Source organism: Nicotiana tabacum, chromosome 5 (assembly GCF_000715075.1).
Source record: "Nicotiana tabacum cultivar K326 chromosome 5, ASM71507v2, whole genome shotgun sequence".
In the NCBI taxonomy this organism is placed as follows: domain Eukaryota; kingdom Viridiplantae; phylum Streptophyta; class Magnoliopsida; order Solanales; family Solanaceae; genus Nicotiana; species Nicotiana tabacum.
Window position 1 is genome coordinate 59711617 of NC_134084.1, and position 72089 is coordinate 59783705.

General features: G+C 39.1%; 1 protein-coding gene across 1 annotated transcript; it reads left to right on the top strand.

Moving 5' to 3' along the window:
• Window positions 1-1182: 1182 nt before the first annotated feature.
• LOC107800880 (uncharacterized) lies at window positions 1183-10071 on the top strand. The gene is made up of 12 exons (XM_016624140.2): window positions 1183-1511; window positions 2104-2151; window positions 2239-2312; window positions 3398-4180; window positions 4274-4367; window positions 4488-4646; window positions 4752-5516; window positions 5709-7711; window positions 7793-7904; window positions 8011-8083; window positions 8957-9105; window positions 9336-10071. Exons 1-12 carry the CDS (start codon window positions 1445-1447, stop codon window positions 9659-9661), a joined length of 4653 nt encoding a protein of 1550 aa, XP_016479626.2. The 5' UTR covers window positions 1183-1444; the 3' UTR covers window positions 9662-10071.
• Window positions 10072-72089: the final 62018 nt, after the last annotated feature.

Sequence of the window (72089 nt, forward strand, 5' to 3'; positions counted from 1 at the left end):
TTTACAGTTCTTTCTTTTAGTTTCTTTACATACCAATGCAATTCAAAATGTAGTGACTTCCCTTTTGCTCGGGGCTTGCATCTCATGATACATGTAATAATTTATAGGTTGGCTATTCAGAGCGTTTGTATTCTCGTACCATCTATTTGATAAGCCCCAGTTCTTTCGGGGCATTATCGTTACTTTACAGTCTTTTAGTATTTACAGACAATCAATAGTTTCAGTACTTCATTATAGGCTTCATAGACTAGAGTCACAGTTAGACAGAGTCACAGACTTTTCATGTTAAGCAATGTTGACTACATATATGTTTCAGACTTACATTAGAGTTTTCACACTTTGATTTATATCACTCAGACTTTCAGTATACCAGCATGTGTTAGTTTATCTTCCGCATTCAGTATGTTATAATATCACATGTTGATTCAGCCAGCTAGTTGGTTCGCTCGGTCACATGTAGTTAGGCACCGGTGTCGTGTTATGTCCAGGCCTAGGTTCGGGGCGTGACAACATATTATATTTAGATATCCAAGGAGGAGTGTTATGAAATATTATATTATGGTGGATGTCTATAACTCCTAAAGGAGTAATACCCACTACTCTTATCCATTATCTACGTAACTTCGATTACTCCACAACTTATGGTTATAACTCCCACATCTCCATAGCCATCCTCTTGATCTTCCCCATGATCCCAATGGTTAATACCATATTTAAAGTAACATTATTGTAAGCTTCTATAAAACCCTATAAACAGAGGTATCGGGGATTATGTAGCCTATACACTTGGGAAACACTTGAAATAAGAAAGTTCTCTCTTTCCTCTCTACATCTCTCGTCTATTTTCTTGTTTTATATTTATTACTTTGAGTTTAATTTCTTAACAAGTACTCCCTCTGTTTTAATTTAGATGAGGTAGTTAGACTCGGTACAGAATTTAAGAAATAAAAAAGATTTTTGAAACTTGTGGTCGTAAAAGCTTAAGGGGTAAAAGTTTTGCGGGGCCATGAAATTTGTGTGGTTACAAAAGTTTCTCATTAAGTATAAAATGCATACAATGAGTAAAATAAAAAGTTTAAAGTTAAATTATTTCTAATTGTAGAAAAAAATGTGTCCTTTTTTTGGAACGGACTAATAAGAAAATTGTGTCACCTTAAATATTAGTACCTTTTCTTTTTTATTTTTTTGTTTGAAGATGATTTGGGTCTAGTGACCAAACCCTCGAGCCTTTTCTTCTCCGTCATCTATCCCCGACTCGTCCATCTCTCTCTCTCAGTCTCCCTGCAACACTGTTCTCTCCGAACCCTAAAATCTCCTCCCCGCATTCGGTATTCACTTCGTTTCTCATTTGACTCTTCAATTTCCACTCTCTCTTGCTGGCTCTTCCGTTTCATTTCTCTCGAATCGATCCTTTCTTTTCTGAATCTTCTCTGACACAAAGGCCATGGCCGAAGGGAAGCTCGATCTCCCTGACGATCTCCTTTCCTCTAACCCTTCCGATCACTCCAAAGGTCCTCTTTATTTTGTTTATTCTTACTTTGTATTTTAATTTCGGTTGGATTCGAAGGATGATTGTCTAATGCTTGATTTAGGGGTTATTGATCTTGTATATGAATTTTAAACTTCGTGCGATGCTTGCTTCAATTGAGATACAACTTGAATTCTAGGGCTTCAGATCAGGCGCTATGTTGCAAAATGCTGTTTTCTCTGTATTTAGTTGTGTCGATTTGCTTGCTTTGAGTGTGTGAGATGTATCAGTCCATCACGAGAAGAAAATGATGCCAATTTCTTCACTCAAAATACAGTGTAGGATTGAGCCTTTAGGTTAATGTTAACTGGACTAGAGGCATTGCTGTTAGATTTGCTTCTCATGAACATTTTAAGATTAATAGTTTACGAGTTTTATTTATCCGTAGGGAGTTGTTGATTTCTCACTAAAGTGTCATGTTCTTCTAGTGTTGGGATGTTCTATATATTGGTATATTCAGCCCAATAGCTGCTAGTAGTTTTTCATTATCCATGCAAAGTCTTTGCTTTTTATTTCTGGAGTAGAAATTCGGTCCCATTTTATCGTGTTTTACAGTTGCTAAGAAACATCTGCAGGTAGCGATGACAGCAAGCCTTTCATGGGCCAGCTTGATATTTCCAAAGGTAGAAGTATTTTTCATTCTTGATTCTGATTGCGTGAGTGCTATTGATCTTCTTCTGATTCTTTTTTACCTTCTCACATCACTTTAGATCAAGCCATGGTGGACAGCAGCATTCCTTTGTCTCCACAATGGCTTTATGCTAAACCAAGTGACACAAAGATGGTGAGTTTTTGGTCATTTCCATGTCAAGCTTACATGCAGAGTAATGATTTCCCTATTTCTGCTATACAATGGATAATTTCATGATACTAACTATTTTGAAGGTACAGATTGAGTCAATGGAAACTTCTGCATAGTTATTTTTGGACTTTTGGACCCTAAGCTCTGCTTTTGTGGCACTATCTCTAATAGCATGAGTTCTCAAAAAAAAAAAAAATCTCATTACAATGAGTTTTATTTTCATTTTCACCTATTATTATTTGGAATACCTAGAGAGATGGTTTGCAGTTTGAGAGGAGTCGCAGATTCTTGTAAGACCAAGTTGAGATGTGGATGTAAAGTAGTCCCACCTGGAGTTACAACATGATCTTGAAATCAATAGAGCATATAAAATAATTTTTAACCTTAAAAATGTTTCTTGGACATGATTGATACATTTTTACTAGCTTTGTCTGTGATATGATGAATTGTACTTGATCAGCCGAAACAAAATAAAAAAAAAAGATAGTTTGTTCCATTTGGAAATTCTCCTCGCTAAGTTAACAGGGCACCCTTGAGAATTAAGTGTTTTGTTGTTGAATTAGACCTTGTGATTTTTTATGGTTTTTAATGCCCATCACCCAGAGGAAATACTTTCATCCTGAATGTCCATTAGTGTTGGTCTCCTAACAAATCCAAGTTTTAAAATTGATATTTAGTATTTAGAAACTGTCACCGTTGATCCAAGCTGTCCTTATTTATCTGAACAAAAAAAGCTAGCTTGAAACAACCCGAAAAAAGATTTCCTATAAATTTTGGCTGTATTCTGTCACCTTGTGGCATTATTTCCTCCTAGACTTTTGTACATATAAAATTCTTTAAGTGGCAGTTACCATTTTCTGCTGCTGTATTAAAGAGAACTCAAGAAAATTTTCCTTCATTTGCTACTTTCATGTTGTGTTAATTCACCTGTGATTTTTTAAGATTTGGATTTCCAGTCTTTTCTATGCAAATATCTCATGTGCCAGAGGTTACACTTGCCCTATTCTGTTATACTGCTTAAAGTTTTTCTTGTAAAGTGTTTTCTACCCGTGTTCTATTCACCATAGGAAATGCATCCACCGAGCTCTTTGTCACTTGGAAGTTCTGCTGATTCAAGTCAAAAGGAGGCCTGGTGTACAGATATGCCTGAGGACAAAAAGGATTGGAGAAGAACGCCAGTGGATACTGAGAGTGGTTGCCGGTGGCGTGAGGAAGAGAGGGAAACTAGCTTGCTTGGTCGAAGAGAACGAAAGAAAACCGATCGTGATGTTAATAACCGCAATTCTGGGCTTGATACAAGACGTGATAGCAAGTGGTCTTCTAGGTGGGGTCCTGATGGCAAAGAAAAAGAAAATCGCAGTGAGAAAAGGATAGATGTAGATAAGGAAGATGTTCATAATGATGGTCAACCATTTCTCGCTAACCGTGCTGTCTCGGAGCGGGAGTCAGATTCTCGTGATAAGTGGCGTCCACGCCATAGAATGGAAGGTAACTTTGCGGCTCCAGGTTCCTATCGTGCTGCCCCAGGCTTTGGACAGGAACGAGGAAAAGTAGAAGGGTCAAATGTGGGATTTAACTTGGGTCGTGGGAGGTCTGCTGTGACTATTGTAAGACCTTCCTCTGGGGGTGCAATTGGTGCTTCACCATTTGAGAATTCTGTTGCTGGAAAACCAAGCATCTCAGCTGGCATATTTTGTTATCCAAGGGGGAAAACTCTTGACATATACCGCATGCAAAAGCTTGGCTCATCTCTTTGTAGCATGCCTGAAAATATGGAAGAAGAACCCCCAGTTACTCAAGTAATTGCTATTGAACCATTGGCTTTTGTTGTTCCTGATGCTGAGGAGGAGGTGAGCTAAATCGATTGCTTCATTTAATCAGTCTTGTCGGTTTAGTGTGCAAGAAATATTTGATACCATAAATTTACTTGATCATTCTTACAGGCTGTCCTCAATGACATATGGAAAGGTAAAATTACTGGTAGTGGTGTTTCTTACAATCCTTTTAGAAAGGGTCAATCAATGGATGATGTCACAGGTAACTGTCTTTCAAACACTGTCTTAGGATGCACTACTGAGTGCTACTGCTATCCTGTCCATTATCTTTTTGTTGGAGTAGGAGCACAGGATTCTCTCTGATTGTTTTTGTACTTCCCAGAAACTGTGGATACGGAGCCCAACAATCCAAAGCAGGGTGCTCCCTCTGCTGATGTCACCGAAGAGACAGCTGATAGGTTACTGAAAACTTCAAAAGGTGTTGAAGAAGCCAATGCCTATAGCTTTTCTTATGAGAATGGTGTCAAGGTCAAGTTGGATGGTGAGTAAAGTATTACCTCTGTTTATTTTGGAATTAATTATTCGCTCTTCTCATCAATATAGCTTTACCTGTTGACTTCTGACAAAGAACTTGTTCTTGATTTAGGTGGAGATAATCATGAAGGACAGAAAGAGAGAGTTTCTGAATCTATTACTGCAGATGAAAGATTGTTGTCCAGGAAGAGAACTGTCAATAATGACTGCTTGAAAGTCATTAGTGGGTCCAAATCTGATACTTCTGAGGTCAGCTTACCAGAGTCTGGAGTAACCAGGGCCCCTGTCTTTGAGAACATCCAACAACATGTTGCCTTTGATGTCAGTTCAAAGGTTCCTGATGATTCAAATTCCCTATTTGCAAAGTCCTCTTCAGAAATCTACTGGAACAACCTTCTGGGAAGGGGTACCCCACCTGAGGAGTTGAGTTTGTATTATCGTGATCCACAGGGCGAAATCCAGGGGCCATTTCTTGGAGCTGACATCATCTCATGGTTTGACCAGGGTTTTTTTGGAACTGACTTGCCAGTTCGGTTGGAAGATGCCCCTGAAGATTCACGTTTCTTTGAACTGGGTGACATAATGCCCCATTTGAAATTTGGACATGAGTATGTTGGTAACATCAATCTTTCTCAGGTAGAACCATCTGCTGTACTAGAGGGGAAGTTGGACTCTGGTTTACATTGCTCAGCTTCTGTTTCTGAGATGGTTGGTTCTGCTGCCCTGGATGGCTTGAGCTGGCCGACATCTGATTTTGATGGCCAAAATGGCCTTGGTGGACATCGTAATCAGTCAGTACCTGATCATCCAGCTCGTCAATTTAAACCGCCTTATTTACAAAATGAAGAGCTTCATGATTTTGTTGCTCAAGACGAAGGTAGGTTAGCGTTTTCACTTTGGATCCTTATTTTTATGCCAATGCATGGCCTCTGGTCGCTTTGGAGGAGAGAACGTAGCCTCTTTCCTTGCAAATAGGCCATCAAGATCTTGATCATTAATATTTAATGCAGTTGACCTTTATCTGTTCTTTTGCTATCTGATTCATTACTTAATGGAAATCCATTTGCAGAAATTGTGTTTCCGGGAAGACCTGGAAGCAGTGGCAATCCTATTGGAAAAACTTCAATAGGACCTACTGATCCTTCAAATATGCACCGTGCAATTCCAAACGCACTGACTGGGGGTCGAGTTCCAAATCAGGAAGAGCCACTGCACCCACTTGGTTTATTATGGTCAGAGCTTGAAGGCACTTCAGGAAAGAGTGGTCCTATCTCAGATGTTCCATTTAGTGGAGGTGGTCAGGATCAGATTCTAAACCCTGTTGCTGCAAGGGTTGCACCATTTGGTGCTAAGACGGAACCAGCCTCTACTGTCGAGACATGGACTGATGCTTATAGAAGAAATGCTGTATCAGAACCCAACTTATATCAAGATGCTACAGATGCCAGCCACTTGTTGCACAGGGACCACGAACTGAACCGGTTTGAGTTGGCAGATAAGCTGTTCTCCCAACAACTTCAACAACAGCATCCTAATAGTTTGATGTCTTCTCATAATAGTCATTTAAATGAAGCAATGCTGGAACAAGGGGCAAACTATAATTCAATACATCAACCGCAGTTGGCGAGTCAGACTGGGCAGGACTTGGAACACTTTATGGCTCTTCAGCTGCAGCAGCAGCAGCAGAGACAGTTACAGCTTCAACAACAACTGCAACAACAGCAACAGTTCCATCAACAGCAAATGCTACTGAAAGAGCAACAGTCCCATGCTAGACAGCTGCTTCTTGAACAATTATTGCAGAGTCAAATATGTGATTCAAGTCGTGCACAATCACGTCTTGGTTCTATTAGGCATAACAGTGCTCTGGAGCAGGTGTTGATTAAACAGCAAATTCTGAGTGAACTGCAGCAGCGTTCACATCTTCCCCCAAGACATGCTGAACCATCTATTGAGCATCTCATTCAAGCAAAATTTGGTCAAATACCGCGTCAAGGGCATCAAAATGATTTGATGGAGCTCCTATCTCGGGCAAAGCATGGACAGCTGCACCCTGTGGAACATCAAATCCTTCAACAGGAACAAGTGCATGAGAGGCTAAGGCAACGTTTGGAAATGGAGGAAGACAGACAGATTGGTTCTGTCTGGCATGTAGATGAAACTGGTCAGTTTCTCCGAAATCCAGCTGTTGCTCGTCGAGCCAACTCTGGATTTGGCCCATTAGATATTTACCAACTGCAACAGATACCCCTTCCTGAAGAGCATGTCAGTCATCTGGAAAGGAATTTGTCAGTGCAGGATAGACTTCAGCGGGGTCTCTATGACTCTGGATTACTGCCTTTAGAACGTACAATGTCAGTACCTGGTGGTGGTCCTAGTGTTAATTTGGACGCTGTAAATCCTCTATTGCGTGCACAAGGTTTAGAAATGCAAGATCCAAATTCAAGAATGCAATCAGCTGGTCATATGCCTGGGTTTTCGACTGGAACCCACGCGCAATCTCCTCACCATCCTTTGTTTTCCAATCAATTTCACGCTCCGAATGCAGATACAATTGAAAATCATTGGCCTGAAAGAAATGGTCAGTTACCAGTTGATTGGATGGAAACTCGGATTCAGCAACTGCATCTTAATGGTGAGATGCAAAGAAGGGATTTTGATGTCAAAAGGGCTTCTGAAGATCAAAGTATGTGGATGTCAGCTGGTGCTAGTGATGACAGTTCAAAGCGATTACTTATGGAGCTGCTCCAGCAAAAATCTGGCCAGCAGTCAACTGAGAAAGCAGAAATGACCAGGGGGATTTTGTTTGAGAGGGGCTTTCACTCTGGTCAGTTTTCGGGGACAAATGCTTCAAACTGTTCGTTCAACCCTCTTTTGGACCAGGATACGAGTCTAAACCAAGCCTTTAGTGTTGGGTCATATGGTTCTAATTCAGGTTTGCCACCACAGAGAGATCACGTAGATGAGATTGCCAGTAGTCTTAATGTTAGTGAGGGATTGCCCTTCAAATCTCATTCTGGAGCTTTATCTGAAGTTGAACCTGCCTTTTCCAGCATCAATGATGCCTCTCTGGTAATTTACAAGATCCCATAGGCATCTTATATGTGGTGGCAATGAAGATGTGCTCTTACATGTCAAGATGGTTATCTGCAGGTGTATCTTGAGGCTCGAGAAAGTATCGGTGGGCAAGCTGGTGTGATGACTGTAGAGGGGGAAATGCCAGTTGTTAACTTGCTTAGCAGGCACAGTTCACTTGGGACTGGAGGTACTCTCTCTCTCTCTCCCTCCCTCCCTCCCTCCTCTCTCTCTCTCTCTCTCTCCAAAAGAAGATTTTATTGTTTGAAAGATTTAATGTTTTAAAATCATCTCAGGTGGAAATCTTGACTTCTACAATGACAAGAGTGATAGAGGGGATTCGATTGCGGAGGAAATTCCGATGGAACGGTAAGTGCTATCTTCTGTTTCTTCATGGAAAGGAAAGGATTTATCATTATTGGTGTCATTGTGATGGGCATAGTTGGTAGTTTGGAAAATGAAGTAAAGTTTGTGCTTCAACAGCTGCAACAATTTTATTCGTATAAAATGCTCTGGAAGAGGAAACTGCTAGTTGTAATTCCTGAAGCAGTAGGATTTATTGCCAAGATTCTATTACAAAAAGAATGTTCTCTTATTATAGAGTAGGCTGGCTTGCTTAGAAACTGAATTATTGCTTCAGTACTGAACATTTTTGGTCCTGATATTTCATTCTATTGCCCACCATCTTCATTTTACTGATATTTATAATGGTACATGCATGTATAATCTTTCTCAAGGTAGTGGTGAGCTCTTTTCACACACTACCCTCCCTAGAACGTGGGATTATACTGGGTTTGTTGTTTTTGTTGTACATACATGTATAATCAAGTGTCGTTAAGGAGCCTCTTCACTAAAGGCGTAATCAGATAATATCAGCATTGTCACTACTACTAGGTTTCAGTCTTAGGAAAGGTGATGTTTGGGCACCGATTTGATTGTTCAAAAACTTTTTCTAAGTTCTGTATGTTTAAAGGTATCACTGTCATAACTTATTAAAATAAAACGTATAACTGTCATAAGAATGTGGAAATTGTTTTGTTATAGTAGTGTTTTCACCCTCCAAAACTGTGTAGCCAAATCTTTGTCTGATCGCGGCCATGCTCTCACAAAAGTTTTCGGTTGCTTTTTTTCCCTTCCCTTTCTTAAAAGGTTAGTTCTTTCATTTATCAGTGTATGGTGTAAAAATCATGCAATAGATAACACTTTCCTGATATGCATCTGTATTTTGTTTTTATTTGGTAGGGTGACAGTGACATCAAAAAGGCTGGATAATATCTTGCTGAAGCGTCCGCCTGTCTTACGAGTTTCTTCGACACAGGAGGGTCTATCTGATCTAACTTCTGATACCCTTGTGAGAAGCAAAAATCCTTCAGATGCCATGGCTTCTGAAAGTAGGCTGTCTTTTTCCTTTTTGTTGCAAACTGTCTTCTGATTGTGTCTTGATTTTACTATGTTTCATTTCTATTTTGCACCTTGAAGATGCATGTGAGGAGTGTACCAGTTATTTTTATCTCTGCTATTCCCATTGTGGCACTTGTAACAGTAAAATTCCCAATCCCCTTGTGCACAAATTCCATCTATCACGAATTGCTTATCATCCTCATTTTAATTCTGTTACTAGGGGGCAAGAGGGAAGCGGGAGGTAACGCAGCAAATCAAGTCCGTGACACCGTGACATCTGGAAAGAAAGATGTGCGGTTCCGACGGACTGCATCTTGTGGTGATGCTGATGTTTCAGAGACATCATTCAGTGACATGCTTAAGAGTAACGCAAAGAAGCCAGCAGCTCAGGAGGCACATGCATCAGAGGCATCGGATGGAACACAATGTGCCCGTAGTGGTAAGAAGAAAGGAAAGAAAGGAAGGCAGATTGATCCTGCTCTTCTTGGATTCAAGGTTACAAGCAATCGCATCATGATGGGTGAGATACAACGGATAGAAGATTAGTGGTAGTACAGTTGTAACTTGTTAGTTTCCCAATTTCTTCTGCTGTACAGATTCGAGTCATCTGTAAAATTTTCCGGTCACATTCTTTTGTTTTACTCCATCCCATTTTCTGTAGGGATGGCTGGTGAGATATAGCTAGCGTTAGGTAGTATAGCCAATTAGTTGGGATAAGATAGGAAAAAGCTTGTATAGATTGATTGGATCTTTATAGATACCAGCTATCAAGCAGAGCAGAGGCAACGTAACATAGAGAGAAATGTTTTCCTTTTTGTTTTTTCCCATCTGATGTGGGGAAATTGATGGCCTTAGCCGATATGATAAGAGCAAAAGGCTATACTAGTAATAAGCTCCTAAACTAAAGAAGGTGCTTGCTGTTTTGCGTTCCACTTGGTGAAACCCACTTTTCACTATCACGACCTTCGTACTTTTATTTTTATTTTTTATTTTCCCTTTCATTACTCTCTGTTCGCCTAGCTAGTATTTCTCTTCTTCAGTTCCTCTTAAATCCATGCACTCATACACGGGACAAAGACTATTACATTCTGTTAACGTGTGCAAGAGTGGGAGTAATTATGTTCAAGATCCATCATTCTTTAATGTTTATCTCACTATCATTTTCCAAAATATTGTTTTCTTATCTGGCCGTGTTTTGTACCCGCTAAATTTGTATCCGCTGTTGATGAGAAAGTCTCTAGGCAATACTCACCCAAAACATAACATAAACAAAATAACGACTCAAATATTGAAAATGTAGTAACTAAGCAGATTAAACTTCTTCAGATACGTCCACAGCATTGTTTCAAGTGTTAGGCTCTCTGTCGTATGATAACTATTTTCCAATGTTAAGCCACAGGTTAGACTACGTTATTGCCTATTTGGTGACCAGCCCATCGAAAAATTTGCAGGCGCAACATGTGCGGATTCATGCGAACAAAGACGTTTGGCAGAATACATAACTAAACCCTTAAACTTGTCTTTTTTTATCAGTTGGACACTTAAACATAGAGTTATTCCTATCAGACCCTTCAACTAAACCATATCTGTGCCAATTAGACACTTTGTAGACCATCCGAGAAAAACTTTTATAAAAATTAAACGCGTATACTATAGTTGCCTCTAACACCTTAAAATATTCCACCTTATAGAATTAACCCCCAAAACAAATTGAAACTCATTTTCAGAAAATAAAAAACCTGACCGGGCTCTAGTGACTTAGTGCCCTAAAAAGCTCACTGAAAAGTTCCTCCGTTCAACTTCATCTCATTTCTTCTTGTTTCGATTTCACTGAAATATCGCGCTATTCTCTCTATTCCTCGTCTAAGTTGGTGTAGCTTACGAGTGCCATGTAAGGAGAACAAGTATGCCAAATGAGAATAGTCAAATCCATGTACACTAAACTTTCTTTTAAAAAAAAACTAAAAGGAAAAATGATGGGTTCACGAGAAGAAGAAGAAGAGAAATAGAATGTAGGGTAAAAGTTAGTTTTAATTGGAATAATATATTAGAATATAACAATAATAGTAATGAATAATTATTTTTCATGTTCACGCGCCCTTCCCCACACACTCATTCATGTCACTACAAAGTGTTTAATTGGCACAAATGTGGTTTAGTTGAAGGGCATAATAAGAACAACTCTATGTTTAGGTGTCCAAGTATAAAAAAAAAACCAAGTTTAAGGGTCCAATTATGTATTCTGCCAAACATTTTCTAGCGAGAGAACTATCTGGATTGAACAAATCTGGGTGGTGTAGTTTGTTATCACGCTAGTCTCACCAAATGAAAGTGACCGGTTCGAATCTCGTGACGCCATTCTATTTTTGTCCTGCCGCACTGTACCTTTCTTACTGCCGATAGAGTGTCTAATTTTCCAAGTCATTTTCAAGCAAAGCAGAGAAGGAAACCCGTGATATTTTCCAAGAATGGCGGCAGCATTCGCCACAGTGGTGAGTGCTTTTACATTTTTTCGATCGATTTTAGTAAGTCACTGGAAATGTAGACAACTCAAAAACTCTCTCGACTCTCCTTAGCTTTATGTTTTTAACATCGCAGAATGGCTTAAATGGAACCTATATTTGTCCCACCTTATCATGACAATCTCCAAACTTAACAATTTGTCAATTGAATACTTACGCTCCTTCAAATCGTATATAATAAACGCTTATGATACGACGCTGTTAGTGCGTGTAACACAATCTCGTACACGTAGGATGCCACGTTAAGAAATTAAATCACGTAGGGTCCACGTCATTTATTATGGCCACATAGGAAAATAAAATGGGAAATGATTATTAATCCCCAAACCCAAATTTTTCCCTCATTTTACACTTGCCCGCTTAGATTTAGTCCCTGATGAAGGCGACGACTTGGGTCGGGTTTAGGGTTTAAAACCCTAATGCTGACTGGATGAAAAAGTTCAGTTTAGGGTTTAAAACCCTAATGCTTACTAAAGCAAAAAGTTCAGTTTTTGGCTACCCTAGCATTAATGCTGCACTATCCGGACAAAGCTTATGTCGATCCTTTGCATATTCAAGTCCGAGATCAGCATGCTTATTGTAACATGATTGAAGAAGAAATGGAACGGGAGTTTGTCTGCTCAGCACCTTGCCTTTCTTGAACATTCTTCTACGCTTTTGCTTACAACACCACCATCTTCTGCAACTTCTCATTTTCTCCAAATTATTCTTCTCTTTTTCGTTTACTCTCTTCATTTTTGCTTCTATAGGAGTTGTAGCTTAATTTCTTCTCTACCCCCTGCTCACTGCCTGCTGACTTGTTTTGGCTTACTGGGTCATTCAAATTATAACAATTGATTCAGCTTCTTCAAATATTTTGAAGTTTTAATCACTTTATTTGGGTCAAAGGAGATTTTTTTTTTTCAATTCTCAATGGTTCAGATAAAAGAATTGTATCCTTTTTCAAAAGCCATAACCTTATATCCCTTTTAGCTCTGGTTCCAGCTCCCCAAAGTGATATGCCTCTGAAGGAGAATGACTCACAGGAGATAATATTATATGAAGTCCTCAATGAAGCTAATGCTCATAACATCCCATATTTATCCCAAAGAAACCAACTTCTTCCCAAAAATGTCCGTCGTTCATCACAGACCACAGGAAAGAAGTACAGAGGCGTAAAACAGAGACCATGGGGAAAATAGCTTTGGGTATTACATCAAAATAAGGAGAAGGAGAAAGAGAAAGTTGGGTATGGGGAAGAACAAATTACTTATTTGGATCCACACGCTTGCTTCAGTTATTTGGATCCACCCGTTTGCATTTTTCTTTTTTCTTTTTTACTTATTTTATTTTTCATTCTTATTTTAATGATTTTTTCTTTTATTTTAATTATTTATGGTTCAAAATGCTCATATTAACGCTCATTATTCACGTGAATTACACACACTTTATCCAGCTCAACTATTATTTTGCCACATGTGCTTGGTCAACGGTCAGAGGGGTTTGAATAATAGGCTTTGATCAAGTTAAATTGTCTCGGTGATAATAAGTGAAGTTTGGGGATCGACATGACAAAGTGAGACAAGTATAGGTTTCATTTAGGCTATTCTCCTTAAATTTCTCCACTTACTTTAAGTTACAGTCAAATATCGGTTCACTTTCAGTTCCACAAGGTTTCGCTCCTCTCAGAGTTGCAAACCCCTACTACATTTTCTTATACATTGCCTAGTGATGCATCCCTATCTTCATTATCTTCGTCAAGCTGCTTCTCTGTTCTCGCTGCGTCTTGCAACTTCACTTAATCATTCGGCTCTGAGCCTGTCGTCTACCTAGTTTAGTTCGAGCCGCGGCGCTGGTCTGCTTTTTAAATTTTTTTCCTTCCCCGCTAAGCTGCCGTCTACCATGTGCATCTGAACTGAGTTCCTTGAACTACTCAATAAACGTAACTCACATCTGGCCTCTTAAGGTAGATTAGCAGAAACTTAGTTCTGCCAATGACCATTTATCATTACTTGTGTGATGCTAAAGATCTTTAATCCACGTGCTCTCAAATAGATGCTTGATAATTTGCTTAAGATCTCGTCTTATCTCCCATCTACACTAAATTGATAGAGGCGGTCACCTGTGTGAGAAAACTGTCCTCTATTTACCCGACACACCTCAATAATATGAAAAAGAATACACGAAAAAGCATTCCGCTTATGAATGTACAATAAACATTCAAAATGAGAATGTACACAAACATTCAAATAATAAGTTTATGCAAATAAAACTTTTTTTTTATATTCAATAAATAGTAATCATTTGTGAACATCGGAAAAAAATAAATAAAACGCCAATGACTATATAGGCCCACACAGTCCTTAAGATCATGCACGAACAAAAATATGCGTTTCTAGAAGTTGACTGAGTCCACGGTTCTGCAACCATTTGTGCAGATACACTTTATGTTCATTTATTTGCGTGCAACCATGTCTTTCATAAAATTGACTTTAATATCAATGTATTTGGCTTTAAAATTATTTAGGGTCCTTGATGCTTCTTTTTTTTGGGCAGGGGACATAAACCTGACCTCCAAGACTACGGTAATGATTCCTGAAATATCAGTTTGACTATCACAAAGACTGTCGCTAGATTAGTATTAACTGATGTACCAACAAATGGTCTAGGCCCTTTTTTTTAACCAAACAATTGATGCGCTACTGAGAAGAGAGCCACAAACTTAGCTCCCATCAAGGATAAAGCTACACTGACTGCTTTTCATCTGCTCTATGATATGACGTCATTATAAACAATAATTCATATTTGGAGGTGGACCTAATCTTATCCATAACTCCTCCACACTTAGCATCAGTACATCCCTTCAGTTCTTGTCATGCCCTTATGGCAAAATGCATAATCAGAAGTTCCTTTATGGTACCTCATTATTCTTATAACTGCTTTATGATGTGCTGGGTCAAGATTGATTTCATATTTGTTTACAAACCTATTGCGAAACATATATTAAGTCTAGCAAACGTATCTTGTATTAGATTACCAACCATACTGTCATAAGACACTCTACTCAGTTGTTTCTCTTATTTTTGGAGTCTTAAGACACAACCTAGCATAGACCCAGGATTTTACTCAAGCGGAGTCAATTAGATACTATTCGCTCTGTTCCCATTTATGTGAACCTGTTTGACCAGACACGGAGTTTAAGAAAAAATGAAGACTTTTGAAATTTGTGATCCTAAGCAAGTCAAAAAGGAGCCCAAAGTATTTGTCTGGTTATAAAATCTTCTCATTAAGGATAGAATTGTAAGTTTAAGCTAAATTGTTACCAAATTTAGAAAGAGCTCGTTCTTTTTGGAACGGACCAAAAAAGAAATAGGTTCACATAAACTGAAACAGAGGGAGTATATTACTGTAATGATAATTAATGATGGGGATTATGGTGTATATGAAAGTGAATTTTGAATATACCTCTTCCTTTTATTTCCTCATTATGCGTCTAAAAATGTCATTTTAAGATTTTTTTAATAATTTATTTATAAAAATAAAGTTAGATAGAACAATATAATTTTTCAAAATGTGTGCCGCTAAGTTTATATATATAAGTACCTCTTAACAGTTTCTAACCCTTTAAAAGTCTATGAAGGTTGCATTATAGTCTTGAATTTTAGTTTCTATGTTTTACTCTTATATTTGGTTAATAAAATTAACAATTTGAAATACCATAGACAAGATAAACACATAATTTACCAAGACAATAAATAAATACATAAATAATAATATAGACTAACCTCACCTTCATGTAATCCCACAAAAGGAGAAAAATATAACTATGTAATGTATAGACACGAACTTGCAGTCACAAATAACTTTTAAAAATTACTATATACAAATAATAAACTATATGGCATAAATTATTATAACAATTAAAAGCAACTTTAATATGACGCAAATAATAAATTTAAAAGGAACCAATCTAACAAGTTAATATATGGTTAGATTGAACTAATTTAACATTTAACACCAAATACAAAAAAGAAAGCTAATAAGGACCCTAGTTTGTTGGCCATGATACCATGACAATGAATTGTTCGAAACTTCTAATGCACAAACTTGAGCACGTGATTTCACAAAATTTAAAAACTTGGTAAGAAAATGCGCATAGCTGGAATAGAACCTGCGTCCTCTGCCTAAAATTAACCTCGCTTCACCACTGAACTGCCAGTCATTGTATTTATTAAGGGGATTCATTTTCTTTATAATTGCGTTTGTTTAATATAATTTACACATCCATAACAGAATTTTTCGACGAAGCGGTTCCGTTGAACCCACTAGATCCAACTTGGGTCTGCCCCTGCAACCTAGTATACATGGCATTGTCTTTGTCGATTGGAGTTTTGCAAAATTTTGAATCATTTAAAGAACAATTTCTTTAAATATTTTCTTAAAATCTTTATTTCAAGAGTATATGCGTCTTTACCTTTATCTTTCATCTCCAAGTGAGACATAATAGGTTCTTTACTCCAAATTATTTTTCATATATCAATATGTCATCAACATAAAATGACATAACTACAGAATTGCTCTCAGATCTTTTAATTATAAACATAATGATCCCTTATGAATTATGATAGAGACATTAAAAGTAACCACACTAAGGAACATATATAATCTGACTTGAAGATTATTTGAGGCTATTACAAGATTTGAAAAGTCTACAAATCGTATGTTCGTGGACCTTTGGATGAAACTTTAAGTTATTCCACATAAAATTCTTCACTTAGTTCTCTATTGAGAAAGACGGTCTTTACATCCGTTTGATACAATTATATCAAGCCAGCGAACAATAGCCAAAATTAGACAAATAGAGCTGATTCCACATAACATGTGAGAATGAACCGTCGTCGTCATTCACTTCATGTGGCGCATACCCCTTAGCATCAAGTCATCTGCTTAACTTTAAGAACCCATTTGGTTCAAATAGATTTATGTTCTTTTAGAAGACCAACTAGTTCTTGAATTTGGTTGATTCTTTTAGACTTCATTTATTCTTTCATTGCATTTATTTATTTATCCGTTGAAGGGCAGAGAAGGGCCTTTTTAAATTTCTCATTTCATATCCAAGAGCACCACTTTTTGGTTGAGATTCATGTAATCTCTTATTATTCTCGTTTGGATCAATTTTGCTCTTAGTCGGACAAGAACTATTCATCTCGCTCCCATTTGGAATAAGAAGAGAATATTTATATTTGCTCCCACTTGAAGCAGGACCACTTTCATTCGCATCCGATGCTGAAGGTGGATTTTGATGAGAAACTAATTTATTATTGCTCAAAACTCCTCCCACTTGAATGAAGATATTCTATTTGATCTAGATCCTCAATTTTATAAGGAGGCAAGTCATTACCTATCTCGTCTTTCTAAGAAACTTCATTCTCAAAGAATTTGACATTTTTTATTCAAATTTAGTCACGCTCCCACTGTCTTGTATCCCCATGAACAAGTAACCTTTTCATGTTTTAAAGTATCTCATATAGACACACTTGCTTCCTCTCTAGTCTCTAGACCAATTTGCTATGAAAGGAGTGTTCACTTTGGCCGCACATCCTAAAATCTCAAAACGCTTTAGGTTGGGTTTCCTGCTAGCTAGTCCGTAACTCACGTGCATTAGGTGTAACTAATTTTTTTAGCACATGGTCATGAACATAGGCAACAATAAATAATGCATCTCCTCAATAGAAAAGCAAGTTTGCTTGAGCCATAATCGATTTAACCATTTGAGGAGCTTCTATCTCCTCCACTCTGCAACATCACTTTTTTGTAGAGTCTTAATGGTCAACTGGTGAACACTTCCTTTTTCATCATAAAAACTCATTTAATAGGGCCAAGATGTATCCATGGCATGGCCTCGATTGGTTCTCAATACATTTATTGATTCGTCTAATTGATCTCAGTCATGTTCAAATATTTCTTAAAGCAAATCATTGCTCAGTTTTATGTGACATCAAATAAACATAACCAAGACGAGTAGTTTTATTAATTTTTAGAAGCTCAATACCTTACCTTCACATTCATAAATGACATACATCCGAATGAATCAATTGCAATGGAAATTCAGTCCTAGTATTATTATCAAATGATTTTCTATTAGCTTTTTTCGGCTAGATTATGTTCACAAGTAGACTTATCCACATGTTTAAAGTTACCCAACAAACATCTTTTTCTAGCATTTGGGTATTCATAAGCCTATATGACCAATTCTAGCATGTTGAATTTCACATTATCCTCATGATTATGTGACAAGGCAAATATGGAAAGCTAACATATGGATTGTTGGAGATGGTGGTTCTGATGGTGTTTCTCTCGAAGGTTTTACTGTGGTTCAAGGTGGCTAGTTGTCTTATGTTTATCAGATGTGGTTGTTTGGTCTCATTATCAGATGTGTTTATCGGACAAGGATAAATATTGGGCTAAAACTCCAGCTGGCTACTTGGGCTCAAAGCTTCAAATATACTAGTTGGGCTCTACACGTTTTGGGCCTGTTTAGAAGAATTGTATTGAGTAGGTTTTTTTATTAGCTGTAAATCTAGTTGTAAATATTGATTCCATTTTTGTTAGTTTGTTATAAGAGAGCAAATAGAGTAGGGACAGGTGGATAGGTTAGTTATACATAGATTCCATTCGTTCTTATTTATATAGGTGCACTGTACATATTACATTCATTCAATATATACAGAAAACTTTCTCTACAAGTTTTTCTTTCAATTCTGTGATGGTATCAGAGCAGGTCTGATCTGCTTTAATATTCTTCTTCTCCTAGCTCGTTTTTTTTACAGATCAAAATTTAAAATATAGCTGTTCACTACAACAATGTCTACTAAAGCTCAGACCACTGATGTAGTAAACCCAGCTACTCCGACTGCAGCTACATCTGTTGTAGTTGGTTCCACTACAACTAGGACGGTTGATTCTGGCCACCCATATTATCTTCATCCCTCAGATTATCCAAGGATGAATCTTGTTTCTTCAGTCTTCAATGGAAAAGGATATGGAGGTTGGAGGAGAGCTGTTGTAACAACTCTTTCAACCAAGAATAAACTAGGATTCATTGATGGATCCTTAGTTGTTCCTGGTATTGAATTTGATCTTCAAAGGGTCTGGGTTCATTGCAATGACATGATGCTCTCATGGCTACTCAACTCACTCTCCAAGGAGATAGTAGAGAGTGTCATGTACTCACAAAGTGCAAAGGATCTTTGGAGTGACCTGGAAGACAAGTTTGGTCAGACAAATGGTGCAAAGTTGTTCCTACTACAAAAGGAATTAAGTGCTGTTGTGCAAGGTAATTCTAGTGTATCAGGATATTTCACAAAAATGAAGAGCCTATGGGATGAACTAGATGCACTGAACACCTTTTCTGCTTGTGTTTGCGAATGTGAGTGTGGTGCTAAAGCAAAGAATTTCAAGGTTCACCAAGATGAGAGACTGCTTCAGTTCTTAATGGGTCTAAATGACACTTTCATAGGAGTCAGGAACAATATCCTTTTGTCTTCTACCCTGCCTTCAATTGGACAAGCATATTCCTTAGTTATCCAAGATGAAAAATAGAGGGAAATCCATGCTACACCTGCTTATCCAGGAGATGCTGCATCTTTCATTACAACAAATCAGTTAGGAGGGGTCAAGAAATATAGTGAATACAAAGGAAATAAAGGAGGTTTTGAGGGAAAGAAAGTTTCCAGTATCTGTGCTTATTGCAAAAAGCCAGGACATAACATTGAGAAATGTTATAGGATTCATGGTTTCCCTATAGATTTTAAGTTCACAAAACAGAAGAAATTTCAGGGATCAGCACAAGCAAACAATGCTTTCAATTCAGGGGAAAGCAGTGAGCAAAGATCTATCAATGCTGCATATGTGCAGACACTTACAAAGGAGAATGTGACTCAACTGTTGCAGCTGCTCCAGCAAGTCAACATGGGACAACAAAATGCTACTCTTGATACATATGCAAATGTCAATTGTGCTGGTATAACTAAATTCTTTAACTCATATGCTTATTTTGTTCAAATAGATGAAAAGTCATGGATAATGGATAGTGGTGCATCTGAACACATGACTTTCAACAAAGGGTTTCTTTCTGATTTCAAACCTTTGCCTAAGCCTGTAATGGTCACTCTGCCTAATTCCCATAGAGTCAAAGTTACACATTCTGGTTCTGTTTCTATTTTACCTAAATTAGTATTAAAGAATGTGCTCTATATTCCTTCTTTTAAATTTAATCTGATGTCTGTACATAAGTTGTGCAAATATCTCAAGCAATTTGTGCTTTTCACTCCTACTTCTTGTTTTCTACTGCAGGGCCCTTCACTGAAGAGCCCTCTGGAGATTGGTAAGGAGAAAGGAGGCCTCTACATCATCAAGCCAAGAATTTCAACATCTATTTCCAAGAGTTTTCTCAAGTCTAATAGTAATTTAGTTTCCAAAAATAGGGCAGTATCTATTCCTAAGTTTAATTTATGTTTTAGTTTTTCTAATTCCAATGTAAAAGGTAAATTATGGCACTATAGTCTAGGTCATATGCCATTAAGCAATATGAGAAATATATCAAGCATTCCTGTTTCTTCTTGTTCAAATTTTACTGATACTTGTATCATTTGTCCTATGGCAAGACAATCAAAGCTCCCTTTTCTCTCAAGTTCTATTTCAACAAAATCAGTGTTTGAATTAATTCATGTGGATACTTGGGGACCATATAAGAGTCCTACTTATGATGGTTTTAGATACTTTTTTACTATTGTGGATGATTTTAGTAGGGGTACTTGGACCTATTTACTTAGCACAAAGTCAAATGCCTTTCCTATTTTGAAGTCTTTTCTAGCAATGGTAGAAATACAATTTCACACAAAGGTTCAAATTATAATATCAGATAATGCTTTTGAGTTAGGAAGTGTCAAAACATATTCAAAATTTCTTCTCTCATAGGGAATCATTCATCAAACCACTTGTGTAGCCACTCTACAATAAAATGGAGTTGTGGAGAGGAAACATAAGCATTTATTAGAGACATCTAGGGCATTGCTTTTTCAGTCACAATTGCCAATTAATTTCTAGGGAGATTGCTTATTGACATCAACCTATTTGATCAACACATCCAAAGTTATTCAATACAAAACTCCCTATGAACTGCTCTTTCATTCTAAGCCAAATTATCATAACCTGAGGTGTTTTGGTTGCTTATGTTTTGCTTCCACTTTATGAAGTCATAGAACAAAGTTTGAACCAAGGGCAGTTTCTTGTGTGTTCCTAGGTTATACACATGGAAAGAAGGGATACAAAATGTTAAATCTGAAAAATATGAAAGCTTTTGTTTCAAGGGATGTTGTTTTTCATGAAATTTTTTTCCCTTTTGCTTCTCTAAAATCAACTGATGCAGGAAATTCTTACTTCCCTTTTACTTCTGAGCATCTTTCTAAATCTGTCAACTCAACAGATGATGTTCCAATACACACTCAGTTATCTATAAATGGGGAACCTACTCCTGAGCCTATCTCCTCAAATTCACCTATAAGTTCAGAACACTCTTCACCCTCACAATTTTCAGCTACTCCTATCAATTCTACTATCCACATTCCTAATTTTTCACCCACTATTTCTGCATCTAATCCTCACATTAGTACTCCCATTGAATCAACAATCCACATTCCTAGTTGTTCCCCATCTAGTCCTGAACCTATGATGGATACTTTAATTAGAAGGTCTTCTAGACCACACATTGCACCCTCTTATCTAAAGGACTACATCTGCAATGCTATTCAACTTACTAATGTTAGCACACCTTGTTTCCTCTCACCAGTATCACCATCTTCATTCCCTTTTCATGGTCTTTCCACCACTAACCAACATCTACTTAATGCTTTATCCAATATCCAAGAACCTAGTAGCTATACACAAGCAACACTTCATCCTGGTTGGTAGGAGGCTATGATAAAAGAAATTGCAGCACTAGAGTTCAATAAAACCTGGGAAGTTGTGGAATTGCCTCCTAGAAGAAAGGCTTTTCCTTGTAAATGGGTCTACAAGGTGAAACAACATTCTGATGGAAGTATAAAAAGGTTGAGGGCAAGATTGGTAATTATGGGGTGATATACAACAAGAAGGGATAGACTTTACAGAAACATTTTCTCCCGCGGTCAAAATGACAACTATCAGGTGTATTCTTTCTATAACAGTCAGAAAGGTTGGGGGCTCTATCAATTGGGTGTAAACAACGCTTTCTTACATGGTGAATTGAATGAGGATGTTTATATGGAGTTCTCAACAGGGGTTGAATCCCCTTCACCTACACATGTGTTTAGATTAAGGAAATCTATTTATGGGCTTCGTCAAGCATCCAGACAATGGTACGCATGACTTACAGCAGCCCTAAATTTCAAGGGATTTTCTCATTCGTTGAATGATTATTCTTTATTTTTTAAAAGGTCAGAATCCTCTATATCTATTGTGGTTGTGTATGTAGATGACATTCTATTGACAGAGAATGACATGGATTAATTACATACATTAAAGATGTTTCTAGATCAAGAGTTCAAAATAAAAGATCTTGGGGACTTACATTTCTTCCTTGGTATGGAAGTTCTTCGTGAGGCATCCAGATTGATTCTTTGTCAGAGGAAATTCACTCTGGATTTTCTAGAAGAATTTGATTCTCTGCATTACTCCCCTGTTTCCTCTCCTCTTGATCCCGCTGTCAAATTTCTCGCCAAAACAGGGGAAGCTCTTCCTTCTCCAACTTTACAAGCATCTTTTGGGTAAATTGAACTATTTAAATCATACTCGACTAGATCTTTGCTTTGCAATACAACATTTGAGTCAGTATATGCAGGATCCAAGAAATCCCCATTTACATGCTGCACTTCGTGTCCTCTGATATCTGTTGAAAGACCTAGGTTTGGGGCTTTTTATGACAGCTTCCCTATCATTTCACCTCATCACTTTCTGTGACTCAGATTGGGGAACTTGTCCAGAAACAAGGAAATCAGTGAGTGGTTTCTTCATTTCACTTGGAGGGTCTCCAATTTCATGGAAATCAAAGAAGCAGACTTCCATTTCTCTTAGCTCAACAAAAGCGGAATACCGTTCTATGTGGCGTGTAGTAGAAAAATTGACTTGGTTAGTACACCTCTTTGATGATCTGTCTATACCCATTTCCTTGCAAGTACCACTCCATTCCAACAGTCAAGCAGCGATTCATATCACTAAAAATCCCGTCTTTCATGAACGAACTAAACACGTCGAAATTGATTGTCATTTCGTGAGACAAAAATTTCTTGCTGGCTTGATTTCTCTTTCATTTGTTCGATCTTCTTCTCAGCTGGCAGATTTGTTCACTAAACCCTTGGCTGTACCTTCTCACCACCATTTTTTAGGCAAGTTGGGTGTTCTTTCATCCCTCTCCAACTTGAGGAGGGGTGTTGGAGATGGTGGTTCTAATGGTGTTTCTCTCGAAGGTTCTAATGTGGTTCAATGTGGCTAGTTGTCTTATGTTTATCAGATGTGGTTGTTTGGTCTCATTATCAGATGTGTTTATCGGACAAGGATAAATATTGGGCTAAAACTTCGGCTGGCTACTTGGGCTCAAAGCTTCAGATATACTAGTTGGGCTCTACACGTTTTGGGCCTGTTTAGAAGAATTGTATTGAGTAGGTTTTTTTATTAGCTGTAAATCTAGCTGTAAATATTGATTCTATTTTTGTTAGTTTCTTATAAAAGAGCAAATAGAATAGGGACATGCGGATAAGTTAGTTATACATAGATTCCATTCTTTCTTATTTATATAGGTGCACTGTACAGATTACTGTCGCGCCCCCTTTTTCTCGCGAAATCGGGTTTATGACATTATGTATGGGACAACTTGTTCCTTTTGGGAGCTGGGTTTTGCAATTTTGAAGAGTCGCCACCTATTGATTTAAGGTTCATTAGGACACCAATGAGGTTCAATTCTAAGTTTCGTTTGAATAACCAGAGATAGGGTAAAGGCTTGAAATTATCCCAAGGGGAAGGTGTTAGGCACCTCTCGGGATCCACTAGTGTGGTTCTTGGCCAGACAGTTTATTGTGAATTTAGCAATTAGACAATTATTGGCTCAAATATTAGGGGATTTAAACGCCAAAGAACAATTAAAAGAAGAATTTTAAAAAGGAGTTTGCAAATAAAGGGAAAGGGGGTCCTAGGTTTATATTTAATATGGATCACATCAATGCGATACCCGGTATGATACTCATACAAAGAGGGGATACACGTGGTATTAGAGCACCGGTCATCATATCCATATCTACCCTTCCCACCCCGTTAAGGTATTAAAGCACGGATTGGTCTCGATTACTATTGCATGCTATTACCCATCCCATTCCTATCAGTCCCGGAGGAGCTTAGGACTACTATTCCTAAAGGGGAGGGATATTAGGCTGATTGGTTTCAAAGGATAAAAATCTACGGCGACATACAAAACACATACTGCATGTTATGGAAAGCATATAAATAGATAAAGGCCCATACACACCTCCTTAAACAAAAGCACATAACTAGCATGACTTGCACATACTTTTTAGGTCTGATTAAAATACTAAAGACGAGAGGAGTTTGATTATTGAAGTAGATCTGTTTATTACATAACTCAAATAAGAAGTCCGAATCAGGCCTGCCTACTGCTTGTAGCAATAACAATGGCGGATTCAGTTTTTTATGGTTATTACTCTAAGGCTTGCCTAAGTGTTTAGATGGGATCCTATAGGCATGATATCTAATTGATTCGGAATGTGGCGAAAAAGTAATAACTCAAAATGATTTGTTTGAAATCCTATAGGCATGCTTGCTAAACCTCGATAAAGAAGGGAATTAGATTATTTAAAACTGATTCAGAATAGACTGATCTTAAATTAAACTAGTTTCAGATTCTGCAGGAAATGGTATCTACTATTGCTGATTTTTAAACCTTATGGACATGATATCTAATATTGAATGTGAATGGAAACGAACCAGATTTACTTGGGAATCCCTATAGGCATGATTTTTATATATTACTGATTTCGATATTCTGAACATGACAATTATTTATAGCCGTTTAGAACCTAAAACATGATATCTAAGTGGCATGTAGTATGTAAATAAGTCCTATAGGCAGGTTATCTAGGTGTGACATTGACCATGAAGAAATTGAGATAAACCCTATAGACATGGTGTCTAAAAAATGCAGAATTGAACACAAAGAATTTAAAACAGTTCTATAGGCATGCTTTTACCCTTGATCATGCATAGTTACCCAACCCTTTTCACTAGCCAGCCCCCAAATATTTATTACTAATTATTACGGACTAGAAATAAAGAATTACATCAGAAAGGTAGAAAGAAAAGTTACAACCAGAGGAAGCCTGATTCTTGACTTCCTATTTGAGTTATAGAATAAACCACCTCAAAATACCATTGATCCAAAGCCTTTCTTAGACTTGAGTGTGTCAGAGTTCCGTAAGGGTCTCAAGAGGACCCCGGGCAGTGCTCACACCCAAGTTACATAACCAGAATAGGGATGAGTGCAATGTGGAAATGCCAGCCCTTATGTGTCCAAGTTCAGAGGGAGCTCATGAGTCCCAAGGCAGGGCTCACATAAGGTGGGGTAGAACTTAAGTCTAAGAAGATGGTGAAAGTACAGAAACAGAGTTTCAAGAACTGAGGGAATAAAGGAGAGGAAAGGATGATAGGGAGACAACCATTAGCATTTTATAGAGTTAACAATTTCATACAAAGGGGTCAGGGGATTGGGAGTCCATTACAATAAGCCTATATACTTAGGTATGGGTTAGCATTGGGCATGCACAACAATGGGAAGTGCTGACATGCCTGTAACCCAATCACAACATAAACATGGAGGTTATGATCCTAGGGGAATCAAGTTTGGGTCATGCACAGCAATGTCCAATGCTGTCATGCCCCAAACAAACCACAAGTATTAAACACATTGGGGTAGGGATTTAGGATTCACAAGTCATGATGCATTAATTCCGAATAGGAATAAGGGGAAGTTACAGCATGCTTTAATAATGGTACTGGGTTAAATACAAACAGTAGACAAGCAAGGATGCATGAAACAGTAAATAAGCATGTTGTTGTTGGTGCAGAAGCTTAATTAGAACATACCAGTAAGAGATGCAAATGCAGAGAAAAATAAGCAAGTTTCCCACAGCCTAGCCGTGGCTTTTAGCTGGCTAGGTATGGTAGCAATATAGTAGTAACAGAGAAAAAGAGAGAGATTTAGTGGAGTATGTATTTGAACTCAAGTGTTTATGCCTTGTGTTCGTGTCCTTGAAAGAAAAGAAGTACAAGGTATTTATAGTTTTTGAAAACGAGTAAGAGAGAGGTAATAAGCTACAAACATGGAAACAATCATGATTCAGAATCAATTATACAAGTGATTGCCTTTAATTAAGAGATCACTTGCTTAACGGGTAGTGACAGGTTCAAAATAAGGAAGGAAATCAATTTGTCAGCAGGCTGGCAGTTGCCATAAAAGAAGTAGTAAAATATTAAGTAAGCAATCGAGTCTAGGTACAGAAATACTCTAAATTTGGAAAGGATTCAGTAAGGCAAAACAGGAAAAGAAATCAGTTAACCTTAATAGGCGAGTGAAATCAGAATTTCGCAAAGGAAAAGTTTGAAATCAGTCACAAATTTGAAGATCAGTCAAATTAGGAAACTCAGCATATAAATAAGGTGCATAAACACTATACATGCGAGGCCCAGCTTGTTGGCAAAAGGAAATAACATACAATAGTAGTACAAAATTCAGTAGATAGCAACATTCGAACCATAATAATCTAGTAGGTCAAGTCACATTGAATCAGTAGTGAAGAAAACATAGAATATCAAAGGCATGCGAAGATCTCACAGTAGTATGTGAGAAAAACCCCTATTAAAAATTAGGGTTTCAAGCATAATCGAGTTTTAGAGATGATAGAAAACCAAAGTCAGAAGAATCACACAAAGGAATAAAAAGTTTTGAAATAAAGAACTTCAAATCGAGTCATGCACTTAAACGAACAGTCTCAGACTCAAAGCCATAGGATTTTCAACAACAGTAGAGTTTTAAAAGAGGATAAACAAACAAATTGGACAAAACTCAAGCAAACAAGCATTCATCTAATAAACAGTCAAAAGAAATTAAGGCTTTTAACATGCAATCTCAGGTAGAAGAACGATATGAGCAAACATAGCAAAACATGTAAAAAATCAGAGAAATGTTTTGAAATAACTTAACAAGAACCCTAATCGGAAAAGATAAGGGGTTTTGAAAGCAGAGTTTTGAAAAGAAACTTCGAGAATAACACTTAGAAGTCCAAAGCAAACATATATCTGAAGCAGATCTAAGAGAAATCGAAAGAACCTTAGAGGTTAGGTTTCAGAAGAACCCTAAGTGTTGAGAAAGGCCTTGAAAACCATCGATCTAAGTAGGAGAGTCAAAAGTCTAACTCGAATAGTCATGGATGGCCGGAGAAAGGTCAGAGACAACCGGAGAATAGTCATCGAGCAAAGACTGGACAAAACCCTTTTAGGATCTAGTCATGAGACCACAAGAACGAACACGTAGGGGCCATGAGAGGTTGATACAGGTCTTCGATGACCTTGGAAGGCCATGGATTAGAGCGGATTAGGGTGGAGGCGGCTAGGGTGATGTGGTTGTAGAGACGATTTGGGAGAGGAGGGGTTTCAGAGGCGGTGGATTATGATGAATGAAAAGGGTTTGGGGGTCTTTGGGTTTAGTTAGGAAAAGATTAATGGGAGTTGTTGATCTAAACGATCAATGACTGGGATTAGATGGGAGTCCGGGTGGGTCATTTAAATGGGTTGTTGGTCGGTTTGAATGGAAATTGGGCTTCAAATTAGGTTCAATTGGGGTTCAAAATCGGGCTATAATTGAAATAAAATGGGGCTAACATTTAAATAGCCAATTTTTCCTATTTGAATTATACAAAATACTAAAATAATTTTTGTAAATAAATTAAAGGTACTAAAATTATTTATAGTACATAATTATCAAATTAAAAATACTGGACTTAATATTTTATAGATATAAACGTAATTAAATCTAAAAGAGGCTAACATTGCAATTACATGTAATTTAGTTTTAAAAATACTAAATAAATTTGTAAAAATATGCAAAAATTATCTTAGCTATATTTTAGTAAAAATATGAGGATAAAACAAATGAATCACCAAAATGATAATTTTGGGAATTATTATTGTTTTTTTATGAGTAAAATAGGGGAATAAATTGGTTTAAAAATCTTTAAAAAAAATAGGAAAAAATGATAAAACATTTGGACATACTTATACACGTATATTTATGCTATTTTGAAAGTACTTTGTATATAAAAATATACAGGAAAAAAATTGGGTATCAACAACTGCCCCTCTTTATCCGGGAAGGATGAAAGAGTTGTCTGGTAAAGATATGATGACCAATTTGACCGAGCAAAACAGTTTGAAGAGGTTTAGGCCATAGAGACTTTCGAGAATGGACGCAATATCCAGGACGGTGTAAATGATTTAGGTTTGATATGGCTGCGGGAACTGGAGCAGGATCGCTCCTGTCGAGATAGCCATTTCTCGCCGGTTTACCTGCAAATAAGTAAGAAAAGCATATATTGTGCGTAAATTTAAATATGATGCAAATTCTCGTCGGACCATGAATGTCGTCTTCGGACGATGAGAATGATATCCTTAGACCATGATGTCATGGGCCATGAAGCGTGCACTAAAGGATTCGCAGGCCATGAAATGATGTTCTCGGGCTATAAGGATGGTGCCTCCAAGCCATGATGCCTTTTAATAATGATACGCGAGAAAATTAAAAGGATCCTCAGGCCATGACATGGTGTTCTCGGGCTATGAAAATGGTGCCTCCGAACGATGATGCCTTTGGATAATTTGGAAATCTTTCAGCCCATAAGATGCAGTATTTGGTGATCTTTCAGCCCATGAGATGCAGTATGAGGCGATCTTTCAGCCTATAAGATGCAGTATGAGGCGATCTTTCAGCCATGCGGATGCAGTATGAGGCAATTTTTCAGCCCATGAGATGGAGTATGTGGCGATCTTTCAGCCCATGCAGATGTAGTATGAGGCGATCTTTCAGCCATGCGGATGTAGTAGGTGGCGATATTTCAGTCATGCAACGTAGTAGGTGGCGATCTTTCATCCATGCAAATGTAGATGATGTGGCGATCTTTCAGCCATGCAATTGTAGTAGGTGGCGATATTTCAGCCATGCAGATGCAGATAATGTGGCAATCTTTCAGCCATGCAGACATAGATGGTGTGGCGATATTTCAGCCATGAAGATGCAGATGGAGGTAGAGCTTAACCTCAGAAGGCAGAATGGTAACCTTATGTAATGCAGAAAATGCAGATGGAGACAACGTTTAGTCTCAGAAGGCAAAATGGTAGCCTTATGCAAGAAATAAAATGGCAAGTGGTAATAGAGCTTTCTTAGCTGATATCAGGTTGCGATATTGTGACTGCTGGGGACATTGTGACACACGGAATGTCATTGGTGTGTATGGATAGCAAATGTGGGTAAGTGCAACGGTTTTGAAAGTTGTATTGCTGAACAATGTTCGTCTCGTGAGTGTATGATATGTTTGATGATTGCGCAATCCAAGTGCCTGCATCCAAAGATAAATCGTGAGTTTTGTAAAAGGGGGAGGTTAGTTCGTATCCCCGCTGGCTCTGCTTGACCTGCTCGGCTTTGATCTGGTGATACTGTATGTATCATTGGGGTAGCATTGCTAAACAAATTAATTTCAGTAGTAAACATGCATGATTTCGTAAAAATATGACATAATAATAATAAGTTTTTAGATGAACCGATGACTGTGACATGGTTCGGGACATTGCAACCTCTCTTGATACGAAACTTTAAGGGTCCTTCTCAAAATTCTGCCCCAGTTTAATGGGTCGATGCTTCTGACTGTTGCCTGCGATGATCAGCTGAAATTACTTCGGAATTTTGAGGGTCCTCCTCAAAATTCTGCCCCAGTTTCCAATTGCGGGGAAAATGAAAATTATATTAAATTGTGACCGAACCCATAGGGCTGCCTATGTATCCCCTCTTAATCGGGAATCAGGTCAGGTGTAGTTCAAATTACATCATATAAGGAAAGCATAAAGATCACACATAGTAACACTTGACTGCATATGAATTAATCGGCTTTGGCCAGACTTCTCCGTCCATTTATGCGAGTATGAGGGCTCCTCCTGTCAGAACCCGTTGAACCATGTATGGACCCTGCCAGTTGGGAGAGAACTTCCCTTTGGCTTCATCCTGATGTGGAAAAAGTTTCTTTAACACCAGCTGTCCCGGTGTGAACTGTCTTGGCTTGACTCTTTTGTTGAAGGCTTTGGACATTCTATTCTGATAAAGTTGACCATGGCAAACTGCATTCATTCTTTTTCCATCTATAAGTTCTAGTTGCTCGTAACGACTTTTCACCCACTCTGCGTCGTCGAGCTCAGCTTCCTGCATGATCCTTAGGGAGGGAATTTCTACCTCAGCGGGAATGACTGCCTCTGTACCGTAAACCAACATATAGGGGGTTGCCCCGGTTGATGTGCGGACTAAGTTACGATACCCCAGTAAATAAAATGATAACTTCTCGTTCCACTGTTTATGCTTCTCTATCATTTTCCTCAATATCTTCTTGATATTCTAATTGGCGGCTTCTATGGCCCTGTTCATCTGAGGTCTGTAGATTGTGGAATTCTTGTGTTTGATCCTGAAGGTTTCACACATAGCTTTCATCAAGTTGCTATTGATATTGGAGCCATTATCAGTAATGATCGACTTTGGAATCCTGAATCGACAAACAATACGATCGCGGACAAAGTCTGCCACGACTTTCTTGGTTACTTCTCTGTAAGATGCTGCTTCGACCCATTTGGTGAAATAGTCGATTGTTACCAGGATAAATTTGTGTCTATTGGAAGCGGCGGGCTCGATTGGTCCATAACATCCATTCCCCAAGCGGCGAACGCCAAGGTGAACTTGTTGCATTAAGCTTATTTGGAGGTACCTTTATCATGTCTGCATGTATCTGACAGCGGTGGCATTTTCGGACATACTGGATGCAGTCTGTTTCCATAGTCATCCAAAAGTAACCAGCTCGAAGTATCTTCTTGGCTAAGACAAAATCGTTCATATGTGGACTGCAGGTCCCGGCATGAATTTCCTCTAGTAGCTTGGATGCTTCCTTTGAGTCGACACACCTTAATAGTCCCAAATCGGGAGTCCTCCTATACAGGATTCCTCCGTTGTGAAAGAAATTGTTGGACAATTTCCGAAGTGTGCGTTTCTGAGTGGGGTTTGCAAATTCTGGGTACTCGCCTTTTGCCAAATATTCCTTGATATCATGAAACCAAGGCTTTCCATCTGCTTCTTTTTCGACGTGGGCACAGTAAGCTGGCTGATCATGGATTTTTATTGGAATAGGATCAATGAAGTTTTTGTCTGGATGCTGTATCATGGATGACAGGGTAGCCAACGCATCGACGAACTCATTCTGGACTCTGGGAACATGTTGGAACTCCGTCTTTGTGAACATTTTCCTCAATTCCTGTAGATGATGCAAATATGGGAGTATCTTGGAGTTCTTGGTTGCCATTTTTCTCGTACCTGATGTATAAGTAGGTCTGAATCTCCAATTACTAGTAGCTCTTGAACATTCATGTCAATGGCCATTTTGAGCCCTAAGATGCAAGCTTCATACTCGACCATATTGTTGGTGCACGGGAACCTGAGTTTGGCGGACACTGGATAATGCTGACCGGTTTCTGATACTAGGACTGCTCCTATGCCAACTCCTTTGAAGTTTGCCGCTCCATCGAAAAACATTCTCCAACCATCATAGGATTCTGCAATGTCTTCTCCTATGAATGACACCTCTTCATCAGGAAAATACATTTTTAGGGGTTTGTATTCTCCATCCATGGGATTCTCAGCAAGGTGGTCTGCCAGTGCTTGTCCCTTGACCGCTTTCTGAGTTACGTAAACAATGTCAAACTCATTCAAAAGGATTTGCCACTTGGCTAGCTTGCCAGTGGGCATGTGATTCTGAAATATGTACTTCAAAGGATCCATCCTTGATATGAGATATGTGGTATAGGCACAGAAATAGTGCCTCAACTTTTGAGCTACCCAAGTCAAATCACAACAGGTGAGCTCTAACAGAGAGTACCGGGCCTCGTACGGGGTGAAATTCTTACTGAGGTAATAGATGGCCTGCTTTTTCCTCCTCGTTTCATCATGCTGCCCCAAAACACAACCGAACGCTCCATCCAATACTACAACATAGAGTAATAAGGGTCTACCTGGCTCAGGCGAGACTAGGACAGGTGGTGTTGACAGGTATTCCTTGATTCTGTCGAAAGCTTTTTGACAGTCATCAGTCCATTTGGTAGTGGCGTCCTTCTTCAACATCTTAAAGATTGGCTCAAAGATAACTGTAGATTGTGCTATGAACCGACTGATGTGGTTAAGCCTTCCTAAGAAACTCATCACATCCTTCTTGTTCTTTGGCGGTGGCAATTCTTGAATAGCTTTGACTTTTGATGGATCCAGTTCTATTCCTCACCGACTCACAATAAACGCAAGTAATTTTCCAGCAGGAACCCCAGACGCACACTTTGTGGGATTCAATTTTAGGTTGTACCGTCGCAGTCTATTGAAGAACTTCCTCAAATTTTCCATGTGATCGGTGGCTTTCTTAGACTTGATGATGACATCATCTACATATACCTCAATCTCCTTGTGTATCATATAGTGGAAAATGGTGGTCATGGCCCTCATGTAGGTGGCCCCTGCATTCTTTAACCCAAATGACATCATCTTGTAACAATACATTTCCCACGACGTTTCTCAGCATCTTCTTCATCCATCCAGATCTGATGATAACCAGCGAAACAATCTACAAACGATTGCAACTCATGCTTGGCGCAATTGTCGATCAGGATGTGTATGTTTGGCAAAGGGAAGTCGTCTTTCAGACTGGCCCGGTTGAGATACCGGTAGTCGACATCGACTCTGACCTTCCCGTCCTTCTTCGGTATTGGTACGATGTTGGTTAACCATGTCGGGTATTCTACTACCCTGAGAACCTTAGCTTTTACCTGCTTAGTGACTTCTTCCTTGTTTTTAGACTCATATCAGGCTTGAACTTTCTGAGCTTTTGCTTTACCGGTGGACATGTTGGATCGGTTGGCAGTTTGTGAGCCATAATAGATGTACTCAGACCAGTCATGTCATCATTCGACTAGGTGAATATGTCTTCATATTCTCTTAGAAATTCTGTGTATTCCTTCTTTTCTGACGGCGATAAGTGAACGCTGATTTGTGTTTTTTGACATTTTCTGCATCTCCCAGGTTAACAACTTCTGTTTCATCCAGGTTGGACTTAGGTCTGTTCTCAAAATTCTCAACTCCCTTAACAATCTCTTCTGGTATGTCATCTTCCTCTGAATCTATGTCCATTTATTGCGTTGTCTCATTGCATGTCACAGTCATTGACTCATCAAGGTAAGTAATAGTAACGTTGTATAAGTAAAGTAATTGGAGAAAAATAATAATAAGCATCGAATTATAAGAAAATTTAAAATGCTTGGATAAATTGCATAATTGTTTTGGAACATTGGAGCTCTTATTGCGGGAATTAAAATGCAAAAGAAAATCATTTAGTAAATAAAATAGTGCATGATGCTTGTTTTAGCCTTGCTACCCCGAGGCTCGTCGGGCTCTGGTTGTTCTGATGGTCCAGTTATAGAGGCATGCTCCTCTTCTTACAGCCTGTATGGAACGACCTTCCCCCTCCTCATCGAGAACAACACAATAGTCCATGTCATTATCTTCTAAGAACAAGTCTTCATCGCTGCTAGTGCTTCTTCTCCATCTGACCCATAAATAATATCGGCCGGTTGGAAAGTCTGCCTCAGATGTGGTATCGGCTGCTCCACTGGATAGTAAGGACCGCACCATGGTGGCGACCAGTTGTTGAATTCTTCCCAGGTGTACTCATATCCCAGACCGAAAGTGGTGCTATGCTTCTTGAGTTGTATGGGCTTAGTGCTTCCTTGGAGGTTCTTGCCAAGCCCTTTGCTAGGTTCGTACCCACTCCAATTCAGTATACTCTCGATCTTGTTATCCCACCATTTGTCTTTTTCAACAACATTTACCTATTCGATGTGATGGTAAGTCTCTCCACCTAGCTTCTTTCTTCCTTCGATTGACGGAATGGTCTGGCGACTGTATATAGGGTTGCTACCGTCGCCGTGAATGATCACCTCCTGGTGATTCCATTCAAACTTTACCGCCTGATGTAGTGTTGATGCTACGGCCCCAGCAGCATGAATCCACGGCCGTCCTAATAGTAGATTGTAAGATGCTGGCACGTCTATAACTTGGAAATCAACATCGAACCAAGCTGGCCCCATTTGCAAACACAGACTAATCTCCCCAATAGTGGACCTTTGGGAGCCGTCGAAAGCTTTTACATTGATAGCTTCGTCCTTTATTTTATGCAGTCCCTTACCCAACTTCTTGAGTGTTACCAGCGAACAAATGTTGAGACTGGACCCTCCATCGATCAGGATTTTGGTGATAAAATAGTCTTCGCATTGCATGGTGATGTGCAACGCCTTATTGTGACCCAACCCTTCAGGTGGCAGCTCATCCTCATGAAAAGTAATTTTATGACTTTCCAATACCTGTCCTACCATGTTAGCCATTTCCCCTCCAGTGGTGTTGCTTGGCACGTATGCTTCACTCAGCACCCTCAACAGGGCATTCTTGTGCGCCTCAAAATTTTGTAGCAAAGCAAGAATGGAGATTTGCGCCGGTGTTTTGTTCAACTGGTCGATGACCGAGTACTCCTTGGCCTGTATCTTTCTCCAAAGATCATCCGGCCCTGTCTTAATGATGGGTGGCCGATTGGAGACCTGCTTGCTTGACTCAGCTAAGTGTTCAGGGATATAAACTTTTCCAGTTCTTGTCATACCTTGTGTCGCAATAGTTTCTTCGAACCTAACCTTGCCTTTCCTCCTTGCCTCGGCTGTATAGTCCCATGGTATAGCCTTTGTATGGAATGGCGTCATGGTCTACATCGCCACTAAAATCGGCATGGATATCTTTACTTTGAATAGAGCATGTGCCTTGGGTGGTAAAACTGCAACTTCAAATGGTGTGGGTGCATTTGCTGGAGACACGAATTCGACCTCAATTGGTGCTGGTGTCTTTGCAGATGACGTTGCTTCAAACTCAAGTGGCACGAAATTTTTTCCTTGGCATCCCCAGAGGGCTGAATCTGGACCACGATCAGATTAAGAGTAACTATTGGCTTCTTTGGGTCATCACCTTCTGTTATCAATCCGATTGATCCCTCGGGATCCCAATCATCCTCTATTTCAATCATATGGATGCCTCCACCCTTATGGTTTTGCAAAGGGTTGTTGCGGATATTTGGAGCGGGTTCCTTTGCCACAATAATCTTACTATCAGTCAGATACTGGATCTTGCTTTTAGAGAACGACATTCGTCGATGGTATGTCCCTTTATATCGGAATGGTATGCACAGGATTTGTTCAGATTAACCCACTGAGAAGGGTTCTCAGGAGTTGCAGCAGGGATGGGGGTGACATAACCAACAACTTTGAGTCTCTCGTACAATTGGTTAATAGGTTCAGCAATGACTATATATTATTTTGGAGGTTTGCGATCAAAATTTGGTCGAGGTCTGGGGAAGTTTTGGCGTGTAGGAGGTGATTGATAATGAGATGGTTGAGCATTGTAGGTTTGGTAAATATGTGCGGGTTGGGAATATCTAGGTGAAGTAGGTTGATATGCGGGAGGTAGAGGTGATTGATAAGTGGGTGGTGGAGTTTGGTAGGAGGGTGAGGGTGCTTGGTAGTTTGGAGTTGGTTGATATGTGAGTGGAGGTGTTGGGTAAATTTGGTATTTGACAGGGGATTTGGTTCTATATGCAACCATTACGGCTCCTATGTCCCTTTTCTTGGACACACCACCTGACTACAAGGCCTTATTTGTAGCTTGCAAGGCCTCGAAGTTTGTAACCATACCGCTTTTGATGCCCTCTTCAATCCTTTCACCCAACTTGATAATGTCAGAAAATTTGTGGCTCTCGATCATCATTAGTCATTCATAATACTGCAGGGCCTGCGCCCAGACAAAGAATTTGTTCATCTATTCCTCCTTTAAGGCAGGTCTGACCTTAGTAGCTTCGGACCTACAGTGAGTAGCATACTCATGAAATGTTTCTGTAGGCTTCTTCTTTTGATTCTGAATATAGAACACATCCGATGCATTTCCTGTGTTAAACCTGAACCTATCCATAAAGTCGGACGCCATACTTACCTAGCTTGACCATTTCTTTGAATCCTGGCTGATGTACCAAGACAAAGCATCTCCCTACAAGCTCTTCATGAAAAGCTTCATGCAGATTCTCTCGTCTTTCCCTACTCCAACCAGCTTGTCACAGTACGTTCTCAAATGGGACCTTGGATCCCCTGTACCATCAAACATTTCAAACTTCGAAGGTTTGTACCCCTCGGGCAGTTCGACATCGGGCTGTATGCAAAGATCCTCATAGTTCAACCCTTCACTCCCCTTACTTCCTTCAACGCCTTGAATTCGACTAGTCAATTTCTTAAGTTCTTCACGCAAATTCCTGATGAGCAAATCCTTGTCATCATACTCGGGTGTGCTTGAGATGGGTTGGGTAAAATGTGGCATAGTCTCCACGTAGATAGGGGTGTTATGGTGGGTGTGAAAGTGGCTATTTGTGGGTTTTGGAGTTCTGGGATGAGTAACGGGGTGTTGTTTAAGGCATGGCAGGTGTTGCAGTGATGGTGAGGCGCATGATGGTTTTGTTGCTTTGGGATATTCTGTGGAGGTGTGGGGTTCTGAGCATTTGGGAAATTGATATCTGGAGTGGTGGGGGAAAATGACAGATTTGCTAGATTCCGAACCTGATCAAGTTCTTCTCGGAATTTCAGCAGCTTTTGTTTGAGTTGGGATGCATTTTCTTTGGAAACCTAAGTACCATGACCATGAGTGACCTCTACCCGTTCAGCTAAGTTCTACTTTCTGACATTGTTTAAATCTTCTATCTTCCCTTTGTTCTTGTTTTTGACAGGACTAAGAGGAGGAGTGGGTGGAGGGCCCCTGGATCTCGTGGAATAAGATGATGGTGCTAGAGTGCACGAACTAACCTTTGGGGAAGGGAATAATAAAACAAAAGTAAAAACAAAAAGGTAACAAGTTAGTGATGATCATAAAAATGTTGCGATATTTAAACACATAGTGCGGAATGTAAAACATGTCCTAATTTGGGAACCTCTTTGTGCCCGAGGTAGACCTAGCGACAAATTAATTTGGAGAACTTAGAATGCTAAATGCCTCATTTTATTGATAGAAAATAAGACGAATCCCAAATCGACACTAAACAAACAGGAAATAAATATCACTAATGGCCATTGGCCTTATTACATTTTTTAAAGTGAAAAGACAAACTCCTATCTATTTGGTCCCAGAAGGACCTTCCCTAGATTCGACATCTTTAGCTCCGTCAAACAACTTTCCCAGCTCGCGAAGTCCCAGCAATAGGTAGGTTCTGGCTAGATGTCCGCCTTCGTTTCCTTCAGCATTTTGGCAGTCTTTGACCCTCTTGAGAAACTTTCTTTCTAATTCCACTATGCCTCGCTCAAGGTATCCCAGTCGCTTGTTAGCACTGACATCCATTTCCTTCCATTCCTCAATCAATTTCTGGTTGGCTTCTTGTATCTCACGGTGCTCGCTTTCTCACTCCCGGATCCTGTTGCGTAGTTGGTTGTATTTGACATGTGCCTTGGCCCTTTCATCTATGATCCTATGGTCCCTAGCAAACCCTGGCTGGCCTAGACCATCGTGATTATCTTCCAACCAACCTGAATAGTAGGGAGTGCAGCCAGCGTGGTATCTGTCTGGATCGATGGTATCTCTCCCCATGACGATCTTGCAGTGCCACATATGCTGAGCTTGGCACTTATATCCTCATTCTGGAAGTCAGCCCAGAAATGACTCATCTTGTCGACCCTGGGTATAACCTGCTTCCTACCAGCTTGCCTCATAACTCAGAGAGGGACGTAAGGGTATGTTCCTCTCAGGCCGATCAATATCAGGAAAGTTGTATCTCTGGATCGGGCGATGAATTCCTCGGTAGGAAACCACTCGAGCATCTATTGTACCTGGTCCTCAATTAGATTGTCAAATAGCTCTACCCATCCTTTGGCATCTTCTGGCAGAGCGAACATATTGGGCATGTAATTCATTCGCCTCAGATGATGGAAAGCGATATGATCATCCCAGTCCCTTCGCTGAATCTCTTGTTGGTATTAACCCCTTTTGAGATGCTCCATGAGCCAGAGTTGAAGTAGCAAATTTCAGCCTTCGAAGTGTTTGGCTCCTCTTTGATACTTCTCCAAGGCTCGGTATATTTCCTCAATGATCATGGGCATAATGCTAAAGGGTTGCCCACTAATTCCTTCCATTAGAGTCTTAGTTACCATAGCCAGCCTGGTCTGGATTCTTGCTTTCTTCATTGGAAACACGATCAACCCCAGAAACAAAACATGAATACAAAGACTCTTCAGTGAATATGCCCTAATGATATGATGGCGAACTCGTCAGGATAGGTACGGTAGGATTTGCTATGCCCGTACCTCTCATACAAATAGTCAAAAGGGATGTAGGATTCTTTCAAACATGTTAGTTCTGGGTTCTTCTTCAAACCCATCATTTTGAGGAAGCCCCTACCCTTGCGGTTCTCAGGCATTAACAAACCCGGAGTTTCCCATGCTATACCGGCCAATCCTCCTATCTCCTTTAGAAAGGGTGTCATTTCAATGTCCCCGAAGCGGAATACAGCCCTCTCACAATCCCATAACAAAGTAGCAGATTCTATGATCTTGTTGTTGGGTTGGATCTCTAGGAGAGAAGGCAGATTTCACAAATATTTTCGAACAAGAGTTTGATCACTAGATTGAAGATCATTCCACCAGCTTAGCAATCTTGGGTGGATGTTGGTGACCATGTCGAATCTAGGGACTTCGTGCCTCATTTTTGCAAGACAAAGAAGGTTAGGCCCTTACCCCTACCAGACTCGACTATTTAATACCAGCAATTAATATGAAGCATTTAGTTCTCCAAATAAATGCACAGAACGTGGGGATGTCCATTTGGGTTTAGGAAAACCCAGTGGACTTTGGACAAAGCTATCTTAAAGAGTCATTATGCGGACAACATATCTGACTCGGCTAGGTTTGACCATGATGCATGCACAGTTTAAACAGAGTGAGGTTTCTATGAGGTTTTAGACTGATACCCTTGAGCGGACAACACAAGGGGAAAAGGCACGGAAGCGTCGACTACACCGTTGATCGGCTGGTTTTACTGCAAATATGCCTTTTCCGGATTTAGGGGGTAATAATATAGGAAGAGCGCAACCACTCATTATAAGTGTTGCTATGGTATTTTTTTGGCACGAGTGGAGTATGATGTTGAGCATAATTATGAAATAATTAAAATCATGTTGGCACGTATTTGCACGTTAGGAAACTAGTAAATACAACAGTTTTATAATTTAAAGTAGTAGTAAAGGAAAGAAACAAAGAAGACACGTCAGTTTTGCAATTGAAAAGGGAATTGAATGCTTAAAGAAATTAAACAAGTAATCGCCACATAAAGAGGTATAATTTCACAATAACAGTCTGAAATGGTAAAAGCCTAAAGTCCCCAGCGGAGTCGCCATGCTGTCGTGCCCCCTTTTTCTCGCGAAATCGGGTTTATGACATTATGTATAGGACAATTCGTTCCTTTTGGGAGCTGGGTATTGTAATTTTGAAGAGTCACCACCTAATGATTTAAGGTGCATTAGGACACCAATGGGTTCAATTCTAAGTTTCGCTTGAATAACCAGAGATAGGGTAAGAGCTTGAAATTATCCCAAGGGGAAAGTGCTAGGCACCCCTCGGGATCCACTAGTGTGGTTCCCGACCACACAGTTTATTATGAATTTAGCAAATAGACAAGTATGGGCTCAAATATTAGGGCATTTAAACGCATAAAAAGAAAGAACAATTAAAAGAAGAGTTATAAAAAAAAGTTTGCAAATAAAGGGAAAGGGGGTCCTAGGTTTATATTTAATATGGATAACATCAATGCGATACCCGGTATGACACTCCTCAAAAGAGGGGATACACATGGTATTAGCGCACCGGTCATCATATCCATATCTACCCTTCCCATCCCGTTAAGGTATTAAAGCGCAGATTGGTATCGATTACTATTGCATGCTATTACCCGCCACATTCCTATCAGTCCCGGAGGAGCTTAGGACTACTATTCCTAAAGGGGAGGGATATTAGGTAGATTGGTTTCAAAGGGTAAAAATCTAAGGCGATATACAAAACACATACTGCATGTTATGGAAAGCATATAAACAGATAAAGGCCCATATACGCCTCTTTAAACAAAAGCACATAACTAGCATGACTTGCACATACTTTTTAGATTTGATTAAAATACAAAAGACAAGAGGAGTGTGATTATTGAAGCAGATCTGTTTATTACATAACTCAGATAAGAAGTCCGAATCAGGCCTGCCTGCTAGTTGTAGCAATTAACAAAGGCGGATTCAGCTTTTTATAGTTATTACTCTAAGGCTTGCCTCAGTGTTTAGATGAGATCCTATAGGCATGATATCTAATTGATTCAGAATGTGGCGAAAAAGTAATAACTCAAAAATAAATTGTTTTAAATCCTATAGACATCCTTGTTAAACCTCGTTAAAGAAGGGAATTAGATTATTTAAAACTGATTCAGAATAGACTGATCTTAAATTGAACTAGTTTCAGATTCTGCAGGCAATGGTATCTACTATTGTTGATTTTTAAACCCTATGGACATGATGTCTAATATTGAATGTGAATGGAAGCGAACCAGATTTACTTGGAAATCCATATAGGCATGATTTCTATATATTACTGATTTCGATATTATGAACATGAAACTTATTTATAGCCGTTTAGAACCTAAAGTATGATATTTAAGTGGCATGCAATATGTAAATAAGTCCTATAGGCAGGTTATCTAGGTGTTACATTGACCATGAAGAAATTGAGATAAACCCTACAGACATGGTGTCTAAAAAATGCAGAATTGAACACAAAGAATTTAAAATAGTCCTATATGCATGCTTTCTACCCTTGAGCATGCATAGTTGACCCAAACCTTTTCACTAGCCAGCCCCCAAATGTTTATTACAAATTATTACATACCAGAAATAAAGAATTACATCAGAAAAGTACAAAGAAAAGTTACAATCAGAGGAAGCCTGATTCTTGACTTCCTCTCTAAGTTATGGAATAAACTACCTTAAAATGCTATTGATCCAAAGCCTTTCTTAGACTTGAGTGTGTCAGAGTTCCCTGAGGGTCACAAGAGGACCCCGAGCAGTACTCACACCCAAGTTACATAACCAGAATAGGGATGAGTGCAGTGTGGATATGCCAACCCTTATGTGTCCAAGTTCAGAGGGAGCTCATGGGTCCCAAGGCAGGGCTCACATAAGGTGGGGCAGAACTTAAGTCTAAGAAGATGGTGAAAGTGCAGAAACAAAGTTTCAAGAACTGAGGGAATAGAGGAGAGGAAAGGTGATAGGGAGACAACCATTAGCATTTTACAGAGTTCACAATTTCATACAAAGAGGTCAGGGGATTGGGAGTCCATTGCAATGAGCCTATACACTTAGGTATGGGTTAACATTGGGCATGCACAACAATGGGAAGTGCTGACATGCCTGTAACCCAATCACAACATATGAGATAAACATGGAGGTTATGATCCCAGGGGAATCACGTTTGGTTCATGCACAATAATGTCCAATGCTGTCATGCCCTAAACCTACCACAAGTATTAAACACATTGGGGTAGGGATTTAGGATTAACAAGTCATGATGCATTAATTCAGAATAGGAAAAAGGGGAAGTTACAACATGCTTTAGTAATGGTACTGGGGTAAATACAAACAGTAGACAAGCAAGGATACAAGAAATAGTAAATAAACATGTTGTTGTTGGTGAAGAAGCTTAATTAGAACATACCAGTAAGAAATGCAAATGTAGAGAAAAATAAGCAAGTTTCCCACAACTTAGCCTTGTCTTTCAGCCAGCTAGGTAAGGCAGCAAGATAGTAGTAACAAAGAAAAAGAGAGAGATTCAGTGGAGTGTGTGTTTGAACTCAAGTGTTGTATGCCTTGTGTTCGTGTCCTTGAAAGAAAAGAGGTACATGGTATTTATAGTTTTTGAAAACGAGTAAGAGAGAGGTAATAAGCTACAAACATAGAATCAATCATTATTTAGAATCAATTATACAAGTGATTACCTTTAATTAAGGGATCACTTGGTTAACGGGCAGTGATATGTTCAAAATAAGGAAGGAAATCAATTTGTGAGCAGGCTGACAATTACCATAAAAGAAGTAGTAAAACATTAAGTAAACAATCGAGTCTAGGTACAGAAATACTCTAATTTTGGAAAGGCTTCAGTAAGGCAAAACAAGAAAAGAATTCAATTAACCTTAACAGGCGAGTGAATTTAGAATTTCGCAAAGGAAAAGTTTGAAATCGGTCACAAGTTTGAAGATCAGTCAAAGAAGGAAACTCAGCATATAAATAAGGTGCATAAACACTATACATGCGAGGCCCAGCCTGTTGGCAAAAGGAAATAACATCCTATAGTAGCACAAAATTTAGTAGATACAACATTCGAAGCATGATAGTCTAGTAGGTCAAGTCACATTGAATTAGTAGTGAAGAAACCTAGAATTTCAAAGGCATGCGAAGATCTCACAGTAGCAGGTGAGGAAAACCCCCTATTAAAAATTAGGGTTTCGAGCATAATCGAGTTTTAGAGATAATAGAAAACCAAAGTCAGAAGAATCACACAAAGGAATAAAAGGTTTTGAAATAAAGAACTTCAAATCGAGTCATGCACTTAAACAAACAGTCTCAGACTCTAAGCCATAGGATTTTCAACAACAGTAGAGTTTTAAAAGAGGATAAACAAACAAATCGGACAAAACTCAAGCAAACAAACATTCGTCTAATAAATAGTCAAAAGAAATTAGGGCTTTTAACATGCAAACTCATGTAGAAGAACGATATGAGCAAACATAGCAAAACATGTCAAAAATAAGAGAAATTTTTTGAAATAACTTAACAAGAACGCTAATCGGAAAAGATAAAGGGTTTTGCAAGCAGAGTTTTAAAAGAAACTTCGAGAAAAACGCTTAGAAGTCCAAAGCAAACATAGGTCTGAAGCAGATCTAAGAGAAATCGAAAGAACCTTAGAGGTTAGGTTTCAGAAGAACCCCAAGTGTTGAGAAAGGCCTTGAAAACCATCGATCTAAGCAGGAGAGTCAAAGTATGACTCGAATAGCCATGGATGGCCGGAGAAAGGTCAAAGACGACCGGAGAACAGTCATCGAGCAAAGACTGGACAAAACCTTTTTAGGATCTAGTCATGATACCACATGAACGAACACGTAGGGGCCATGGGAGGTTGATACAGGTCTCTGATGACCTTGGAAGGCCATGGGTAGAGCGGATTAGGGTGGCGGCGGCTAGGGTTTGATGTAGTTGTAGAGACGATTTGGGAGAGGAGGGGTTTCAGAGGCGGCGGATTATGAAGAATGAAAAGGGTTTGGCGGGTCTTTGGGTTTAATTAGGAAATGATTAATGGGAGCCGTTGATCTAAACGATCAACGATTGGGATTAGATGGGTGTCTGGGTGGGTCATTTAAATGGGTTGTGGGTCGGTTTGAATGCGAATTGGGTTAGGATAATTGGGCTTCAAATTGGGGTTCAAAATCGGGCTATAATTGAAATAAAATGGGGCTAACATTTAAATATCCAATTTTTCCTATTTTATTTATAAAAAATAGTAGAATAATTTCTATAAATAAATTAAAGGCACTAAAATGATTTATAGTACATAATTATCAAATTAAAAATATTGGACTTAATTGTTTATAGATATAAACATAATTAAATCTAAAAGAGGCTAACATTGCAATTACATGTAATTTAGTTTTAAAAATACGAAATAAATTTGTAAAAATATAAAAAATTATCTTAGCTATATTTTAGTAAAAATATGAGGATCCAACAAATGAATCACTAAAAATGATAATTTAGGGAATTATTATTGTTTTTTTATGAGTAAAATAGAGGAATAAATTGGTTTAAAAATCTTTAAAAAAAATAGGAAAAAATGATAAAATATTTGGACATACTTATACATGTATATTTATGCTATTTTGAAAGTACTTTGTATATAAAAATATACAGGAAAAAAATGGTATCAACAATTACATTCATTCAATATACACAGAAAATTTTCTCTACAAGGTTTTCTTTCAATTCTGTCATGGATCAAAAGGAACTAGTATCCAAATGCATTTAAAATCATTTATGATAAAACTAGAACAAAAATGAGTTGTTCCTATGTCTTAATGTTATGATTTTTTATCTATATAAAATCCAAACATAATAAAACCAATATAAAAACGATATTCTTCATATCTAAGGAGCTAATAACATGTAATGTAGGATAAAGTTTTAATTTTCACGCAAAACTAATTTACATGATATTGTCTTTTTAACAACCGTAGTGTTGTATATCCACATTAATATGTGAGATCCATTGGAAGTCCACAAAGGCTTCACGATTCCATTGCTATATGGTCCATGGCTCCTAGGTCAACTATCCACAGAGGATTAGTTTTAGAAAGATAGAAAAATAGAGCTAGCAACACATATATTGCTAATCATAAGGAACACAAAGTACCTTTTAAGACTCATTGAGAGGTTCCGTGGTGACGCATGTTATAAAAAATGCAGCATTCCACTTTAGTCACAATATTTTTCTCTCACTTTCTATATTCTTGTTGCTTATCATTTTAGGATTCTCATTTGGTAGAGCCTTAATTTTTCAGTTTCCGCTGGTTTTATGTTTAAAACCATTCGTTGAGCTTGAAGTTATAGTTATATGCACTTTTCACCTTCTTAAGCAGCCTCATGCAACTTCTTCTAACTCTAGATGTTGCCTCACATCATCAAACACACTATTATGCTTATTATGAGTCAGGTGCATCCATGTAACGATCCGACCGACTGTTTTGAGAATTAATGCTCCGTTCGGTGGCTTAAGGTCTCAAGTAGCTTCATATTATGTATTATGGATTGCGTGTGCAGTTGGGTTCAATTTTCAGATAATTCGGGATTATTTTGGAAGTTTTTTGTTTTAGAAGCTTAAGTGACAAGAGTTGACCAGAATTTAACTTTTGTATATACAACTCCAAAATGTTATTTTGATGATTTCAATAGTTTCGTATGGTAATTTTGGTCTTAGACGTATGTCCGAATCTGAATTTGGAGTTTTGTAGGTTGATTTGATACATTTTGGCGAAAGTTGAAAAGTTGAAGGTTTGAAAGGTTGAGAGGTTTGATCAGGAGTTGACTTTATTGATATCCGATACAGATTGTGATTACGGGAGTTGGTATAGCTCTGTTGTGTCATTTGGGACTTTTATGCAAATTTTGAAGTCATTCCTAGTTGATTTGATATGATTTGGCGCGAGTTGTAGAAGTTGGAAGATTATTAGTTCATTAAGCTTAAATCGATGTGCTATTCATGATTTTCGTATTGTTCAATGTGATTTGAGGCTTTGAGCAAGTTCGAATTGTGTTTTGAAACTTTTTGGTATGTTCGAATCGGGTACCGGGAGCCTCAGGTGTGTTTCGGATAGGCTACGAGCCATTTCTCCATGTTTTGGGACTGCTGATTGCTGTTATCTAGTGGTTTTTAGTTGTGTTCGCGATGAAGCAGTTGCGTTCGCGTAGAGTTCTATGGAAGCCAGCATTTTTTGTTCTTTACGATCGTGAAAAGGCAACCACGTTCGCGAAGTTTGGGGGACCTATGTCTTCGCGTTCGTGTTCTAAGATACGAATCGCATATAAGGAAAGATAGAAGAGGCATCAGGTCTTTGTTGTCCACGATCGTGTGAATGACACCATGTTCGCGTAGTGAGCTGGAGGTTGAGTGTTGCATTTGCGACTTGCTTTATGCGTTCGTGAAGAACGTTTTGTCAGCTATTGATTTTGTCTCCGCGATCGCGAAGTTAATGCCGCGATCGCGATGAGTAAATACACAGGCATCATTATAAGTACTCTATTTCGAGGGCTTTTGTTACTTAATTACTTTTTAAGTTAGAGAGCTCGGATTTGGACAATTTTGGAGGGAATTTTCACGTGTTGGATTGAGGTAAGTGTTCTTGACCCGGATTTGATAATATTTCATGATTCCGTCTTTGTTTTATCATTAAATTAGTGATTTGAATTGGAGAAAATATTTTTTTTTTGTAAAAAATTTCTAAAATGTAAAATGAAGATTTAAAGGCCGATTTGATGTCGGAATTGGATAATTTTTATATGGTTGGACTCGTATCGAAATGGGTTTATGAATTTTATGAGTTTTGTCGAGTTTTGAGGTGCGGGCCTGGGGTTATATTTTTAGTTTTCATTAAAGATCGAGCTTTATTATCCGGAATTATTTTCTATGATTTTTATTTATGATATTAAGTTATTTTGGCTAGATTCGAGCCATCCGGAGGTTGTTTCACATGAGAAGGTTATTTTAGAGTATTAATTTAGCTTCTTTGAGGTAACTTTGTGTGGGGAACTACCCCTTAGGATTTGGGTTGATTGGGTTATTGAGTTATGTGAAAGATGTGTACACGAAGTGACGAGTGCGTACCCAGGCTTATATGTAAAAATTGATCGATTTAGACTCTTAGGCTTCTTTCATGTATTTATTTGAAAATGTTACCACACATTATATCTTTTATTTGTCATGTTTACTCTCACATGCTTTATTTGAAGTTGTTAGCACATGTCAAATCCTTTACTTGTCAAGTCTACTCTTATATGTTTTATTTGAATTTGTTACTTCTTTTATCGTAATGTGACCTCTTTTATTAGAGTTATTCCTAATTAAAATTGTTGTTACATACTCCCTCCGTTTCAGTTTATGTGAACCTATTTTCTTTTTTGTCCGTTCCAAAAAGAATGATCCCTTTCTAAATTTGGAAACAATTTAGCTTAACCTTACAATTCTACCCTTAATTAGAAGCTTTTATAACGACACAAATACTCTGGACCCTTTTTTGACTTAATTTGGACTACAAATTTCAAAAATCTTTATTTTTTCTTAAATTCCGTGCTCAGTCAAATAGGTTCACATAAATTAAAATGGAGGGAGTAATATTCTTTTGTTGTTCGGTTATTCTCATGTATTTAGACATAGTTGCTAGTTCATACTATCTTTTTCATTGTTAGCTCATTTCATACTCTAGAATTCGAAGTTTTCTATTCCATGGGAATACCTTCATTATTGAGTTTATTCTTAAGCAACTAATTGAAGTTGAAGTTAGAAAAATCCATTAATCTGTTTTAGTTGAAGTTGTTTAATAAGGTGTTATTCATTGTTGAGTTACTTTCCTTGATCATTTGTTGTTATTGAGATTTTGTACACATCAAGTTCGAGTCGTGGGCTATATGATATGGTGATATTGGTATTGTTATTGTCAAGAGGTTGTGGCCTATGGGAACTTGTGGTGCGAGTTGTTATGTTGTATTGTTGTGATGTTAGAACATATGAATTTATTGTGTGGATTTATTGTTGTTATGCAGAGTATAAGAGTAACATCTCACTGTTATCGTTATGCGAATCATAAGGGTGGAATGTCACTGTTGATGATTGTGTGGAGCGATACGAGTGGCCATTGTATTATTGTCAGGGCGGAGTGATATGGGTGGCTATCAGAGTGATACGAGTGGCTATCATGTTAAATGTCTGGGCTGAGGGATAAGGGTGGCTATTATGATGTTATCAATACGGAGAGATAAGGGTGGCTATGTCAGGGATGATATGTGATGGCCTGGGGGCATTATGTTGATAATATTTGAGTGATGGTGTGATATCCTTGTGTATGACATACACCTTACGCGACTTGCCGTGTTTCTTTCAATAAGCTTCTCGATGTCTCGCACAAGCATACACCGTAGCATGCCACTTACACCAGTTCGGGAGTATGAAACTTGACATTATTAATCATTCCCATGTATTTTTGTATTATCTACTTCCATTGTGATATTGAGCCCATGATCACGCAACACGGATTGTGATTTTGAGCCTGTGACAATGCCAGACAAATTCAGATATTGACATGTGAGTTGTCCATGCGGTGGTGATTGGAAATATGTACACGAGGTGCCGTGAGCGTATGATTCGTGATTTGGGACTTGTGATTTTGAGATGAGGTATCTTAGAGTAATTTCGTTGTGAGACTTGTATTAGAACGATTTGATTAATAGGTTGTTATTTCTTTTCCTTATTTGGTTCCGATGGTACTTTAATGGTGGTTCTTATTATTTTACTGTTTATATCATATGTTGATTCTTATTGTCTTTTTACTGATTCTTGCTTTTATTATTAGCTTTATACTCTTATAATGCACAAGTTATTTTGTCTATTCGGTGTCTTGACTTGTGTCACGAGCTAATTCCCACTATAGGCCGTACGTCCAACGTCGCTGCTAGGCAAGCCAACGGGGAACTATCCATTTAATTGTTCATTTGAATATTTTTAAAGTCATTGATTTTATTTAATAAAGAAACAAATAGTAGGTGATCGTAGTAATGTAAATCACAAAACAAACATAAGAGCGAAGTAGTTAGTTTATTACAAAATCTGGGTCATAAGTGCACGAGTAAACTAGTACAATATACAAAACATCCTATACTACTATCTGGAGTAAGATAGACAGAAAAACAAATACAACAAGGAAGAGACTTCAGGTGCTGAAGAAAGGGGCATAGGAAGCAACTCACCACCAAGTCTCCGGGTAGGGGGTACACACCTCACTGGCCACCAGATGCACCTGCCTCAGATCCTGCATGATTACTGCAGAAATATAGTGTGAGTAAATAAATAGCATGCACCCAATAAGTATCTAGTCTAACCTTGAAGGAGTAGTGACGAGGAGTCGACATCGACATCGACACTTACTTAAGGTCAATAAATAAAATATATAAAATATAAATAGACATGAAATACAATAATAATAGTAAAATAAGAAGCAGTAAATAATGATTCTTAAACATAATATCAATTTAAAGTCTCCAACTGTTACAGGCCAAGTCTTTAACACATAAGAGACACCAAATAATTTTCAAGTCTAAAATCAAGAAAAAATATCAAGCATAATCGGACTCGGAGCAATATCACACACGATTTATGCCGAGGTCGTACGACCCTATCCAGAATAATATGTACACTGCCGAGTGTTAACCGACGCGAACCATTGATGCATCTAATACATTTCCAAGGGTCGACCGACGTGAACCATAGATGCATCTAATACATTGCCGATGCGCTTGGCCCGATCCACAAGAATAGAGAATACTCTACAAACTTAGATCAATGACTACTACACAGGAATAATACTCAATGAAGGCATAAATTTTGCTAACAATCAAGTATTCCGCCAAAACTCAAAGTAATGAAGCTCACTCTTTACAATCCTTTATCTAATTTCAATTATAAATTTAGGTAATTAAACAAGCAAGTTGGGTGTAAATAATACAAGTAATACATGGTAAAGTCCTAAATCTAAGCATGATTTTAGCTATGTACGGACTCTTGTTACATCGTGTATGTGTAGCACCCACAATTATTAACAAATAACCATTTAAAACACCTACGAGGATAATAATCTCTTAGAAGGTTAGGCAAGAGGCTTATCTCGTTTCCAAGTCCTCTTTACGGTCCACAATTCACACTAATAGCCTCAAATCGGTGCCGAGCAACCCAAAACTAGCCAATGGTTATACAAACTAGTCAATATATGCTCAAAAATGTATAATTTAACTATTAGAGTAATTACCCAACCCAATTTGGAAGATTCCTAAAATTCAACCCCTCGCCCACATGCTGGATTCCGGAAAGTTTTGTAAATAAATGTTACCTATAATATCACGAACACAACTATATAATTTCTACTCTATTCCATAACCATTTTCGTGTTCTAATCCCATTTTTATCAAAACCTAGGGTTTTCAACAAAATCCTAAAATTTCCACATTTTACATGTTGAAATCTACCCAAAATCCATGTATTAAACTCACACTATGTAGATATTACTTACCTCAATGTACTAGATGAAAAACCCTCTCCAAAGAGTTCTTAAATCATCCACAAGTTGAGAGAAATGAACAAAATAAGCCAAAGTCCCGATTTTTAATCAAGACACTGCCCAACGATTCTTATTAGTGATCGCGGAAGAAGCCTCGCAATAGTGAAGGCAAAGCTCCCCAGACCCAGGAAATCTTTATCGCGAACGCGATGATACCTTCACGAATGCAAAGGGTATGGGTCCTGACCCTTCCCAGGCCCCTTTCCTCTATGCGAACTCGAACCTATAGACGCGAACGCGAATGCGAACGTGAAGGTCACAGGTCCCAAACCTTCGCGAATGCGGGCTGTTGATCACGAGCGCGAAGAGTAAATGCCCAGTCCCCCAATTCCTTCTCCGCAAATGCGAATCCTTCTCTGCATTCGTGAAGAAGGAAACAAGAACAGAAATTCTACAATTTTTGACTTAGCTCCGGGCGGTCCGAATCACACCCGAGCCACCCGGGACCCCGTCCAAATGCACAACCAAGTCCATAAACATAATACATACCTTTTTGAACCCTCGGAACACATAAAAAATATCGAAACTAAGAATCGCACCCGAAAACCAAATTGAATCAACTTATGAACTTCAAACTTTTCAACTAACTCTGAATGCATCGAATCATACTTAGACTACTCGGAATGACACTAAATTTTCCGTGCAAGTCATAAATCATAATACAAACCTATTCCCAGGCTCAAAATCCCAAACGGACATTCAAAACACTAAAGTCTACTTTAAACCAAATTTAAAGAACTTCAAAACCTTCAATGCACCAACTTTCAACATTAGGCGCCGAAATGCTCCCGGATCAACCGAAACTCGATACGAACACATGCCCAAATCCAAAATCATCATACGAACCTATTGGAACCATGAAATCTCGGTTCCAAGGATATTTACTCAAAATAATGACTCAAGTCAAACTTGGCCATCTTAGGCCACCATTAAGGAACCAAGTGTTCCGATATCAACCCAAACCCTTCTAAACCCAAACCAACCATCCCCGCAAGTCATAAAACAATAAAATCAAATATGAGGAGTCTTAATTAGGGAATAAGGATCTAGAAATGAAAACAATCGATTGGGACGTTACATTCTCCACCCCTTAAACTAGCATTCGTCCTCGAACGGGTCTAGAATCATACATGGAGTGCTGAATAAGTGTGGATATCTGCTCCATATATCCTCCTAAGTCTTCCAATTTGCTTCGGTGACTGGTTGACCCTTATACTAGATCTTTACCGCATAAATTTTCTTAGATCTCAACTGGCGAACCTGCCTATCAACAATGGCAGCTGGCTCCTCGTCATAACCCAAGCTCTCACCTAATTGAACTGTGATGTAATTTAAAACATGTGACCTATCAGCATGGTACTTCCAGAGTATAAACACATGGAAAACTGGATGAACTCCTAATAAACTGGGAGACAAAGCAAGTTCATAAGCAACCTCCCCAACTCGCCTCAACACCTCAAATGTGCCAATAAACCTTGGGCTTATCTTGCCCTTCTTCCCGAACCTCATGATACCCTTCATTTACGAGACTTTCAAAAGAACCTTCTCGCCCACCATAAATGATAAATCATGCGCCTTCTGAACCGCATAAAGCTTCAATCTGGACTATGCTATGTGGAGTCACTCCTAAATCTACTTTACCTTCTCCAAGAAATCCTTCACTAAATCAGTGCCATATAACATAGCCTCGCCGGGCTCGAACAATCCGATGGGCGAACAACATCACCGACCATATAAATCCTCAAATGGAGCCATCTCGATGCTGGACGGATAACTGTTGTTATAAGAAAACTTGGCCAAAGGCAAGAATCGACCCCATTGCCCTCCGAAGTCAATCACACATGCTATGAGCATATCCTCTAGGATCATAACTGTCCGCTCTGACTACCCGTCGGTCTACTGATGAGAGGCTGTGCTGAGCTCTACCCGGGTACCTAACTTGGTGTATACTGCTCTCCAGAAATGTGAAGTGAACTGAGGGCCTCTATATGAAATGATGGAAACATGCACACCATGCAACCAGACAATATCCTAAATGTAAACCTGGGCCAATCTCCTCAACAAAGTGTGTCCACTTGGTCAGCTTGTCGAAAATGACCCAAATGGCATCAAACTTCCTCAACATTCGCGACAACCCAACTATAAAGTCCATAGTTGTCATGACCCAAACCGATGGGCCGCAACGGGTGCCCGAGTCCTACCTGTCAAACACCCATAGGCATGCGTCTATGATATAAATCTGAATAACATCTGCTAAATTACGAGAATAATGTACATGAAGGAAATCTGCCCAAAAGTCATACATACATATACGTGTAACATACGTAGGGCGAGCCGGCAAGGCTGCTATAGACAACTATACATCTCAAAACTGGAAGATGGCAAAGCCACATACTATCCAACTAGACATACTTTCTACAGACCTCTAATAGAAACATAACTGTACAAAGACGGGACTGAGCCACTTCATACCCATATATATATATATATATATATATATATATATATATATATATATATATATATATATATATATATCGCTGATCAGGAATCCTAAGAAGGGGGACCGTCAGCTTGCCTACCTGCGAGCATGAAACGCAGGCCCCGTGAAATAGGGCGTCAGTACAAAAAATGTACTGAGTATGTAAGGCATGAAAATTAGTACGTAAATGACATAGATGAAACATGGAATAAAGAAATCCATCTATAAATCTGAATAACTTTGTAAATTCTGAAACATTTATAATGTCATGTACGTGCGTACAAATGTCGTGTCATGCATAGGCATGGGTGTACATAATATCATCAAGCCACTGAGGGCATCCCATCATATCGTCTCAGGCCACTGTGGGCAATATCATCAACATATACCAACTGATCAGGTGGTGGTGCGTATATAACGCCGTAACCTTTTCTCATATCCTATATACATATATTTACATATATACACATATATAACGCCACTGGTCATGGGTCAATGTACATGTATAAATGGGTGAAATGCATGAAAAATACATAATAATCTCAGTATTCCTTCCGGATAAACTTTTTCAACTGCATATTATTCTAAGACCCATGAAGAGAAGATAATAATAATTCACATGGGGAATCAAGAATATAGACACCCCTAATATTTCTATGAATAGAGTAATTTATGGAAACTATGCGTTTGCTCGTTTCTTCTATATAATTTGGACCATGCCAAAAGAAAGAAAAGATGTCCTTAACATACCCGGAGTAGGAAAAACTCCGTATAATATTCCGTTCATGGATTGAACTTAGAACCCAAAAATCGGATTAAGCTTCTGCGTTTTGAAATTGATAAACGAAATCTTGCTGATGAAATAGCTTCCGATCCTATGAAACTTTTTTTTCTGGAACAACTTTTAGCTTTTGCTCCTCACGTTTCTTTGAACTAAGATTGTCATATCAATGATTATTCATGGGATGTTTTGATGCTAAAATTGTTATATCACGTTTCTTTGAACTAAGTCTTATCTTGGTTATATTAAGTTTTATTTTAGTTATTAGGTAGACACCTACACTTATATTACTATGAGTCATCTTTCTTGATTACTGGCCTTGTGCCACATTTCTTTTGGGGTATAATTAATTAAGTTTTATCCGCTTATTAGTTAACTGGGTAATGTCCTGTTACCTGATAATTAATCAATTATCCGCATAATTTAAAAATTATCTAAAATTACTTACAATTCTACTTATTTTATTATACTTTATATATACATTATACATTATACTATCGTGGTCATATGGTACCTTGCATGGTACTAGTTCATAATTATCGGGTATTATTGCTTAACCCGTAATTTATCCCAAATTGGCCACTTTCAACGAAACTCATTTTCTTTAATTCGTGTACCCTTTATCGCTTTTTATAAATAGCGTAAATGCGTTAACGCCAAGATGATATCATCCCTGATTCTATGTCAATTAACTAAAGATGAAACTTTTAACGTACAAAAATGCGAGATGTAACATCCTTCCCTCCTTAAAAACATTCGTCCTCGAATGTTTAACTCTTCGGGATCTACATAATCTTGGCAGAGTCACCTTTGGTAACAATACTACAACCAACTCTTCCGGTAGAAACTTAATAATTTAACGCCACATAGGTCCACGACCATCAATAATGATAGTGCCTCATATGACCAATGACAATAACTAACACCAGAATCCATACACGTACTTTAAGGTTATGACGTCTCAATCGGATCCTTCTTTTGAGGAGGAAATAAGTAGGGATATCTAGACTTCATGTCTTCTTAGATCTCCCAAGTCACTTCTTCCACATTGTGGTTTCTCCAAAGTACTTTCACCGAAGCTACGTCTTTATTTATCGATCTCCGAATCTATCCGTTTAATATAACAATGGGAGTTTCTTCATATGATAGCTGCTCTATGCCTTGAACGTCGTTAACTAACACAATTCTAGAATGATCTCTGATACATTTATGGAGCATAAACACATGAAAGACAGGATGTACAGACTCTAAGTCTGAAGGCAAGTCTAATTCATATACTACCTAGCTTACTTTGTGTATGATCCTTTATGGTCCCATGTACCGAAGGATAAGTTTTTCTTTCTTTACGAATAACACCTTTCCTCGGTGATACCTATTGGAATACCCAATCCTCTACTTGAAATTCCAAGTCTCGTCGTCGATTATCCACATAAGCCTTCTAACGACTTTGAGCTACCAATAACCTTTCATGTATAAACTTAATTTTCTCAATTTCCTGCTGTACCAATTCTGGTCCTACTAACGTAGTTTCCCCAACATCGAACCACCCTATCGACGACCTACACTTTTGTCTGTAAAGAGCTTTGTATGGAGCCATCCGAATTCTAGAATGGTAGCTATTATTATATGCGAACTCAATAGGCGGCAGATGATCATCTCAGCTACCTTTGAAGTCTATCACACCAGCTCGTAACATATCCTCAAGTGTCTGAATAGTATGATCATCCTGTTCATATGTATAGGGATGAAATGTTGTACTAAGACTTACTTGAGTCCTCAATCCCCTTTGGAAGGACCCTCTAGAAGTTAGCGGTAAATTGAGCTCCTCTATCCGAGATAATAGATACAGGGACATCATGTAGTCATACCATCTCCTTAATATAAAGCCTTGCATAATCCTCTGTAGAATATGTAGTCTTAACGGGAAGAAAATGGGCCGACTTTGTAAGCCTATCAACAATCACCCATATCGAATCGAACTTACACTGGGTACGAGGTAAGCCTACGATGAAATCCATATTGATTACTTCCCTTTTCTAAGTCGGAATTTCCATAGCCTGTAACAATCCACCGAGCTTTTGATGCTCAATCTTAACCTGCTGACAATTAGGGCACTAAGCAATAAACTCCGCTATATCCTTTTTCATTCCGTCCCACCAATATACCTCCTTGATATCATGATACATCTTTGTTGCTCCTGGATGGATACAATAGCGAGGATAGTGAGTTTCTCCCATAACCTGCCGACACAACCCTGCAACATTAGGGGCACATAATCGTCCTCGATATCTGAGGACCCCATCTTCTATAACTTCAAATGGTGTCTTCTCCTTTTGAGGGGTGGTATCCCTATAATGAACTAACACAGGATCCTCGTACTGGCATTCCTTTACTTTAGTTACTAACGAGGATGTTGTCGTATCCTGAATAGAAATTCCAATATGACCTGAGTCTAGTAACTAAACTCCAAGACTAGCTAGCTAGTAAACCTCATGGGCTATTCTCCTTTTTATTTTTTTGGCTGTAAATATGATAGGCTACCCACAGATCTACGGCCGAGGGCGTCGGCTACTACGTTCGCTTTCCCCGGATGGCATGAAATATCAACATCATAATATTTATGTAACTCCAACTATCTTCTTTGACGTAAATTCAATTCTTTTTTTCTTGAAGATATACTAGAGGCTCTTATGATCCGCATAGATGTCAACATGAATGCCGTACAAGTAGTGCCTCCACTTCTTTAGTGCATGAATCACTAAGGCTAACTCTAAATCGTGGGCTGGGTAGTTCTTCTCGCGCTTTCTTAGTTGTCTAGAAGCATAAGATACAACGTTACCATGCTGCATCAACACATGACCCAATCCAATGCCTGAAGCGTCACAATAGATAACATAACCATCGGTCCCTTCTGGGAGCGGTAGAACCGGTGCTGAAGTTAATCTGTCCTTCAGTGCCCGAAAACTCCGTTCACAAGGATTGGTCCATTGAAACTTAGTTCCCTTCTGAGTTAACTTACATGGGTATCCTAATATTTTACAATTCAGGAAATTCCCCTCTTCGGAGGTCCAAACTTCATCCTTTATCCATCACAACTATGCCCTTATCCCACTATTAGGGTAGCATTTCATCTATTCTAAACATTACCAGTCTTAGACTTCTTTGAGTTCATTCGGGCTATACTGAGCTTTCTATAATTTAGAGAAACCATCAACTCTCTTATGAACTTATTCCCAAGGACTTATCCATTCTCGTTACTTTTTCACTCCTCTTTTCTTATCCTTCCTCCTATCTTCCTAAAATCTTGTTGCTCTACCATACTTTAGTTTGCGACCTACACATATCTATTTATAATTATTCGCAACCTTTATTCAACTTGCTTGCATCATACATTTCCTTATGTTATTCCAGAACATTAAGTGATACACCACATACCACTTTGGTCGAAGGTTCTTAAAAGAGAAGAAAATTCCGTTACAAGTTTCCTGTAATAACCTACCAAACGGAGAAGCTATGAACCTTCGTCGGTGTTGTGGGTCTAGGCCAAGCCTTCAATACCTCACTCTTTTGTGTATCCACCCGTGCCTTCACCCAAAATGATATGTCCAAGGAAAACTACGGAGTTCAACCAGAATTCATATTTAGAGAATTTTGTATACAACTTCCCTTTTTGTAGAACTCTGAGCACAGTACGCAAGTGATCTGCATGCTCAGCCTCTGAACGAGAATATACCAATATATATTGTTGATAAATACGATTAGGAATAGATCTTAAAAAAGGTCCTAAGCACACGGTTCATCGAATCCATGAATACTGCTGAGGCATTGGTCAAACCGAACGAAGTAACATGAAACTCAAAGTTCCCGTATCTGGTCCTAAATGTTGTCTTTGGAATATCTCCCTCCTTAACCCTTACCTGATGGTACCCCGACCTCAAGTCTATCTTTGAAAAACACGTGGCACCTTGTAACTGATCAAATAAATCATCAATCCTCGAGAGCGGGTACTTATTCTTGATCGTCACCTTATTTAACTACCTATAATCAATACACATTCGTAAGGAACCATCATTCTTTCTTACAAACAACACAGGTGCTCCCCACAGTGACGTACTAGGTCTGATAAAACCCTTTTCAAGCAAGCCTCTTAGTTGTTCCTTTAACTCTTTCAGCTCTGCGAGGGCCATTCTATAGGGGGAATAGATATTGGATGAGTATCTGGTAGTAAGTCAATGACAAACTCAATTTCTCGCTCTGGCGGAAGACCTAGAAGCTCATCGGGAAAAATATCAGGAAACTCATTAACTACAGGAAAGGAGTGAATGGTTGGTAACTCTACTTCCACATCCCAAACCCGAACTCAGTGATAAATATAGTCCTTTCTGATTATCTTCCTTGCCTTGAGATAGGAGATAATTTACTTCTTGGCGATGCAGTATTACCTTTCCATTCTAAAACAGACTCTCTTGAAAACTGAAATTAAACCATCTTTGAACTACACCTGATGTTAGCATAACAAAAGGCCAATCAATCCATACCTATTATTATTTCAAGTTCTACCTAACCGAACACCACGTATCTTATCCTTGTTTATTATCAAATATATCACAAGCCATTTTGGGCCACATCCATATATATATATAGGTACCAATATTAAAACATAACTTTCATACATAGGGGTCGACTAGGCCGTACACATGTCATACCCAAAACTATATAGAAGATAATGTCTGCAAATCCTCTAAGTAGGCATAACCATGATATATACAAGTCGAAACGGGGCTCCCTACGTTCTCATAAAACAAACTAACACATTTAGAACCCTGACTTGGTAATATTCCAAGAAGAGGTGGAACTCATCAACCAAAAACTGACACTTGGAGGAGGTCTAAAGTAGAGGGTCCTTGCCTCGTCCTATATAAGAACCTCGATCAGACACACTTCGAAGCAGAATCTTCATGACCTTATGAGTTACCTTCCTCCTCTTGACCCGACTAATATCCTCATCCTCTACATATCTCATAACATACACTGCCGAATCTTGATTGACGGACTCCCAAGACTGTGGACTATTTGGAACCTCAGAAGAGCTGGTGTCTGCAAATGCCTTGACATAGTTTTAAGCCTGAGGGAAACCCGACTGTGCCAATCCATGCACTACTCCCCTCATACCCTGATCAATAGGCTGTGATAATGAAACTAAGGGCCTTGGTGAGTTCGGAACTCCTCTCACCCCATCTGCTGCCAGAGTGGTCCAAATAGCTCGAACGGATGACTCATATGGACCCTCGGATGGATCCTCTTCAATAGAAACCATGATCTCTGATGGTTCTGACTCTATATTACAACTTATATCTCTTTCTAACACTTTCATACCCGTGCTAGCGGCTGTAGTCTTTGAAGGCATCGCTAAAAATGTAATACATCATTAGGAACATGAATGCTTATATCGCACGATCTAAGATAAGAAGAGAGGATAACATCCTATATGTCTTGTAGCCTCCTGTCTATAAGTGTGGTGCACAACACTCCTATAAACAAGACTCTACTAGACATAGTTTGTAGACAACCCTAGGACAGAACTGCTCTGATACCACTTTCATCGCGGCCCATCAGTTTGGGTCGTGACAATAGTGATGCACTCCCATTTCCACTCTGGTATAACCATCTGCTGAAGTAGGCCACCTGGCCTCTAGTCCTCATACTTAATCATTTGGCAATTTAGGCATTTCTCTACATTCTCAACTATGTCCTTCTTTATCCGTCGCCACTAATAAAGCTTCCTCAGGTCATGATACATCTTCGTAGCACCTGGATGAATAGAATATCGAGAACTGTGTGCCTCATCTAGAATCTTCTCCCTCAAGACATCAACATTAGGAACACATAGGCGACCCTGGAGTTGTAGAACACCATCCTCACTGATAGTAACCTCCTTGGCACCACCCTATAGTACCGTCTCACTTAGAACCAACAAGTGCGGATCATTGTACTAACAAACCTTGATCTGCTCAAATAATGAAAACTGAGCCAAAACACATGCATGAACTCGACTGGGCTCTGAAATATCAAACCTCACAAGTCTGTTAGCCAAGGAATGAATGTCGAAAGCCAATGGCCTCTCCTCTGCTGAAATGAATGCCAAACTACCCATACTCTCAGCCTTTCTACTCAAGACATCCGTAACCACATTTGCCTTGCCCGGATGATAAAGGATGGTAATACCATAGTCCTTCAGTTACTCAAGCCACTTACACTGACTCAAATTAAGATCTCTCTGCTTAAACAAATGCTGCAAGCTGCGTTGATCGGTGTAAACCTCACAGGACACCCTATAAAGATAATACCTCCAAATCTTGAGAGAATGAACTATTGCGGCCAACTCCAAATCTTGTACACGGTAGTTCTTCTAGTGGGGCCTCAGATAACGTGAAGAATAAGCAATAACTCGCCCCTCCTACATCAATACGCAACCCAGGACAACACGTGAAGTGTCGCAATACACAGTATACATCCCTGAATTAGAGGGCAACACTAACACCGATGTTGTAGTTAATGCGGTCTTGATCTTCTGAAAGCTCACCTTACAACCATCAGACTACTATACAAAGAACCTTTCTGGGTCAATCTAGTCAAAGGTGTCGCAATAGACGAGAAGCCCTCGACAAATCGACGATAATAACCTTCTAACCCTAAGAAGCTCCTGATCTCGGTCGCTATGGTAGGATGAGGCCAACTCTGGGTTGCCTCAATCTTCTTGTGATCTACCTTAATACGCTCACCCAATACAACATGTCTCAATAATGCCACAAAATTAAACCAGAACTCACACTTGGAAAACTTTTCACACATCTTCTGTTACCGCAAGGTCTGAAGCACAACTCTCAAATGTTGCTCGTGATCCTCCATACTACGCGAGTAGATCAATATGTCATTGAAGGTAGACTATTATCTCGTATTTTATTCGCTTATTGCACTCTAATCTACTACACTTTAATTGAGTTTGAGCTTTAATTGCCAGTGTTTTGCACTAATTGCGTGTTTTATGCCTTGTTGGAGGATTCCGAGCTATATAGATATTACGGAATAAATTCGAGTGATTTGAGGCTTTGAAGTATGATTAAAAGCCCAAGGGATTAAACCGAGATCGCTTTCGGGAGTCGAAAACCACGTCTAGATATCAAAAAGTGAAGAAACATTTGTACTCTGAGAAAACAACACTAGTACGTGTGGGGTGCCGTTGTTACATCCTGTACTTTAATAGTAATCCATATGAGCTTGAAGGGATTAAGACCATTCATGAGGTAATAGAGAATTTGTGACTATATTATTGTAAGACCCCGTAAGTTTGACAACCTTGACACCATTAGATACATTTTGATATAGTATCTATTTTGAGTGGAATATTTTTGTAGAAAGTTTGAAAAAATATAATTTTATATAGTTATTAATATTACTATTTCCGAATATGCTTTAAATTATACACATAATATGAGAAAGTTTATAAAGGAGATTTTCTTTATTGTAAAGATAGAAATTATTTTTTCACAAGAAAAGAAGGTAATCTTTTTACCATTTTAGGAATTAAGCATACAAAAAGTTATACTCTTTATATGAGATTATGTGCCAAAGAATTTCGGCACATTTGATACAAATTGCTTAGATTTTAGTTTGTTTTAGATGCAATTATCTTTTATACTTATGTAATTGTCACGACCCCGGTTCGCCCTCCGTGAACCATCGTGACGGCACCTAGTCTCTACGACTAGGTAAGCCTAAACTTGCGGAAGATAACCAAAACTTGCGAAAGTAAAACAATTTAAAAACAGAAATAAGGCAATAACAGTGTCAAATGTGCCGCTCGGCATGCACCATATTTATATAGATCTCAAACCAATATCTAAATACAAGACCCGAAAACCCATGAATCACAAGCTAAGAAAAAGAAATACTACATAGCTCTAACTCCAGAATTTTGTCTAATAAGAACAGAAGTACAGAAGGGCATGCTTTCCTAAGCTAACAACAGGTTTAATAGTGCAAGTAATAGAAACAGGAAAGGAAACATACTAGTAATTACATAAAGAAAATTGGATTTCCAATAATTAGCACAAGTACGCACTCATCACCTCACGTACAAGGCATTTCAATTAGGGAAGGTCCCCCACACAAGGTTACACAAGCCACCTACCTCGAACCAGCTCAATAATCAATCCGAAACCACGCTCTTGCCACGAGTACTCGACTCCAAATGGCCCAAATCTATTCAATTCAGTTTCATAACGTAAATAACACTTCAAGTAACTGATTCTACAATTAAATTCTAAGTTAATACTCGAAATGATGTAAAAATGACATAAATGCCCCTCGGGCCCACATTTCGGAATCCGGTAAAATTTATGGTTTCAGAATTCTCACACTCTCACGAGCCTAACCATACCAAAATTATCCAAATCCGATGTCAAATCCCCAATCAAAACTCAATTTCTTGGTCTAAGAACTTTTCCCCAATTTTCATAAATATTCCGAAATTAAAGGATGAATTCATGTTTAGATTAATGGGTTACAAGCAAAAATGAGATAAGAATCGTTACCCAATCGATATCTCTGAAAATCCCTCAAAATCTCGCTCAAATCCGAGCTCCGAAGCTTATGTTTTTATAAAAATGGCTAAAACCCTCGATTTTGAAATCTTATATCTGCCCAGAAAATTCCTTCTTCGCGAACGCGGTCAAAGCCTCGCGTTCGCGAAGCACAAAATAACTTTGACCATTTTTCCTTCTTCACGAATGCGTCCCTTACTCCGCGAACGTGTTGTTTTGCACAGAGAACCTTCGCGAACGCGACGGGCACCAAACGAACGCGATGCACAAAACTCTACTAGGCCAATTCCTCTTCCGCGAACACGAAGCCCAATCGCGAACGCATAACACAACCATCCGGCCTCTTCACGAATGCGGAGTCCCTCTCACGAACGCGAAGGCCAAACTTTCCCCCCAATCTCAGCTTCTCTTCGCGAACGCGAGAACCCACTCGCGAACGCGATGAAGGAAATCAGAACTGACTGCTACAACATTTTCTGCAATTTCCTAAGTTCCAAAAATGACCCGTTGAGCATCCGAAACACACTCGAGGCCCCCGTGACCTCAACCAAACCTGCCAACCAATCCTAAAACATCATTCAAACTTGTTCCAACCTTCAGAACACTCAAAACAACATCAAAACACCTACTTTTCATTGGATTCAATCTTAAAAATTCCAAAAACTCTAAAAACACACTTTCGATCAAAAGGTCTACCAAACCTCGCCCGAATGACTTGAAATTTTGCACACACACCCCAAATGACATAACAAAACTACTACAACTCTCGAAATTCCATTCCGACCTCGGATCAAAATCTCACTATCAAACCGGAATCTTCCAAAATTCAACTTTCGACATTTCAAGCCTAAATTAGCTACGTACCTCCAAAACACAATCCGAACACGCTCCTAACCCCAAAATCACCCAACGGAGCTAATAGAACCATCGTATTTCCATTCTAAGTCCGTTTTCACACTGTTCCGACTACGATCAACTTTCCAACACTTAAGTTCTCATTTAGGGACTAAGTGTCCCAAAACCCTCCGAAACTTAAAACCGAACATCCCGGTAAATCAAAATAGTAGAAATAGACTCGGGGAAAGCAGTTAGTAGGGGATTGAGGCGTTAATTCTTAAGATGACCGGACGAGGATAGAGACAAACCTGAAGTAGTGAAAAATGAGGGTAACGGCTGTGCATATCCTGCTCGGTCTCCCAGGTCACCTCCTCGACCGGCTGACCCCGCCACTGAACCTTCACTGATGCAATGTTCTTTGACCTCTACTTTCTGACCTGCCTATCCAATATTGCCACTGGCTCCCCAACACAAGATAGGTCCTTGTCCAACTGGACTAAACTGAAATCCAACACGTGCGATGGGTCACCATGATACCTCCGGAGCATCGAAACATGAAATATTGGATGAACTCCAGCCAAGCTGGGAGGTAAGGCAAGCTCATAAGCAACCTCCCCAACACGCCTCAATATCTCAAAAGGGCCAATAAACCTCGGACTCAACTTGCCCTTCTTCCCAAATCTCATGACACCCTTCATAGGCGAAACCCGCTCTCCAACCATATAGGAAACATCATGAACCTTCCGGTCCGCGTAACTCTTCTGTCTGGACTAGGCTGTACGGAGTGTATCCTGAATCACCTTAACCTTCTCCAAAGAATCCTAAACCAAATCTGTGACCAATAGTCTAGACTCACCCGGCTCAAACCAACCCACCGAAGATCTACACCGCCTACCATACAAAGCCTCATATGGTGCCATCTGAATGCTAGACTGATAACTGTTGTTGTTGTTGATACCCAATTTTTTTCTGAATATTTTTAATATGCAAAATACTATCAAAATAGTATGTATTTACATATATAAGTATGTCCCAAGGTTTTATTATTTTTCTCTTAATTTTTAAAGATTTTTAAATTAATTTATTGCCCTATTTTATCAGGAAAAACCAGTAATTATCCCCAAAATTATCATTTTGGGTGATTCATTTATTGGATTATTATATTTATATTAAAATATAGCTAGCATAATTTTTTCATATTTTTACAAATTTATTTATTATTTTTAAAGCTAAATTGCATATAATTGCAATATTGGCCTCTTTCAAGATTTAATTGTAATTATATTTATAAAATCGACTCCAACATTTTTAATTTGATAATTATGTATTATTTATCATTTTAGTACCTTTAATTTATTTCCATAAATTATTTTACTATTTTTATAAAAGAAATAAGGGAAAGATGACTATTTAAATGTTAGCCCATTTGCATTTCAATTTTAGCCAGATTTGACACCCCAATTAAACCCAATTTCAAATCCAATTACCCAGCCCAAATCCTAAATCTACCCAACCCACTACCCTTTAAAATAACCCGCCCAGATTCCCCTTCAATCCAGGCCGTTGATCAAAATGATCAACGACCACCCTTAATCCCTTCCTTTTTAACCCGACATAACCCCTAAACCTAATCATTTCCCTTCTGTAGCCCCCTTGAATCCCCCCTTTCTCCTAGTTCTCTCTCAAGCTCCCCTCAAACCCTAGCCGTCACCCTCCGTTTCCACCCTAAAATCACCGGAATCCATGGCTTCCAAGGCCACTGAAGTCCTATACCGGCCTCCTATAACTCCTACACGCCTGGTTACTATAGTGTCAAGGCCTAACCCTGAAGAAGCTTGGCCCAGACTTTGTTCGATTCGAGTTCTATGGCCATCTCCGACCTTGCTCCGGCCAGCCATGGCTATTCGAGCCTGATCTCGACTTCTCCTGCTTAGATCAATGACTTTCCAAGCCTTTCTCACCATCTGGGTTCTTCTAAAACCCTAACTTTTGAGGTTCTTCTGATTTCTTTAGATCTATTCTAGATTCGTGTTTTCCCTAAACTTTCAAACGCTTTCTCAAAGTTTCTTTCAAAACTCTGCTTTCAAAACCTTTATCTTTTCCGATTTAGGATTTTGGCAAGATATTTAGAAGTCTCTCTGATCTTTAGCATGTTCTACTGTGTTTCTTATGTTGTTCTTCTACTATGTTTCTTATGTTGATTCTTCTACTGTGTTTTAAAGTCTTAAGTTAATTCTTAGGGTTTCTGATATTATTTTCTTTGTTGATATTTTTTCCTGATTCTCTTGTCTTTCACCTCTACACTCGATTGATGGCAAAAACCCTAAGATTTGGGGTTCATTCGAGTTTTGATATTATTTGCTATGTGATTTATTTGTCCCTTATCTCCAAACTTGTTTGGGTTTAAAACCCTAATTTCTTTGGACCTATTTGAGTTTCTGAAGTTGTTTCATCTGTTGCTCGACTGAATTTCAAAATCTTTTGTTTCTTTATATGATTCTGAATCCCTGCTAAACTCTTCTAAGGTCTTTCTACTGGACCCTTTGCATGGTATTTGATACTCTCTCCCTTCTCCATTGCTGAGTTACTGAAACTGACCAATGTGACTACCATGTTCCTATAGTCCACTACTTACTGATTTTGCAATTGCATGACACTTTTCTTTGTCCTAAATTCAACCTCGCATGCCTAATACTTGTGTGCTCTTTATATATGCTGAGCTTCTCCTCTAAAATGACTTTTAGTTTTTGACTGATTTTAGACCTCCTTGTGTAAGTCTGATTGATTCTTTACTTGTTTTACTAATTTCCCTATTTCTTGGTTTGATTTGAAAACTTTCCTTAGCCTTTCTGACTTGGTTTATTCATGAACCAGTAATTTCGAATCTCTGACTCCTTGATTTACTATATACTGATTGATTCTTACCTTATTTGTTTAACAATGTATTTCAAAGATCCTCCCCTTAATTAAACTCCTATGTATTTACCCCTAATTGTCTACTTTGCACAAGATGCTTATTTGATCTCTTTCCTTAAATGATTTCTGTACATTACCGTTTAAGTTTGAACACCTTAATTAAAGGAAGTTCTTCTACTGATTGATTTTAATTGGTACATGGTTATTTTCCTGCCTTATTCTCTGCCTGTTTTCAAACTATAAATACCGTGATCTTTCATTGACACAAACACTCTTACTTTTCTGAACTAACACTCACATTCAAAAAGCACTCTCTCTCTTATTACTTGTACTGTGACATGTTTTCTTTCAAGTACTGCTACTGCTGTATTTTGCTCCTTTGAAACTGGTATGTCCTGATTAAGGTTTTCAGCAACCACAACAATGTGTTTATTTAATACCTTCACTTTCATGTCTACCTATTGCTTATGTTTAGTTCGAAATTTACTTTAGCATGCTGTAATTTCCTTCCTATTATGAATCCCAAACCCCCTACCCTAATGTGTTTGATGCTGATGGTTTGTTTGAGGCATGACAGTATTAAGTATTATTGTCTATGGCTCAAACTTGATTCCCCTGGAATTATAACCTTCATGTCACTATCATATGTTGTGTATTCTTGTTGATTTGTAAGCATAACAAAACTCTCTATTGCTGTGCATGCCCAGAGTTAGCTAAATGTCTAAGCACATGGACTCTTTGCAACTTCCCTATTCCCCTAAACCCATTTTGTGTACTTGTTTGTAGTTGTTTCCCTCTCCTTCACCCCTTTAGAACTCTCTTCCTCACTTGCACTCTCTCTTAGACTTTAAGTTTTGCCCCCCTCTTGTGAGCCTTGCCTTGGGACCCCTTGAGCTCCTTCTGAACTTGGACACTTGAGGGCTGGCCCTTCCACACTGTACTTATCCCTATTCTAATAATGCAATTTGGGTGTGAGCATTGCCCCAAGTCCTATTGAGGCTCTTAGGGAACTTTGACACACTCAGATTGGAGAAAGGCTTTGGATCAATGGTCTTTGAGTTGGGTCTATCATGTAACTCAGAGAGGAAGTCAGAATCAGGCTTCCTCTAGTTGTACTTTTTTACTTTTTCTGATGTAATTTTATTTATTCTGGTTTGTAATAATTTGTAATAAATATTTGGGGCTAGTTAGTGAAAAAGGGTGGGTAACTATGTATGCAAAGGGTAGAAATCATGACTATTGGACTACTATATTCCTGCATATTCAACCTCATATAGAAACCATGTCTATAGGATTCTGCATATTCAAACTTCACTTAGAAATCATGTCCATAGGATTCTGCATATTCAAACTTCACTTCGAAATCATATCTATAGGATTCTCATATTTAACTTCACTTAAAACTCATGTCTATAGGATTCTGCATATTTAACTTCACTTAAAAATCATGTCTATAAGATTCTGCATATTTAACTTCACTTAGAAATCATGTCTATAGGATTTTGCATATTCAAACTTCACTTAGAAATCATGTCTATAAGGCTTCTGCATTTCGACGCTACGTCTACAAGGTCTTAAAATCAGCAACGCCTAGAAAGCATGCCTATAGGAGTTTCTAATAAAAATCTGATTCGCTTCACTCAGTGTTAGATATAAAACCAGTAGTAATGGCTGCTATCATTTGCAAAACTTGTAATCAATTCGTTTAAATTCTGCCTCTCCTTTTCAATAATCTGAGTCCCTCACTTAGCAAGTTTAACGAGTATGTATTCAAACAGTTCATTTCGAGCCTTACTGTTTCATTGCTTTCTGAATCCAGTAGATACCATGCTTATAGGATCCTTGTCCAACACTTAGGCAAGCCCTAGGGTAATAAATATAAACTGAATCTGCTTCTGTTAATAATTACAACCAGCAGGCAGGCCTGATTCGGACTTCTTATCTGAGTTATGTGATAAGCTAAAACTGTCTCAACAATTTCCTCTCACTTGTCTTTCATACCTTTTAAATCAGACCTAAACAGTATGTGTAAGTCATGCTAATTACGTGCTTCTTTGTTAAAGGAGGTATATCTGAGCCTATGCTTATTATATGCTTTCCCTAATTTGCAATACGTGTTTTGTATGTCGCCTTAGAGTTTTTTCCTTTGAAACTACAAATAAGCCTAATATCCCTCCCTTTTAGGATTAGTAGTCCTAAATGCCTCCGGGACTGATAGGATTAGGACGGGTGATAGCATGCAATAAGTAAACGAGACTAATCCGCGCTTTAAGTACCTTAACGGGGTAGGAAGGGTAGATATGGATATGATGACCACGCGATAATGTCACGTGTAGCCCCTCATTGAGAAGTGATTACCGGACATTGTGTGGGGTGATCCATATTGTTAATAAACCTAGGACCCCTTTCCCTCATTTCTTTATTTCTTTTATCATTCCAATTCCTTCTTTAAAAAAAAAATCAGCTTTCTTTGCTCTTCCGAACTTTGTTTATTTGCAAACCATTATATAAAACCCACTTTTATTTGAGCCCTATTTATCTGCATGTTAATTGCACCCCAAATTCATAATAATTGTCTGGTCGGGAACCACACTAGTGGATTCTGAGGGGTGCCTAAAACCTTTCCCTTGGAATAATTTCAAGCCCTTACCCTAATCTCTGGTTATTCAAAATCAAACTCTTTTGGTGTCCTAATGCACATTATCATTAGGTGGCGACTCTTCAAATGCAAACCCAATTCCCAAAAGGAATGAGTTGTCCCTCCAAATGTCATAAATCCGATTTCGCGAGAAAAAGGGGCGCGATAGTTGTAAGCACACTCCGCCAATGGCAAGAATTGATCCCAAGACCCTCCAAACTCAATCACACACGCACAGAGCATATCCTCAAGAATCTGAATAGTTCGCTCGGACTGCCCGTCCGTCTGAGGGTGAAATGCTGTACTCAACTCCACCCAAATACCCAACACATACTGAACGACCCTCCAAAACCGTGATGTAAACTGAGTACCCCTATCTGAGATGATGGACACTGGAATACCATGCAAACGAACAATCTCCCGGATATAAATCTCCACCAACCGCTCCAAAGAATAAGTAGTACCCACAGGAATAAAATGAGCGGACTTGGTCAGCCGATCCACAATCACCTAAATAGCATCGAACTTTCTCAATGTCCGTGGGAGCCCAACTACAAAGTCCATGGTGATTCGCTCCTACTTCCACTCCGAAATCTCTATCTGCTGAAGCAACCCACCCGGTCTCTGGTGCTCATACTTCACCTGCTGACAGTTGAGGCACCGAGCTACAAATCCAACTATATCCTTCTTCATCTGCCTCCACCAGTAGTGCTGCCTCAAATCCTGATACATCTTCGCAGCACCCGGATGAATGGAATACCGCGAGCTATGGGCCTCCTCCAGAATCAACTACCGAAGCCCTTCAACATTGGGTACACAAATCCGACCTTGCATCCTCAATAACACATCACCACCAATAGTCACATCTCTGGCATTGCTAAACCTTGTACTTGAGGACAAGCAAATGAGGGTCATCATACTGCCGCTCCCTGATACGATCAAATAAGGAAGACCGAGAAATCATGCAAGCTAGAACCCGACTGGGCTCCGAAAGATCCAATCTCACAAACTGGATGGCTAAGGCCTAAACATCCATCGCCATAGGCCTTTCCGATGCTGGTAAATAAGCCAAACTCCCTAAGCTCTCTGCCCGGTGACTCAAAGCATCGGCCACCACCTTGGGCTTGCCCGGGTGATACAAAATAGTGATATCATAGTCCTTTAGCAACTGTAACCACCTCCTCTAGCGCAAATTTATATCCTTTTTCTTGAACAAGTGCCGCAAGGTCCGATGGTCAGTATAAATCTCACAGGGAACACCGTATAAGTAATGGCGCCAAATCTTCAGGGCGTGAACAATGGCAGCTAACTCAAGGTCGTGAACAGGGTAGTTCTTCTCATGTATCTTCAACTATCTGGATGCGTAGGCAATCACCCTACTATCCTGCATCAGCACCGCTGTGAGGACAACCCTCAAGCCATCACAATAGATCGTATAATACCCTGAACCTACAGGCAGTATCAAAATTGGGGCTGTGGTCAAAGATGTCTTGAGCTTCTAAAAGCTCTCCTCACACTCCTCCGTCCACTGAAACGGAGTACCCTTCTGGGTTAACCTGGTCATAGGGGCTGCAATCGATGAAAACCCCTCCACAAAACTAAGGTAGTAGCCATCCAAACCAAGGATACTACGGATCTCAGTAGCTGAGGATGATCTGGGCCAACTCTGAACGACCTCTATCTTCTTCGGATCCACCTGAATACCCTCACTCGATACCACGGGGCCTAAGAATGCCACTAGATCCAGCGAAAACTCACATTTCGAGAATTTAGCATATACCTTCTTCTCTCTCAAAGTCTGAAGCATAGTCCTCGGGTGCTGCTCATGATCTTCCTGACTCCGGGAATACACCCGAATATCATCAATAAAGACAATGACAAACGAGTCAAGATACAGCAGGAACACACTGTGCATCAAATGCATAAAAGCTGCTAGGGCATTTGTCAACCCAAATAACATAACAAGGAACTCGTAATGACCATACCGAGTCCTGAAAGCAGTCTTCGGGATATCTAGCTCCCGTATCTTCAACTGATGGTAACCTGAGCGCAAATCAATATTAGAAAACACGTGCGCCCTGAAGCTGGTCAAACAGATCATCAATACGAGGCAAAGGATAATGGTTCTTAACAGTAACTTTGTTCAACTGGCGATAATCAATACACATACGCATAGAACCATCCATTTTCTTCACAAACAAGACAAGAGCACCCCAAGGTGATACACTGGGCCGAACAAAACCCTTATCAAGCAATTCTTGTAACTGATCCTTCAACTCCTTCAACTTAGGAGGAGCCATACGATACGGTGGAATAGAAATGGGCTGAGTGACCGGCAATAGATCAATGCCAAAATCAATATCTCTAGCAGGCGGCATGCTTGGAAGATCATCTGGAAACACATCAGGAAAATCCCGTACTACTGGAACTGAATCAACTGAAGGGGTATCAATACTGACATCTCTCACATAAGCTAAATACGCGTCACACCCCTTTTCAACCATACGCTGAGCTTTAAGAAAAGAAATAACTCTACTGGGAGTGTGATCTAAAGTACCCCTCCACTCAACACGTGGTATACCTGGCATAGCCAGCGTCACGGTTTTGGCATGACAATCAAGAATAGCATAATGGGGCGACAACTAGTCCATGCCCAAGAATATCAAAGTCAACCATACTGAGTAACAATAAATCAGCTTTGGTCTCAAAACAACTAAGAGCAACCAAACACGACCGATAAACGCGGTCCAAAATAAGAGAATCTCCCACAAGAGTAGAAACATAAATAGGGGAACTCAAAGAATCCCTAGATACACCCAAATGCAGAGCAAAATAAGAAGACACATAAGAGTAAGTAGATTCTAGATCGAATAGAACCGATGCATCTCTGTGGCAAACCAATATATTACCTGTGATGACAGAATTGGAGGCAACAACCTCGGTACGGGCAGGAAGGGCATAGTATCTGGCCTAGCCTCCCCCTTTAGGGAAACCTCTACCCCCGACCTCCACCTCTAGCTAGCTAAGCAGGTGGGGTAGCAGCTGGAGCTGTAACCATAGCCTGAGAACTCTGCGGGGTACGCTGTGGCTGAGAATTCTGTGGAGGAGAACCCCTCCCAAGTCTGGGGCAATCCCTCACCATATGATGTGTGTCACCACAATCAAAACAAGCTCTAGGAGGACGTGGTGGCTGTGACAGGGTCGAGCCAGGTCTGTTGGACTAACCTTTGAAAGCACCCCGCACAGGAGGCGCACTAGATACCGATGGTGCATAATAAGGCTCTTGAGGTCTAGGAGGAGCTGGAGCACTACTGGATGCTAGAAGAGCTGAATGAACAGGGCAACTCATATAACCCCTACCATGACGACCTGCAGCTGGGGTACGGGCACCAGAATAATGGCCCGACTCTCGAGACCTCTTGGCCTCCCTCTCCTCTCTCTCCCTAGCATGCATACTCTCGATCCTCCTAGAAATGCTCACCACCTTCTGATAAGAAATATCCATCTCCAACTCACGAGCCATGCTAGATCTGATGCTGGGAATAAGGCCCTCAATAAACCAGCGAACCCTCTTGCGGACAGTAGAAACCAAGGCTGGTGCATGCCTAGCCAAATTGGTGTAACAGACAACATACTCTGAGACAGTCATCGCGCCCTAGAGAAAATGTTCAAACTCTGCGTGCCATGCGTCCCTGAGGCTCTGAGGAACATACTATAAGGAACAGATCTGAAAACTGAGTCCAAGTCAGTGAAGC

Excerpts from the sequence above, each read along its gene's own strand:
- LOC107800880 (XM_016624140.2), top strand. The coding sequence starts at position 1,445 with ATGGCCGAAGGGAAGCTCGATCTCCCTGACGATCTCCTTTCCTCTAAC. Across the intron at positions 2,313-3,397 it reads AACCAAGTGACACAAAGATG|GAAATGCATCCACCGAGCTC; the intron begins GTGAGTTTTTGG and ends TATTCACCATAG. Across the intron at positions 4,181-4,273 it reads TTCCTGATGCTGAGGAGGAG|GCTGTCCTCAATGACATATG; the intron begins GTGAGCTAAATC and ends TCATTCTTACAG.